Source organism: Schistocerca piceifrons, chromosome 10 (genome assembly GCF_021461385.2).
Source record: "Schistocerca piceifrons isolate TAMUIC-IGC-003096 chromosome 10, iqSchPice1.1, whole genome shotgun sequence".
Lineage (NCBI taxonomy): Eukaryota > Metazoa > Arthropoda > Insecta > Orthoptera > Acrididae > Schistocerca > Schistocerca piceifrons.
The window spans coordinates 180,436-252,524 of record NC_060147.1 but is presented as its reverse complement, the minus strand read 5'-3'; the positions used below and the strand labels follow the sequence as shown (position 1 = coordinate 252,524).

The 72,089-nt window shown below is 42.0% G+C and overlaps 1 protein-coding gene across 1 annotated transcript; it reads left to right on the top strand.

Annotated features, from left to right (window-relative positions):
• Positions 1-27,864: 27,864 nt before the first annotated feature.
• On the top strand, positions 27,865-40,958 carry LOC124719013 (calexcitin-2-like). Its single transcript, XM_047244679.1, has 6 exons — positions 27,865-27,916; positions 30,607-30,659; positions 33,125-33,244; positions 34,834-34,948; positions 39,651-39,748; positions 40,842-40,958. The coding sequence occupies exons 1-6, from the start codon at positions 27,865-27,867 to the stop codon at positions 40,956-40,958; spliced, it is 555 nt and encodes a 184-aa protein (XP_047100635.1).
• The last annotated feature ends 31,131 nt before the right edge of the window (positions 40,959-72,089 follow it).

Below are 72,089 nucleotides of genomic sequence, written 5' to 3'. Positions count from 1 at the left end.
AGCAAGATACAAAATTGAAATGTACGAAGCCAATTGTTAGAAATACTGACTAAGGTAATTAAATAGGTTATTGTGCTCTCAAATGCTGTAGTGCCAACTTATTACTTAAAGTATTTCTATGGTATCCATCTCCTATTAATAGCAACAGAAATAACGGTGTTTTTATAGATTTCATACAGCTACCAGGGACCGACTGCATGTCGGCAAACGTCGTAGTTAAGGCAGAAGGCGCATTGCTGTTTTACCTTGATTGTGATTTAAATCCAACTTCTTTTAATGTGTGGTGTAGTATAGCAAAGATAATTTCCAGCTCTTTCTGGTCCCTTAGGTTTCTCTGTTCGTAGTTGCTATGTCTCATATCCGGTCTCGATCGTTCATGATCGTTGATGATCACGACACAAAGAAATTAAGTGGCAATGCGAACTCTGTTCTTAGTCTTGATTTCAGGTGAAATATACACTATCACTTACAATACTGAAGTTTTTTGAAAAGTCTTTGCTCTTTCCTCCAAGAAGTGGTGCAAAATGCACAACTGATTTCTGAATCTTCACAAGAGAATAATAATTTGATCAAAATATAAATATCTTTTTTAAAAAAAGATAGACACCACACCGTGAACATATATAATGTGTTTGTATAGTACTATCTATAATAATAGTAAAACGTTAGAATCGTCGCTTCTGTTTATCTGCTTGAACACACTAGCCTCCAAACCTGCTATCCGAAATTTCCTGGGGTTTGGAGGTAACTTGAGCGTAGTTTGCGGCAACATATGGGCTTTGTTCCATCAAGATCGGACCTAGAATAACTACTGTAATTTCGAAAGTTTGTCTGCCTGAAAATGTACTGTTGTCCCAAGCATATTGCAACAAACGGTGTATTTCTATCGCTGCTCGTTTAGTTTTTATTGCCGTTTCAAATATACCGGTCTTTTTGAAACACCCTGTAGGAGTTCATTAATTGTAGCCTGTGTTGCCAAGGATTCGGTGGTGATTTCTTCCACGATCACCCAAAGCAACGGTGAAAATACGTAAGATTTACAAGATGATCTGGCAATTGACAAGTACTGACGACTGGAACATCACTGTGATATGGTAATAGTGACTGAATTTCTGCTGCCTTCATTGGAAAGTGTGGGCATTTCACACCGTTTTGTCGTATTCACAGTAGGACGTTCCGTGTTCTTCACGGACACTGGGCGTTGTTTAGCGGGCGTGTCGTCTGGTATGAGAAACGTCGAATTCTATATAATCTTAGGCCTACATATGCAACTGTCAACAATATGTAACGAATCGTTTTCATTATATGTTTTCTAATAGTTTGTAAGTTCTTTGCTAATAAGTTAAATGTGTGTTTTTTTACCTTCTAAAGCTACTTTCGACCTCCTTCGTTTCGAATAAAGGTTATTCGGTTTCAGATGCCAACAAAAACTCTTAAAGAGGAAAAAAAAAACGGTTTTGACACTTATTTGTACGTGTTCAGTATTTAACAGCTATCATACTACAGCTCAGTCCCGGAAACTGCCACGCCGAATGAAGTAAACAAATCCCCTCGATTGGGCCGATGATATGTATTTTTATTTTTCGAATGTTTCATTAACAGTGGCTATTTGCTACGATATCTGAGAATTTTATTACACGTTTTCCTTAGCTGTCCCATAGATGTATAGTAACTCTAGATATGCTCCTATGTGCGGGCGCGGCATCTGATCAGCGACGTGCGGGTACGATTACGCAACCACACTGCCTCCCACTCTGTGTTCGATTGTTTTCTAGTCCTACGTTCCACTTGTTCCTGCCGAATCTTGCGGTGGTTTCTCCTGTGTGTCCATTTGCATTTCGCCTGCACACTTTGGTCCAGTGTTGTTTACAGAGAAGATGGTCGCGGACGGTGTAAAGACTGCCTGCGATGCTGGATTTGCGGTCCAGTGATCGGATTCGGAGGTCTTTTGCAAGTAGTTGCACTGCGAGAGGGCTCTGATCAGTGCAGTGAGTGCCGAGACTTTTGAGACAGTTACACCTCAGTACAATGAGAAATTAGCTAGGACCCGTCTCCCTCTCGCACTAACTAAGGTTCAGAATCGAAAAGAACTTTCTTTGAGCATTTATTTTTAAAATGTCTGAAGATGCACGATATTTACTTTTTTTTCGTCCCATTATTGTGAGTAGTTCTCAGTGCACGGCGAGTGCTACCTACTGATCTTCGTCAGGAATGAAAAGTAACTCTGCGCATTGAAGGTAGACCCTTGTTACAAAACTCGCTTTCTCTCCACCATTGCTGTTCCTCGAGGCATTTGCGTCACCCACGCCGTGTACACTCACTTAGAATCAACCAACTTAAATTGTGTACACACTATACTTAGTGTCTTAAGGGGGGTAGGGCGTCAAACGGGCCGACTTGGAGCAGGAAAGCCTCCACAGGACATTTCAATTTCAAGTGTCTATACTTTTACAAATAAATTCATAAAACTTTGTCAGCATGACCAGGAAGGATTCAGAATTAACACTCGTAGCAGCGGAAGTTCCAAACCATAACGAAGTAACTTTTTCCGTGTGAAATTTCATCTTTTTTCACTTACTAATGGCTATAGGTGCACTTACATAAGTAAGAGATATTCTTCGATGAATTTTGCACAGCATACAAACCACACTTAAAGGTGTATGAAACTCTAGAATTTTCCAAATCTACTAAAAACTGTGGTGAAAATTGAGGTAATCAACTATAAAATTTGTGTTTTTTCTAAACATGAAGTTTAAAATATAACAGTTTATTTGTTTTTTCATAAATTAAATAAATTCTAGGGTTTCATACACCTGTTAGTATGGAATGTATGATGTGCAAAATTAATCGAAGAATTTCTCTAGCTTATGAAGAAAAGTGTGCCTTTAGCAACAAATGCAGCCATTTGAGCATTATGGACAGGGCCTTGCAACCAGTTTGGGATTTTGACGATTTGTTTGTTGATACAGTCGCGGTAGTGTGTTTGACTTTGTTGACGGAGCCACGTCACCTCTGCTTGCACCGCCTCGTCACTATCAAAGTGAACTCTTCGGAGTTGTTATTTAAGTTTCTTAAACAGATGAAAATAGGATGAGGCCAAGTCGGGACCGTAAGTAGGATGACCGATCGCCGTGAACCGAAGGCGTCGGATTGTTACAGATGTCGCAGCTCTCGTGTGTGGTTTGGCAATGTCATTTTGTATGAGAGGGGGCTACGCGTGTGGAACAACTCTTGCAATTCGTGCTTCCAGTTTTCTGGACTGTTTCTCACGCACTGGAATGCACTGAGGTGTCAATTGTAGCGGGGTACCTGCTAATGTCACGCCGGTCCTCCTCTTGCCCAGCTTAGTTCGGCACAAGAATGGAAAAGAATACTGACGGTGTGCTAGATGACAATCGGTTTGGCTTCAGGAAAGGTAAAGGCGCGATAGACGCAGTCCTGACATTACGGTTAATAGTGGAAGCAAGACTAAAGAAAATTCGAGACACGTTCATAGCATTTAGGACCTGGAAAAAGCGTTCAAAAGTGTAAAATGGTGCAAGAGAAGGGTCATATGCAATATGTACAAGAGCCTAGAGGGAATAATAACAGTGGACGACCAAGAAGGAATTGCTCGTATTAAAAAAGGGTTTGAAAGAAGGATGTAGTCTTTCACCCCTACTGCTCAGTCTGCGCATCTAAGAAGCAATGATGGAAATAAAAGAAAGGGTCAGGAGCGAAATTAAAATTCAAGGTGAAAGGCTATCAATGATACGATTCGCTGATGACATTGCTATCCTGAGTGAAAGGGAAGAAAAATTACACGATCTGCCGAATGAAGAGTCTAGTGAATACAGAGTATGGATTGAGAGTAAATCGAAGAAAGATGAAGCTAATGAGAAGCAGTATAAATGAGAACAGCGAGTAACGTACCATCAGAATTGATGATCACGAAGTAGACGCAGTTAAGGAATTCTGCTACCTAGGCAGCAAAATAACCAATGACGGAAGTTGGAAGGAGGACATCAAAAGCATACTAGCAACGGCAAAAAGGGCATTCCTGGCCAAGAGAGCTCTGTTGTTGTTGTGGTCTTCAGTCCTGAGACTGGCTTGATGCAGCTCTCCATGCTACTCTATCCTGTGCAAGCTTCTTCATCTCCCAGTACTTACTGCAACCTACATCCTTCTGAATCTGCTTAGTGTATTCATTTATTGGTCTCCCTCTACGATTTTCACCCTCCATGCTGCCCTCCAAAGCTAAATTTGTGATCCCTTGATGCCTCAGAACGTGTCCGACTAACCGGTCCCTTCTTTCTGTCAAGCTATGCCACAAACTCCTCATCTCCCCAATTCTATTCAATACTTCATCATTAGTTATGTGATCTACCCATCTAATCTTCAGAATTCTTCTGTAGCATCACATTTCGAAAGCTTCTATTCTCTTCTTGTCCAAACTATTTATCGTCCATGTTTCACTTCCATACATGGCTACACTCCATACAAATACTTTCAGAAACGATTTCCTTACACTAAACTATACTCATGTTAACAAATTTCTCTTCTTCAGAAACGCTTTCCTTGCCATTGCCAGTCTACATTTTATATCTTCCCTACTTCCACCATCATCAGTTATTTTTCTCTCCAAATAGCAAAACCCCTTTACTACTTTAAGTCTCTCATTTCCTAATCTAATTCCCTCAGCATCACCCGACTTAATTCGACTACATTCTATTATCCTCGTTTTGCTTTTGTTGATGTTCATCTTATATCCTCCTTTCAAGACACTGTCCATTCCGTTCAATTGCTCTTCCAAGTCCTTTGCTGTCTCTGATAGAATTACAATGTCATCAGCGAACCTCAAAGATTTTATTTATTCTCCATGGATTTTAATACCTACTCCGAATTTTTATTTTGTTTCCTTTACTGCTCGCTCAACATACAGATTGAATAATATCGGGGAGAGGCTACAACCCTGTCTCACTCCCTTCCCAAACACTGTTTCCCTTTCATGCCCCTCAACTCTTATAACTGCCATCTGGTTTCTGTACAAATTGTAAATAGCCTTTCGCTCCCTGTATTTTACCCCTGCCACCTTTAGAATTTGAAAGACAATATTACAGTCAATATAGTCAAAAGCTTTCTCTAAGTCTACAAATGCTAGAAACGTAGGTTTGCCTTTCCTTAATCTTTCTTCTAAGACAAGTCGTAGGGTCAGTATTGCCTCAATATTTCTACGGAATGCAAACTGATCTTCCCCGAGGTCGGCTTCTACCAGTTTTTCCATTCATCTGTAAAGAATTTGTGTTAGTATTTTGCAGCTGTGAGTCATTAAACTGATAGTTCGGTAATTTTCACATCTGTCAACATCTGCTTTCTTTGGGATTGGAATTATTATATTCTTCTTGAAGTCAGAGGGTATTTCGCCTGTCTCATACATCTTGCTCACCAGATGGTAGAGTTTTGTCAGGACTGGCTCTCCCAAGCCATCAGTAGTTCTAATGGAATGTTGTCTACTCCGGGGGTCTTGTTTCGACTCAGCTCTTTCAGTGCTCTGTCAAATTCTTCACGCAGTATCGTATCTCCCATTTCATCATCATCTACATCCTCTTCCATTTCTATAATATTGTCCTCAAGTACATCGCCATTGTATAGACCCTCTATATATTCCTTCCACCTTTCTGCTTTCCCTTCTTTGGTTACAACTGGGTTTCCATCTGAGCTCTTGATATTCATACAAGTGGTTCTCTTTTCTCCAAAGGTCTCTTTAATTTTCCTGTAGGCAGTATCTATCTTACCCCTAGTGAGATAAGCCTCTACATCCTTACATTTGTCCTCTAGCCATACCTGCTTTGCCATTTTGCACTTCCTTCCGATCTCATTTTAGAGACGTTTGTATTCCTTTTTGCCTGCTTCATTTACTGCATTTTTATATTTTCTCCTTTCCTCAATTAAATTCAATATTTCTTCTGTTACCCAAGGATTTCTACTAGCCCTCGTCTTTTTACCTACTTGATCCTCTGCTGGCTTCACTACTTCATCCCTCAGAGCTACCAATTCTTCTTCTACTGTACTTCTTCCCCCATTCCTGTCAATTGTTTCCTTATGCTCTTCCTGAAACTCTGTACCACCTCTGGTTTAGTCAGTTTATCGAGGTCCCATCTCCTTAAATTTTCACCTTTTTGCAGTTTCTTCAGTTTTAACCTACAGTTCATAACCAATAGATTCCGGTCAGGGTGCACATCTGCCGCTGGAAATGTCTTACAATTTAAAACCTGGTTCCCAAATCTCTGTCTTACCATTATATAATCTATCTGATACCTTCTAGTATCTCCAGGATTTTTCCATGTATACAACCTTCTCTCATGATTCTTGAACCCAGTGTTAGCTATGATTAAGTTACGCTCTGTGCAAAACGCTACCAGGCGGCTTCCTCTTTCATTTCTTAGCCCCAATCCATATTCACCTACTATGTTTCCTTCTCTCCCTGTTCCTACTCTCTAATTCCAGTCACCCATGACTATTAAATTTTCGTCCCCCTTCACTACCTAAATAATTTCTTTTATCTCATCATACATTTCATCAATTTCTTCATCATCTACAGAGCTAGTTGGCATATAAACTTGTACTACTGTAGTAGGTGTGGGTTTCGTGTCTATCTTGGCCACAATAATGCGTTCACTATGGTGTTTGTAGTAGCTTACCCGCACTCCTATTATTTTATTCATTATTAAACCTACTCCTGCATTACCCCTATTTGATTTTGTTTTTATAACTCTGTATTCACCTGACCAGAAGTCTTGTTCCTCCTGTCACCGAACTTCACTAATTCCCACTATATCTAACTTTAACCTATCCATTTCCCTTTTTAAATTTTCTAACCTACCTGCCCGATTAAGGGACCTGACATTCCACGCTCCGATCCGTAGACCGCCAGTTTTCTTTTTCCTGATAATGACGTCCTCTAGAGTAGTCCCCGCCTGGAGATCCGAATGGGGGACTGTTTTACCTCCGGAATATTTTACCCAAGAGGACGCCATCATCATTTAACCATACAGTAAAGCTGCATGCCCTCGGGAAAAATTTCGGCCGTAGTTTCCCCTTGCTTCTAGCCGTTTGCAGTACCAGCACAGCAAGGCCGTTTTGGTTACTGTTACAAGGCCAGATCAGTCAATCATCCAGACTGTTGTCCTTGCAACTACTGAAAAGGCTGCTGCCCCTGTTCAGGAACCACACGTTTGTCTGGTCTCTCAACAGATACCCCTTCGTTGTGGTTGCACCTATGGTATGGCCATCTGTATCGCTGAGGCACGCAAGCCTCCCCACCAACGGCAAGGTCCATGGTTCATGGGGGGAGGAGAGAACTCTACTGATATCAAATATCGGCATTAATTTCAGGAAGAAATTTCTGAGAATGTACGTCTCGAGTACAGCATTGCATGGTACTGAAACGTGGACTGTGGGAAGCAGAAGAGAATCTAAGCATTTCAGATGTGGTGCTACAGACGAATGTTGAAAAGTAGATGCAAGGTAAGGAATGAGGAAGTTCTGCGCAGAATCGGAAAGGAAACGAATATGTGGAAAACACTACAAAAGACAAGGGACTGGATGATACAACAACTGTTAAGACATGAGGGAATGACTTCCATGGTACTAGAGGCAGCTGTAGAGGGCAAAAACTGTAGATGAACTCAGACACCGGGATATATCCATCAAATAATTGACGACGTTGGTTGCGAGTGCTACTCTCAGATGAAGAGGGTGACACAGGAGAGGAATTCTCGGCGGGCCGCATCAAACCAGTCGGAAGACTGATGACCAAAAAAAAAGTGCAGCAGCTCCACGTGGCTCGGAATGAAAGGTTCTTTCGAGCCCCCTACAGAAATGTTGAGCCACGCTGCCACTGCAGCTATCCATAACTGCGGAAGTGTCGGCGGTGCACGAACTTACTTCTCGATTAAATGTTCGATGGCATTCATTTCGCGCAATCTAGGTGGCCACATCGTACGCTCGAATTTTCCAGAATGTTCCACAAACGAATCGCGAACAACTGTGGCACAGTGGTATGATGCATTGTCATTCATAAAAATTGAAGTACACGAAAGTTGTAGAGCAAGGTACGTGTCACTTCACTCTGCACTGATGGCAAATTTATTCGAGATGGCATTGCTGACGTTATCCAAGATGGTGGCATGTAGGTTCGGCAACAACGCATGAGGTCATCCAAAATGGCGGCTTTTGGTGGGAAAATAGGCCAATTGTGATATCTCCACTAACCTAACCCCAGAAAAAGTGGCGGGAATTTTTAATTTTGGAGGGAATATACGCCAATTGAACTACCTCCAGTAACTTAAACCTCCAGAAGAAATTGGCGACAAATTAAAATTCCAACACCATAATGCCTGCAATACCGTACTTTTCTTTATTATTATTTATTATCATTTATTATTATTTTTATTATTATTATTTATTGGACTACCCCCACTAGAAAATTCGCGCCAAATTCAAATTCCAGCACGTTATTGGCTGCAAAACCGTACTTCTCTTTATTATTATTGATTATTATTCATTATCATTCATCATTTATTATTATAATTGGTCTACCTCTACTAGAAAATTGTGCGAAATACAAATTCCTACACGATTATGTCTCGAAAACTGTACTTCTATTCTTTTTATTTATTATCGTTTATTATTATTATTTATTCAAGATGACCGATTTTCGCGGTGAAAAAGCCGTTTGCTTTACATCCAAAACAAAAATCTATCACAAGTTCAAATCCCAACACCATAATCGATCACATGTACGAAATAGTCCACATCCTACGAACTTTCGAGCTCACTTATCTTTATTTACTGTTAACCTATCAAACGTGACAAATAATAAAATGCACTTATAGTAACATTCGTCATGTCCTTTCACTTTGCAGGGAGAAAGAGACTGAAGTCTTTATTTCAAACAGTACAATCATCACTTGTCCTCCAACACAATCAGTACACGTCTTCAAGATCACAGCATCGCCCAGTGCAGTCGCCACGACGTCCACGCTGCAACTGAATTAGTTCAAATCGTCACCACTCCCTGGCTGGGACCGGCCTGTGCTAGCTGCTGGACCACAGATCGCTCCCACGTCGTAAACATGTTTCGCTGGACACGCTGGAACTTGCAGAGGTTGACGTCACAACAGTCCCTTGTCCGTTCACAACATGTATTCGTTGCCTCTGCACGTTTCCCGCCAAAATTGTTCTCTGGGAGCGGAACCACACAACGGTCGACCGATCGGTTCAGCACTTGGTTCGACAAATAACGCCCTGCCACACTACTGGCGCGAAAGTTGTTTTCCTGGGCACATTCAAACCTGTCGATGCCGACCGTTCGCCATCCACAACGTGTTTTTGTGCAACTGAGAACAACATGCTACACTTTTGGCGTCAATGTTTGCTCGATAGTGGAATCCTGCGTGACTGTACAACAGTACGTTTGGTCGCCACGACACCCCTCGCTAAGTTAACTGACTCTCTCTCGTGGGCGCACTATAACCAGACACGCGCCGCGCCAACGCCCCGCTCACGTCCGATCGCTTACGTCACACACCCTCGATCGCCCCCTCCGTACACGCGACAGACACAGGCTTCTGTAAATATGCTAACACCCACATTGCGCATCTAACCTATCAATACCCTAAGTACTTAATTGTACTTCAATTTTTAACCATATTAAATAATTCAATTTACAATTTCAGATACGTATGCAAATGTGTCCAACTACTTTTAGAGAACCAGACCGGCACCTCCTCCTAGGAACCCTCATCGAGTTTGAATTCTGTCAGCAAAGAAAATTGCGCTTAAAGAAAGGGCACTTCTACTAACCTCATCCACCTGACCATCACTTCGTCCTAGAATCAGGCGCTCACTTGCGTCTTTGCTACCAACGTATCAAAATTGCTTAAAACGAAGCGTACCACAACCACCACAACCAGTTCCTAGGAGGCGGGTGGTAAAAGGACTCAGCCCGCAGTAGGCTGATGGAAGGAGGGAAGAGTGTACTTTATTTATTTGGGAGAAATTTATTTAGGAATGGAGTATATCTAACACAGAACACACGCTCTGACATGCCCCACACAGCATACAGACCTGCAAACTACTCCTACATAACTCATGTATAAGGCTCTACACACACGCTTGCTAATTGTAAACCGTCAAAAAAGTCACTGCACAGCCTACAGACATGTGAAACACTCCTAAATAATTCAAAACATGCACGCCCATAGAACTGAAAAGCTCTTAATTTCTGTGAATAATAATGCATCTAAAATACCCTGCTCCCTAACCCTCAACTTTTCAAAGTCATACACGTGTCTTTATGTAAACAATTAGAGATAGACAACACCAGTACCCCCTGTATTCGTCACTCAGTCCACTGTCCAGCTGACTTAGTACACAAGACAGCCCCCCCCCCTCCCGACGACATCAGAATATGTGAATAGTTTCACATATATTTTTGAAAGGTTTGTATGTCATAGGTTTCGGTATGTAAGGCTGACCTAAGGCAGGTTCTGAACTCCAGTAGTGCACAACACTTGGCAACACAACCACCGATCACGATATTCATTCCAATCGAGGCCTGTAAATTTGTCCAGTTGTTTGTTGACTCACTTACAGTCCGACCAGATTTCCGATTTAGCGCAAAAAACACTCAGACTGCGCTTTGCTGCTCGGGGAACCAGGGAAGGACTGCACTCTATTTATTTCGAGCCCTTTTATTTAGGCACAGAGTATATTTGTCACAAAACACCCGCACTGATCCGACTGTGGTGATGTGACACAGTCCACAAACATGTAAACAACTCCTAATTTCACCGAACAATAGCAAACTGCTCTTAAATAATGCAGTACACAAGATCCGCAGACGAGCTCTGTGCTCTTTAAACTCTCCAAATAACGCACAGCACAGTGCACAACCACCCTCGCAAATTACTGCAACAGATCCTCCCAAACACCCTCACCTAGTACCCCGCCCCCAGCTGCCAAATCGACCAAAAGTCTCTGCTCGGCCTCCCCCAAACATGACCTCCTCACAGTCAAATTCGCGCCTAACACCGGAGAAATTGATATCGCCTATGCACTTTAGATTACATTCCAAGGCAGGCCGCGCGCACGTGCGGTCGGCGGCAGGTGGCGTTCCAGAGCCTCCAGCCAAGTTCAGCTTCCGCACGCTTGTGACAGCGGTCCAGAAAGGGCACTCTACTCTGACACATGTGAAAGCTGCATTGTTCTTCTCATGTATACCGCCGGCGTCTCAGGTCTGGACCTGTCTTCACGTCTATTGGCAGAATAGCCCATAGCTCGTTGACACACACGATTAACGCCGCCACGAAAACACTTACTACTCACTCACAACCGAGATGGTGACGGAAAACAAACCCCTCTGATCTGCGCTGCAGGAGCGTGTAATGATTGACAGCACTCTATTTACTTTTGCAAACAACTTATTTAACCAAACAGTATATCTATCACGCTATCACAAAACACCCAGCCGGATGTGCCGTGGGCCATGTTGCACAGCCCACAGACACGCACCGAACTCATAATTTCAGTATACACAATGTTAAAAACTGCTACTAAATAATTCCTCACACAGATGTGTAGATACGCTCAGTACTCGTAAACTATCCAAATAACGCATAGCAGAGCCTGCAGAGCCGCTCGCAAAATAACTCAGCCGACGTGCGCAGGTACCCCCACTCCGCACCCTGCCCACAGGATCGTGAAGTCACGCATCCGCCTGTTTTCAGACCTCGCACAGCCCCTGCTTGGTTTCCGCAAGCGTGAGTTATCGCGGTCGACGCGCTCGTCAGCTGTCGAAGCACACACCGTCGTCCGCCCAGGACCGCGGTCCGTCGCAACCCCGAGCCGCGACCAACGAACGTAGGTGAAAGTCAACTTTATGTCAACGTAGCATAATTCGAAAGCGCAGCCTCCATACGCTAGACACATCACAGCAGCAGCACATGTCTTTACATCCTATGACACTGTAGCGCACTGCTCATTGCTGCTGACATGACACTACACGGCCCTTTAACTAAACATAACTACACATCCCTGCTCTCGTCTCGTCGCGTGACCAGCCATCTAAAACCTTCTCAATATTGTTCTTATTTTACAACATTTTTTTAAAAATAGTATCTAATTTACTCCTCCCAATGCACCTAAACTCAGCCGGCGGCATGTCAAAGCCACATATCTGTCCATCTAAACAGCCGTCTACTCAGCCCCAGGACCAGCATGCTGAAGTGGGCTCTCTCTATACCTGTTCTCCAGCTATTTTCTAACGACATATAGTGCACAAATGGATTCCTGAATAGCGCAGATCTCTATCCTCCAATGCATCTCCAACTGAACATGTAAACAGTGTCTCCCCCAACCAGCAAACCCGACGTCATTCACACTGCGCTAACAATTTCTACTCACAAATCTTAAAGACTCACATGTATAAAAGCCTATTCACTCCTGCCAAAACTCAATAATAAAAAAGGATTCTCCCTTTCTAAGCATAGATGAGTACGCATTTCTTGATTGGGTTAATTTTTAAATTTCTTATTTTTTGTTCCTAAAAGGTATATTCTTGCTTGTTTATTCACTTTTCCTTTGTATTATATGTAAGTTTTGTTAAACTAAATGTTCTTTTTGCAGTAATTTGATTTAATTATCAAGTGATTTTGGATTTAGGAATTGGTTTAGTAACGGCATAATTCGTGCCAGCAGCCACGGTTATGTGATTGATACAAGTGAATATTATTGGTTCAAACAGTTGTTTATATTAATAGGGATAAAATATAAATTTGTAAGGTGAAATATTAAAATTTATTTGAAGCTCTTTTTATAAATCTGTGAAATTTAGATAGTAAACTAGGATTAGATACCCAATTATTTTAAATGTTAATTATATTTAACAGGGTACTATTAATTCAGGTTTTTTTAAACCCAAAGAATTTGGTGGGATCTCATTCCATTCAGAGGAACCTACACCGCTTTATTCTACTTAACTTATTTGTTTGTATATCACCGTTATCAGAGAATCTTTTTAGAGTTATAATTCTCAAGATTTATAATTATAAAATATTTCAGGTCAAGGTGCAGCTTATAGTTAAGAGGAGGTGGATTACAATAGATATTTGTTTATAATGGATTTGATGGTGAAATACTGTTAATGAAGGTGGATTTGATAGTAATTCAACTTATTTAATTTAACTGATATTGGCTCTGAGGTGTGTACACATCGCCCGCTACTCTCATTATTGATTATTTTATTTTGATTATTTTAAAGTAGCTTCAATTTAGATGAGATAAGTCATAACATAGTAGATGTACTGGAAAGTGTATCTAGGAAGAGGTTCAAGATTTAACTTATTAGTAAAGTGTTTCACTTACACTGAAAATTTTTCTGTGCATATCAGGATATCTTGATTATTTATTTTATTATATTTATTTTTTGTTTATTTAATTATTTAATATAAATAATTTTGTTGGATTAGGTCTTGGTATATTTGATAGAATTGATTTTTTTAAATTATAGTGTACTGGTGATGTAAATGGTTTATGAAATATTATTTTAAATTTTTTAAAGTAGATATTATTTATTGTACCTTTTGTATCAGGTTTTATCAAAATTTTAGTATTTATTTTACATGTGTCGATTTGGGTTGAATTATAAATAATTTATAGGTAATATATCATAATTATTATTAAATTATTTATAGAAATGAGATGTTAATCGTTTCCTAAGATATCTAGTTTCTAAAGAAAAAATTTAATTTTTTAAAATTAGTTGTTTTTATTTAATTTTTAAGTATAAATATTAATTTTTTATTCTTTAAGAGATAAGCTTTGAAGTTAATAACCTATAATTTGTTTTTAAAAACATAATAGTAAGCTTTAAACGAGCTATCTTTGAGATTACGTTTTACTTCATTATTTTATATTTTGATTTTATAAATATTTTAGGTTTTTTTAATTAAGATTATTGATTTAATTTTAAAATTCTTGTAATAACGATAGAATTAGTATAGTTATTTGTATAAAATTTTTACCTTGTAAACTTATTATAAGGAACCAGGCAAAATTGATTTCCACGTGTTTATCAAAAACATATCCTCTTAAAAATATTTTGAGGTCTGGCCTACTCACTGAGCGGATTTTTAAAGAGCCGCGGTATTTTGGCCGTGCAAAGGTAGCATAATCATTAGTCTCTCAATTAGTGGCTGGAATGAATGGCTTGACGAGAAATCAACTGTCTCTTAATAAATTTTTGAATTTACCTTTTGAGTCAAAAGGTTTAAATTCTTCTTTAGGACGAGAAGACCCTATAGAGCTTGACATTTTACTTTTATATTGTTTTTAGTTTGTCTTTCTACATTTAATGATGATGTTTTGTTGGGGTGATAAAAGAATAAATAAACCATTATTATATCATTGATTTATGTTTGTTGTTTTGATCCATAATTTATGATCATAAGATTAAGTTACCTTAGGGATAACAGCATAATTGTTTTTGAGAGCTCATATCAACAAAGCAGATTGCGACCTCGATGTTGGATTAAGAAAAATTTTGGGTACAGGAGCCCAGTGATTAGGTCTGTTTAACCTTTAAATTCTTACATGATCTGAGTTCAGACCGGCGTGAGCCAGGTCGGTTTCTATCCTAAGACTATTGATCCATATTAGTACGAAAGGACCATATGGTTAAAATATTTTTTATTATATTGATTAATATTAATTAATTTACTATTTTGACAGACTAATATGTTGAATTTAGAATTCATTTGTGTTTTAATTAGTGTTGCTTTTCTAACTTTATTGGAGCATAAGGTTTTAGGTTATGTTCAGATTCGTAAGGGTCCAAATAAAGTAGGATTTGTAGGAATCCCACTACCCTTTAGTGATGCTATTAAGTTGATTTGTAAGGCGCAGCCAATTCCTATTATATCTAATTATTTACATTATTATTTTTCTCCTGTTTTTAATTTTATGATTTCTTTGATTGTTTGAGTAATTTTCCCTTACTTAACTTATATATGTTCTTTTTCTTATGTATCTTTTTATGTTGCACTAGATTAGGTGTTTATACCATTATAATCGCTGGTTGGTCTTCTAATTGAAATTATTCTTTATTAGGTTCCCTTCGTTCTGTTGCTCAAACAATTTCATGTGAAGTTAGTTTGTCTTTGATTTTATTATTATTAATTATTTTAATTGGTAGTTTTAACATGTTTGAATTTATAAATTATCAGATTTATTGTTGATTTATTATTATTTCTTTCCCTTTAGCCTTAGCTTGTTTTGCTTCTTGTTTGGCCAAAACTAACTGTACTCCTTTTGATTTTGCTGAAGGTGAATTTGAGTTAGTTTCAGGCTTTAATATTGAATATGGTGCAGGTGGATTTAATTTTTTTAGCTGAATATACTAGAATTGTTTTTATAAGAATATTATTAGCTTTAATTTTTTTAGGTGGTGATTTTTATTCTTTTATATTTTTTATTAAGCTTGCTACTATATCCTTTGTCTTTATTTGAGTTCAGGGTACTTTATCACGGTTCCGTTATCATAAATTGATATACTTGGCATGAAAAAGTTTTTTACCTTTGTCTTTGAATTTTTTTATTTTCTTTGTTGGTTTAAAGATTTTATTTATCTCATTTATTTAGTGAAACTTTTTAAGAAAAGTTAATAGAAGAGTTAAACTAGTTTTCTACTATTGCGGTTTTCCACTTTTACTGCAGTGAAACACAATGTTGACAAAATTGCAGGAAACTGACTCACCTTTTAAAATTTACTACAGGTAGCACTATGATCATTAACTAAGCAAAACTTTATAAGCCTCAATTTTAAGAACCTTAATTTTTAAAAGAAACTGCAAATTGTCTTTATTACCAGAATCTTCTACTTTCAAGTAAATGATGAAATAGGAGACTTTGAAACTCCACTAAACTTTAAATTAGACTGTTTCCATCCCTGGCAGGCTTTCACAAGACTACATTTACTACCTCCCACAATTTCACTAAATCCACGGTACATCTGAATATTCCCTTCTTATCAATTATCAAACAACATTAGGTAATTAACTGTCTAACTTTGAGGCTTTCATTTTTTCCAGAAAATAGGACACTTGGTAATAATAACTCAAGTGGAGAGGAACCTGATAGGTGTTGTGATAGGGAAAAATCAAGGTAGATACATAAACTCAGTTACAAGTTACCTTATATTTGTGCACACTAAATCACCCAATAAGCTGATCCTTCACTGTACATCATTATAGTACTCCTTTACAGTGATTGCGCAATGTGGTGGCAACTGCAAGTTGGTAGGCGGATTTGCAGGCAGCATTTCTGGACTCTGTTCTTGGTGGCGATGATGAATACCAATTCCAGAGTCGTTCCAGCTATTTATCCATCCATCCGAAGCATTGGACAGTGGCAGAAAAAGCCTCTCTCGGAACCAGCACAATATGCAACTATTACATGATAGTTCACAGTTTGGTAGCTCGTCCCCGACTGACTCTTGTTCCACCTTTTCTACCTAGGCCCACCACAATTTGCGCGCGCTACTCAGTTTCGTTACTGAGGAGAACCACACTATCTCTCACACACAAGATAACTAACAACCCTAAGTGAGGATCAGCAGTTTACTTAACAGCAAACACATTAAATAAAACAGAACATTCGCACATATTAACATTTCTACAAAAAATTATTCACACAGAAATTACAATTATATATAGTAAGTTTGGTACCCTCCAAATGGGACAAAGAATTTAAATGACAGATATACTACATTACATATAATCAAACCATGACATCCAAAGTTTTTACAAAGAATGGAGTATACAATTTTATGTTATCGATTCAAACATATTTCAGATACTCAGTGTTGTAACCTTAAACCAAAGCAAAAGGCAAAATAAATCCGTACAGCATTAGAGCCATGGTGCTACAAAGTGTAATGCCCGATAGAAGGAGTGAGACATTAGAACATCGAGGACGAGCAAATTCGCGTCTTTCCTTGTCGTTCAATAAAATGTGATGATGATTACAGTACACAAACCCGCGTCGGCGATGTCTTCACAGACTTTATGCATGTTGGTCGGGTATTCATTATTCGGGATAGCAACTGAAGTGTGTCGCTGATAAAAATTGTATAATGACTAGAGAAGATGTGTGTGTATGCTACCGTGAGAGCGTGCAGTTTGAGGACATAGATAATTGGACTAGATTTTTTTATATGGATATTTATGCAATCTATAGATAGTGATATTCGAACGCTAGTGATAACAGTTAAGAGCGAAAAAATAGGTCCAAATGGAACGCCGGCGGAATTTTGTGGCAATGTTAATAATATTTAATTCAAGTTGGAGGTGGTAAATATGGACCAGGCTTTGAATATTGGTTTGACTGAGGTATGTACTTGATGGTCTGCATAAAAGTTTTGACTCTTTAATTGGGGGTGGTATTTCGGGGTGTTTGTAAAATTAGTTTTACTGTTGAAAGTCCGAGAAAGATGAGTTGATTGGTGTTTAGATAGAGGCTACGTTTGTAATTCTAAAAGATGGGATGAGAACGGTAAATTCATTGATGGACATGGTTTGTGGGGTGATATATGAGCGGCAAGACAGGGTTGAGGACGTTTGCGTATGTTGATGGTGGGAGTGGTGGGAGGTTAGGTGCATTGGAAGGAATAATTTAGATTTTTTTTTTAAATTTTGTAAAGTAAGAATAATATTCAGAAGGATTTAGAAGGCTGGTCATGCGACGAGGCGAGAGCAGTGATATGTTGTTATGTTAAGTTAAAAGGCCACGTAATTTTGAGTCAGAAGTAATGCGCAGTGTCCTACTGTGTCATAGGAGGTAACGACATATGCTGCTATGATGTGTCTAGCGTATGGAGTCTGCGCTTTCGAATTATGGCTCTGAGCACTATGGGTCTTAACATCTGAGGTAATCAGTCCCCTAGAACGTAGAACTACTTAAACCTAACATAAGGACAACATACACATCCATGACCAAGCCAGGATTCGAAACCTGCGACAGTAGCGGTCACGTGGTTCCAGACTGGAGCGCCTAGAACTGCTCGGCAGAAACTGGCCTGCGGTGTAGTGCACTACTGGAGTTCAGAATCTGCCTTAGGTCAGCCTTGCATACCGAAACCCATGACATGCAAACCTTTGAAAAATATATGTGAAACTATTCACATATTCTGATGTCGTCGGGGGGGGGGGGGGGGGGGCTGTCTTGTGTACTAAGTCAGCTGGACAGTGTGAGTGGCGAATACAGAGGGTACTGGTGCTGTCTATCTCTAATTGTTTAAATAAAGACAGGTGTATGACTTTGAAAAGTTGAGGATTAGGGAGCAGGGTATTTTAGATGCATTCACAGAAATTAAGAGTTGTTTGGTTCTATGGGCGTGCATGTTTTGAATTATTTAGGAGTGCTTCACATGTCTTTAGGCTGTGCAGTGACTTTTTTGAAGGTTTACAATTAGCAAGCGTGTGTGTAGAGCCTTATACATGAGTTACGTAGGAGTAGTTTTGCAGGTCTGTATGCTGTGTGGGGCATGTCAGAGCCTGTGTTCTGTGATACATATACTCCATCCCTAAATAAATTGATGCCAAATAAATAAATTACACTCCTCCGTCCTTCAATCAGCCTAGTGCGGGCTGAGTCCTTTTACCACTCGCATCCTAGGAAGTGGTGGTGGGGGTGGTGGTACGCTTCGTTTTCAGCAATTTTCTTACGTTGGTAGCGAAGACGCAAGTGAGGTTTGTTTACTGGGAGATGTCACACTTGAGGGCTGATCCTAGGAGGAAGTGATGGTCAGGTAGATGAGGTTAGTAGAAGTGCCCTTTCTTTAAGCGCAATTTTCTTTACTGACAGAATTCAAACTTGGTGAGGGTTCCTAGGAAGACGTTGCGGTCTGGTCCTCAAAAGTAGTTGAAAGTAGGTAGTTGAACACCTTTGTATACGTATATGAAATTGTAAATTGAATTATTTAATATGATTAAAATTGAAGTATAATTAAGTACTTAGGTAATTGATAGGTTAGATGCGCAATGTGGGGGTTAGCATATTAACAGAAGACTGTGTCTGTCGCGTGTACGGAGGGGGCGATCGAGGGTGTGTGACGTAAGCAGTCGGACGTGAGCGGGGCGTTGGTGCGGCGCGTGTCTGGTTATAATGCGCCCACGAGAGAGAGTCAGTTAACTTAGCGAGGGGTGTCGTGGCGACCAAACGTACTTTTGTACAGTCATGCAGTATTCCACAATCGATCAAACTTTGGTGCCAAAATGTAGCACGTTGTTCTCAGTTGCACACGTGGTGGATGGCGTACGGTTGGCATCGACGTGTCCAGGAAAACAAATTTCGTGACAAAAGTGTGGCAGGGCGTTCTTTGTCGAACCACGTGCTGAGCCGAACGGCCGACCATTGTGTTCATCCGCTCCGAGGCAAACAATTTTGGCGGGAAATGTGCAGAGGCGACAAATACACGTGGTGAACGGACAAGGGACCATTGTGACTTCAACCTTCCAGGTTCCAGCGTGTCCAGCGAAAACATATTTATGACGTGGGGGCGATCGCTGTCCAGCAGTTTGCAGCCATTATCGTGCTGGAATTTGAATTTGGCGCGAATATTCTAGTGGAGGGAGACCAATAATAATAAATAATGATAATAATAATAATTAATAATAAATCATAATAAATGATAATAAATAATAATAAAGAAAAGTATGGTTTTGCAGGCATTGTGGTGTTGAAATTTTAATTTGCGCCGATTTCTTCTGGAGGGATAAGTTAGTGGAGGTAGCCCAATTGGCCTATTTTCTCGCCAAAGTTCAAAATTCCCGCTATTTTCTTTGGGGGTTAGTTTAGTGGACATAACACAATTAGCCTATTTTCCCGCCAAAAGTCGCCATCTTGGATGATGTCAAGTCTTCACGCCGCCATCTTGGATAACGTCAGCAACGCCATCTTGAATAACTTTGGCAAGAATGCAGAACGAAGTGACACGAACCTTGCTCTACTACTCACGAATGGCTGCAAATGGTCTTCCAGTAGCAAAAAAAAAAAAAACAAAAAAAAGAAACGTTTTGATTGAAGGAACTGTTCAGTTACACCGGAGGGCCCAGTCCATTCCATGTAAACAGAGCCCACACCATTACGCAGCCTCCACCGGTTTGCACAGTACCCTGTTAAGATCTTGGGTCCGTGGGTTCGTGGGGTGTGCGCCAGTCTCGAACAAAAAAATGGTTCAAATGGCTCTGAGCAGTTAACTTCTGAGGTCATCAGTCGCCTAGAACATAGAACTACTTTAACCTAACTAACCTAAGGACATCACACACATCCATGCCCGAGACAGGATTCGAACCTGCGACCGTAGCAGTCGCTCGGCTCCAGCCTACGACCGCACGGCCACTCCGGCCGCCCCGTCTCGAACACAACAGTCGGCTCTTGCCGACGGAAATCGTGAGTCTCCTGAGCAGGCCACGGTTTTCCAATCGTCTAGGGTCAACCGGTGTGGTCACCAGCCCAAGAGAAGAGGTACTGGCGACGTCGTGCTGTTAGCGAAGGTACTCGCGTCGGTCGTCTGTTACGATAGCCCATTAATGCCAAACGTCGCCGCACACGTTGGTCGTTCGTCACATGTTGTGTTTTGCTCTTATTTCAGGCAGTGATGCTTATCTGCTAGACCTGACAACTCTACAAAAGTGCCGCTCCTCTCGGTCGTTAATTGAAGGTCGCCGGGCACTGCGTTGTCTGTGGTGAGAGGTAGTGCCCGAAATCTGGCATTTGCTACACTCTGTGTACCTCGCAATATTGAATTCCCTAACGATTTCCGAAACTGAATGTCACACGCGTGTTGCCCCAACTACCATTCGGCGTTCGAAGTCTGTTAATTCCCGCCGTGCAGGCGTAACGGCGTCAGAAACCTTTTGACGCGCTTCACGTGAGTCCAAGCGACAGCTCCGCCAGTGCGCTGCCCTGTTGTAGCTCGTGTGCGCGACGCTACGTGCCTGTACTTACCCCACGACTGGCCACCTCGGTGTTGCGCGAAAGCGCGAATCCCCCCCCCCCCCCCCCCAGACACAGCGCTGTACAAAACAGCGAGGAACCTGGTCAGTTTTTGCCCAGTGCTCAGTGCTGCGGCAGCTTTGAAATGACACAGGCCACGATGAGGTCCTCAGTTCATTCCCTCGAGGTTAGATTAGATTTGATTAGATTAGATTAGTACTTGCATATTGATCATGAATACGGGACTTCGTAATGATGTGCAACGTGTCAGGTTAATTAAAGGTGTCCATACAAGATATTAAATTACACAAAATATTACATGACACTTAATATTTTTAATTTTCTTGTGATGGTTGGGGAAATTATCTACTCATTCTATCCAAAAATTCGTCTAATGAGTAGGAGGAGTTGCCATCAAGAAATTCTTTTAATTTCCTTTTAAATGCTATATGGCTATCTGTCAGACTTTTGATGCTATTTGGTAAGTGACCAAAGACTTCTGCAGCAGCATAATTTGCCCCCTTCTGAGCCAAAGTTAGAGTTAACCTTGAGTAGTGGAGATCATCCTTTCTCCTAGTGTTGTAGGCATGTACACTGCTGTTACTTTTGAATTCGTTCGGATTGTTAATAACAAATTTCATAAGTGAATATATATATATATATATATATATATATATATATATATATATATATATATATATATATCGTGAAGCTATGGTGAAGATTCCTATTTCTTTAAATAAGTGTCTGCAGGATGATCTTGGATGAGCTCCAGCAATTATTCTGGTTACACGTTTTTCTGCAATGAACACTCTTTTACTCAATGATGAGTTACCCCAGAATATGATGCCATAGGAAAGCAGAGAATGAAAATAGGCATGGTAAGCTAATTTACTCAGATGTATACCGCCAAAATTTGCAATGACCTTAATAGCATAAGTAGCTCAAACGTTTCACCAGATTTTCAGTGTGTTTTTACCAGTTCAACCCCTCATCAATGCATACACCTAGAAATTTTGAATATTCTACCTTAGCTACCGATTTCTGATCGAAGTCTATATTTGTCAACGGTGTCATTCCATCTACTGTGTGGAACTGTGTATACTGTGTTTTGTCAAAGTTTAATGAGAGCCCTTTGCAGAGAACCACTTAATGATATTCTGAAAAACATCGTTTACAATTTAACCAGTCAATTCTTGCCTGTTGGGTGTGATAGCTATACTTGTGTCATCGGCAAAAAGTACTAGCTTTGCATCTTCGTGAATATAGAATGGCAAGTCATTAATGTATAGTAAGAACACCAGAGGACCCAAGACCATCTGCGCTCAGAATATTCCCCAGGACCTTCCTGTATTTGTAAAGTGGGGGTGGTCTCCTCACTTTTCGAACGAGAATGTCAGGAAAATGGGATAAAAATATGAGCGAGTGGTTGACACGAATGTCGGGCAACAGCTACTCTCGATGGTGGCGAACTCTCGAAACACTCCTCGGTAATCAGAAAAGCTGAGATACCTGCATCACATCGTAAATTACGTCATCTATAGGGTGGCACAAAAGTCAGTGGTCAACGGGCCCCAACTTAAACGAGAGATTGAACATACAGATTATTCTAATTGTAATGAAACATAATTTCAAAGTGTTTCCATCTTCATTAATACATCTTCAAATCATTTTGGAACACTTTTATATACTCAATGGCAATGTGTTGTATCACTGTCCTCTTGTTCAGCAATGGTCTACGGCTTTTGAGAATAAACAGAATCCTTGACGGCATCCCACAGGAAAAAATCCACGGGCGTAATAGCTGGTGAACGTGGAGGCACGTCAGTATCTGCCCTCCGGCTAATCACTTTTCTTTGGAAAGTTCCGTTTAAACCATCGCGGCCGGCACTGGCCTAACGTTGTGGAGCACCATCGTGTTGAAAATGAATTTCTTGAAAGTTTTCAGCACACGTCATAAATGTTGATACTACGTAATTCTGAAGCATATCCAAATAGTTTCTCCTGCCGCTGTTCCTTCAAAGAAATATGGTGCAACTACGCTAATGATGATATTGGTCCCCAAACAGGCTGACTTAGTGGTTGTTCTGACAAAAGATTCTCATTGTCGGCATACCACTAACTGTTGTTACGTCTGTTAACTTGTCCGCCTAACATCAAATTGGGCTCTTCAGACCACAAAATTGGTCAAGCCTAAATCCACGAAACCGGAGACGTCGATCTGATCATTTTAAAGTGACCCATATCGTAAGTGTCGAGTGTAAACTTTAAACATCTGTTTGTGGAACATTCTTTGCATTGAGCTTCGTGATGAATGCAGCTCAGATGCTAATCGACTGGTTGATTTTCGCGGAGTTTGGATCATCGAAAAAAGTACCCGCAATTCATTTTCATCAGTTGTGAGTGCTGCTGGGCGACCAGATCTTGGTGCATCCATATAAAGTCCACGTTCTTCAAATCTGTCTCGTATATAGTACAGCGTTTGTCTAGATGGTGGTTTTTATTTAAAGCGTCTTCCCCACTCATTTCCCCACTCATTAACAGCTGCAGTAGTACCCCTTTTGTAAAATGTTTTTAATGCGAAAATCCTTTCTTCTTTCGTTTACATCGTGGCAATTTGGAAACCTAAAGCTGCAAACACGCTTTCAACAATTTACTGGCTTCATTACTGCGTTTGTTTTGTTTGTCGTTACATTGTCCCAAGGGGTAATTATCACTATTTCGTAATAACAACTCAATTGGTTAAAACTTGCTATTGTACAACGTCTTGCCGCTACTTTTGTTGTACCAACTGACAAGTGACGTCTGCGCCACACCGTGAAACTGCAACACGGTTCCACGTTCACGATTATCTCTCCGATATGGAGACAGCACTCGAGATAATCTGCTCTCGAGACGACGGAGCCTCATCGAGCAATGCGCTTCTGCGTGTCTCCCGATAGCGCTGTCTTAATTACGCCCATTATCCCCTCACAAACACTCAGAGCGGCTCTTGTACGTCACTCGCCCGCCTATATATTCACCGCAGTGGACGGCAGCTGTCAGCTGGACACCTGGCCCGCGCATCCGGAAGCCGAGTCGTCTTCCAACTGGAGCCTCCTGTTTGCAGCTTCTCTTCGGCAACAGGTATGCGGGGAATATCCAGTATCAGCATTTGACTGTACAGTATTTCAGGATTAATGTGTAAATATTTTGGGAGGCGGTTGTATAGACTAATCCCTTTAAAAACACTTCATCGGCCAGAGTTCGACAGTCTTCCACAAAGCCGCTAGCGAAAACACAAATTTTCACGATCTGGTATCTCGGGTTCTTTTCATCACCTCGCTCTTGGCCTAGCGACCATTCGGTATACCTTTTAGAAAAAGAGCTTCCCTCTAGCAATCCTAGAGTACAGGGTCGAAATTTAAACATTACATACTTCCTCCAGCCCCTGTAAATTGAGCAAATTGTTTGGTTCTTTTTCGTGAGGTATGGTCTAGGGTGTACCATAGTTGCTTTATAAAAGCACCATTTGTTGATGAGCGGTTCGTTAGAAAGCCTCGAAAGACCGTATGTTATGGCTGCGTACCAAGTACCATCCAACTATACGTCCTTAAGGTACTGTTTTAGGGGAACTTGGAAACTTTTCCTATATCATTTGCGTTACCAAGACCCAGAAGTTAAAAACCTACTGTTATAGAAAATGCAAAAGCCGGTTATCAGCCGTTTTTGCACCATGGTCTGCAATTATTTAAATAAATAACAATAGCAAATCTGTCAGATTTTGACTATACACTCTTTAGAAATTTATGTAGACACGACATTTACCCATTTTCTACAACCTGTATCCGTTAGCGAGATACACCCGAAAAAAGAAACACGAATTTTGTGGACCAAATGGCTATTTCTGTAATTTATGTTCATGGCAAAACATTGAAATTTTTACAATGTGTCCTTAAGACAGTTTCCACGAGAAATTTTGAAAGTTTTTTCGATGTCAGTATCCGTTACCAAGATCCAGAGGTTCAAAGTTACCGTACTTGTGCAAGCAAAATTTCCACGTAATATTCAGTCTGTAGCGTAAATATGGTTTTAATGGCTGGGATCACCAAAAGACCTCTGCGATAACCAAACTACGTTTTTAGTGATAATTCTTCACCAATAAAACTTTAAAAGCCCCTGTCTTTGTATAATGGCTAGTTCATGGGTATACAGCCTGACTCGATACACAAATTATTCGTTCGTGCCACATGGCAGCGTAAGCATCTGACAAGAAATTATTTTGTCGTGCAAAATGCTTCGTGCTTGCATGGCGAGCACAACATATCCGGCTGGCGTCCCAGGTTGCAGAAAACACAACAAGGAAGGAAACAGTATTACTTAGATTTGCAGTCACTGTCATAAGATTTAATTGCATGTTTAGTTTCATGAAGTGGTAATAGTTTAAATGGATTGGGTATGCTTATCTGAATAATGGTTTATTGATTTGGTTACGGAGTAGTTTTCGAGAGGCTGTTGCGATGCCACTATCCGAAATTACTGTAAAAATTTTAGACCATGCGGCATCAGACGTCTGCAAAGCGGCTATCGCGTGTAATAGGCCTGAATAGCTTTGCTATGTAGTTCAGACTACTACACGGAATTACTGAATAAATTTTGGCGATGGCGTACAAGAAATCGAATGTTAAATGAATTCTGATTTTCATTAACAAAAATAACCTATTTGAAGTGACTGAACAGAATGCAATAACTGGTGTACGCTAATCACGCCTAGCAGGCGAACAACATTTACGTAACACAATATACATACACATATGATAAACACTTGAACTTGCTGTAAGTTAGATAGATTTACACCAACTGTCAGTAATGATTTTAATGTTACTGAATTTGCATTTTACTGAAGGTACAATGAGTACTGTGGTGGCAATAAATTCTTTGATTGAATAATCAGTGAACACTATACAACTGATGGTTACTAGAGATGTTCAAAACATTACTTTAGAATCATTTTGTTCTAATGATACTGAATGAGTTTTTACGTTGATAATGTACTGAAAAGCTAGCACATCGAGTTGAACTGTAATTAATGTGGCACAGTACCTGGCGTCTTCTGTCAGTTGTATAATCCTGCGTTTGTTGGAAATTTTCGGGGTTATTTCCGATTATGTCCTCTTGTTGCATTAATACGCCGATACGTAATATAGCCTTTTTACTGGTATTGCTGCACACACAGTGATGGATTTGGGTTAATAATGAACTATTTTCTGTAAATAATTGATGACACTCGTGGAATGCACTTTGAATCACAAACTTATTATTTCACTCAGACATTACACTGTAGAGAACTTGACTTGATAAATACATAAACTGGTTCGCTACGGATAAATGTACTTGTTATGGCGGTGGTATAAAATGCACTGTTCATAAAAACACTGTCGTACGATAACTACTAGTTCGTTGCTTGCGCTGGCGTGAGTTCATCAATGGATCTCATATGGTAGTAAGCTCACATGGCAACATTAGCTGCAGACACTGGTCACTTCATACCTTGCTGCTGGTCGCTGCAGTCCGTCGTAAATTACGCAGACTTCCACAAGGCGTGCCATGTGCTTTTTGAGCGGGAACCGCAACTATATAGCTCACAAACCGTCTCCGTCGAAATGTTGCATCCTGCAAGCCTTATTGTACATTTGACTTGCTGACACACCATAAATCCCGTTCGTGTTTGTTGTAAGCTCACTTTTAACTGCCTATAAGCAGCGTTACCGTACCGTACTTAAACCATCACTTTCGCGCCGCGAAATCTCTGTTCTGCATCTGAACAGTTCCAGAATACATCTCTCTCTACTGCCAAATTCACATCCCAACCTGCATTGTCCGCGTTCTCGGGGATTTCCCTCACATTTAAACATTAATTTACTCTATGCCAAGTTCTCTATTTACAAATGGACATACCATAACATTGCCATATTCAATTACAGTCATTTTATATATATATATATATATATATATATATATATATATATAAAACTAATATTAAATTAATATTTTTACTATACGTAATAATATTATCCTAGTTTAACGCTACTTTATTTCGTTGTCCGAGCGCAGCACTATTCAGATACTGTCTTACTCGTAGCGCTATTTCATTTGACTGCCGCCAGGCGGAAGCACCTTTGCTTTTGTTTGCGCAACTATCCAACAGATGGTATGACCGTTCACTTATTCAGCTGCTGCACCTTGGCTATGCTTCGTTGTGGCATTACACTGTCCCTAACAATGTCTATTGTCGGTAACACATATTCCCCCACCTAAAGTTACGCATTGGCGAGGAAATGCTCTCTCACAATTTAGTGGCGTTCTTGATGGAATTTCGCTTTGGTACAACTCTGCACGGCGCTTTGTGCAGCTTCAGACTTCTCTACACGCTAACAAGTAAACAAATATCCTCATTCCAGTCACATATTTCGTTTGGCACCAGATGTGGCTGTACTGTCGCTGGTTAGTGTACCTGTGGTAGCGAGTGTAATGCTGGTCGGGGCTGAGGGATTCCTCCAGCCCCGAGGCTGCCCTGTCCGGCGGGGACGGGGTTACTTGTTTGAACTCAGGATACGTTCTGATGTAACACAACAGACCGGCGTAGGGATTCCTTTAAGCCGTGGAGCCTCGTTCGGTTTTAGCAATTTCAGCTATTGTTTTATTTTACACTCACTTTCAATTAATATTAACTGTTAATTTGAAAACAGAACTCTTGTTTTTCATATGAGAATTAGTACATGGGTCAACACACTTCAGCTACTCTATTTGCTTCTTGCAGGAAGTTAATACAACACCAAAAACAGAGCGATGGCAGACTTCAGGAAGAAGAAACTGATGTACGTCTTCCACGTATTCTTCGGTGAGTCATCTGGCATAATTATTGATTGTATACAACAAAATTGCTACAATTACCCGCATAATTACTTCATTATTGGTACAACTGAAGCTTACGAAATGACAAATTTTCTGGTCACAACAGATAATTTCTTTTTCATGCGGCACCTACTTTCACACACGGGGACGTACTGAAAAGTAAAGCCCTCGAATTTGTCGTGTGAAAATGCTTGATCCTTTTTTTAAACTAAATAAACGTTACGAAAATTTTTAAAACCAAAAAAAACGTAATTAATGTTCCTTATCTTTATTTTCTGTATCTACATACTTTAAGCCCTCTACCACGAAAGGGCATGGAATTATACCGCGTAACATCGTGGTGCGAAACGTAACTCTGTCGGTGCGTGAGAAACAACGTGTTGTAATCGGGTTTTGACTTTAAAGCCTTTGTCCACACATGGATCAGCCTCACCTAATGCACGATAACGCCAGACCACACACGATCGCAGCCTTATCTGCAGCTTTTCGATGCCTCGGGTTCACCGTCGTCGATCACCCTCCACACAGCTCCAACTCGGCCCCATCAGGTTTTCATCTCTTTCCAAAACTTACGAACACCTTCGAGGAGCTCACTTTGACAGTGACGAAGCGGTGCACGCAGAGGTGAGGTCGTGGTTCCGTCAACAAGGTCAGGCACTCTACAGTGACGGTATCAACAAAGTGGTCTCTCGTTGGGAGAAATGCGTTCGTCGCCAGGGTGACTATGTTGAGAAATAAATATGTACACGTGAAGAAGAAACATGTAGAATGTTAGCAACGTTTGGTTTACTAAAAAGCCTACATAATGTTTACATAAAAAATTGTAAGGCATTACTATTCACCTCTTTCTCGTGTTACTGTAGTGAATGCCCTCCGTCTCGATGTTATAAATACTCATGTTCATAGTTTCAGTGTAATAAAAATTCTCTACTTCCTACCACCTTCCTTAGCGACAACCTATTCCGCTCTTATTTACTGAAAGTCTCAGTTTACCTCTCTGTTATTACTTAAATCTGCCTCCACGCATATCGCAACATTTACTGTTTCTGATTTTAGCTTTCTCATTGCATTAATAATTTTAGCTTTTCGTTGAACTGTAATGCCCTTTCGAAATTTCGCCTCGGTCTTCTTCACAGGTTGTTGAATGTACAGGTGACATAATATCGCAGATCAGCTACAACCCTGTACAAGTCCCTTCTCAAACAATGCTTCCCTGTCTTGCCTCTCAACTCTTACAACTGCCATCTAGTTTTTGTACGAGTTGTAAAAACCCATCCGCTCCCTGCATTTTATCCTTGTTGCATTCAGATTTTCAAATAGTGTATTCCATCAGCATTGTGAAAACTTTCACTAAATCTGCAAATACCTCGCTAGTTACAGTATCTCTCTGGAACCCAAACTGATCATCCACGAGGTCGGCTTCTACCTGTTTTTCCATTCCTCTGTAAATAATCTTTTTGATTATTTTCCAAGCGTGAGTAATCATATTGATAATTCAATACTGTTCACAACTATCAGCAACTGCCTCTTTTAGAATCGGTATTAATTAATTGTTGAAGCGTGTTGGTATTTCTCCTCACTCATACATCTGTCACACTATCTGGAATAATTCAGCCGTGTCTCCCAGGCATCTCAGCATCTCTGAGGGAGCTTCGTCTGGTTCAGGGACCTTGGTCGACTTAGGTCTTTCGGAGCTCCGTAAAATACCTGCCACAGCATCATACCTATCATTTCATCTGCGTGTACTTGCTCTTCCCTTTCTATGTGGTTGGGTCCCAGTTCATTGGCCTTGGACAGCAGGTCTCTATACAGGAGGAAACCACAAAAACGCCACACGTCACCACGCCTAATACAGTGCAGGGAAACCGTTGGCATTCGAAACATCTTTCCATGACCTCAGGGTGCATAAATACAGGTCCTGCATGGTTTTCAAGTCGATTTTATGCCATTCCTCCCGGAAAATATAGGCAAGTTGAGACTGAGAGGAATATCGTTCACGCACTCTTCTCTCAAAAGCAGACCACAAAGGGTCAATAATATTGAGATGGGGTTAATGTGGTGGCGAGGTGAGGTGTTACGATTCATCCTCGGGCTCACATGTCAGTCCTGGAGGGTGGGAGAGGTGTGGACATGGGCCGTGTCGTCTTGGGACGCAGCACCGCCATTGGGGAACAAAATGGTCAAACGATCCTTGGCAGTAGTAGGACCGTGGAGAGAGTGACCACGTGGCCCACGGAATACCGCGATGTGGGTGTCCACGTCATCAGCCAACCCTACAGTGCTGCACACGTGGGACGTAATCTCGACCAGAAGTTGGAAGCAGTGTGGACCGAGTGTCGGACGAGCACACATTCTCCCGTTGCTCCACACTCCAGTATGAGTTCAGTCCTCGTTGTTTCGGTACTGACAGCGTTTGCGAGTGCGATATTCAGCTTTTGCAGCAGTCGGACCGTTGTTTTACATCGCAATTTGTCACAACATTGGCACTAGACGCAATAAAAGAATCTTCTAAAATGCGGGATTTCGTAGAGTTGTCATCAAGGGGGAAGGGGCGAGGAAATAAAGGAAGAGTAATCTTGAGTAAGTGGAAAGAAGTTTGGTTTCGTGCTTAGCAAATATAGCCACAGCTACTGAGAAATACAGCTTGAAGCATCTCATTTTGCCTCTTTTTTCCAGATGTCAACAGGAGCGGCACGATTGACAAGAAGGATTTTGAGATGGCCATTGAGGTAATTATATTTTATTTATATGTGCTGAAGAATTTTCTGCTCCAGTCAAGGGGATATTGTCAAAAGTTTTGAAATTAATCACCAATCTGACATGAACCAAGTAATTATAAATATCAATATAACAGTAGTAGAAGTTATAAGCGATCTACATCCGAGGGTCACTATTAAAGTTAACCTGTAGCAAACAGTAACGAGACTAAACTCTTGGGCGTGTGGTTCCAGAATAACATCAAGTGGAGCATGCACGTTGTAGATGCTAACGCAAATTTGAGTAAAGGTCATTATATTCTAAGGATCTTGAAAATCTGCACAAATAAGCAGATGTTTGTGGTTCACTAACTGATATAAAAAAAGGCTACGTATCGTATGGGGCTAAAATTGCACAACAAGCGTGCAAAGCCATTTTGGTTTTTGTTTCGGTAGATGTTAGCAGATCCCTTTTCGCAACGTGTAACTCAAGTCATGCCAAACAAACAAACGCTGCTCGTAACGTCTCTCACGTGACGCAGAGTAACGACAGGAGACGTTTTAGCGCGCCCATTGGATAGACCGGAGGAAGCCGAGCACAGTGACTTGTGGACTATCCCGAATAACATTTTGTCCAGAAAGAAATTTTGATTAGCTGCAGGGAAAGATCAGCCAGCATTACTTGTAACTTTGTTCGTTACGAACCCATGAAGGGCTGTGCGTCTTTTGTAAATAGCAACCTATTTCCTTTGGTATTCCCTCTGCTCAATAGCTGTTCAAAACTGTACCACAGTCTACCGTTCACGTAAACATGACGTTGTGATCAACGCAACCTAACGCCGACTTTGCTCTGCCAACACACTGTGCAAGTATGTGATGTAAAGCAACTCGTACATTTTCCGGAGTTGACAAGTAAACGAATCGAAACAGAAGGGAAATACACTCCAGTCATTTAGTCAGCCCTCTCCAGTTGAAGGTTTGTCTGACAAGAATCTCCAACAACGAAGAGATGGTAGTAATGCTACTCACCTACAGAGAAAGTAAGTTAGCTGGACAGTAACAACAATGTTTTCTTGTCTGTAATACGGATTCACAACTGCAGTTCACACTTGTACAGACAACTAACTGATAAGCAACTCCACAAGAGCAGAACTGGACCGAAACAAAACCTGGCCATTCGGACTCACCAACTCACTGACTTGAACTTTTGAATTCTGGCTGTCAGCTGACTCTAGTTTTGTGCAAAATCTCTGTTTAAGGATGGGTGGGTGGGAGATACTACAAAGCTGTAATATGTGAGGCTTTTACATTTTAGATTCTAACGTAACTGTATTTGTGCAACTACGTGCTGTATCTTCTTAAATTTGTAAAATTGATTGGTACTATCTTGAGGGGTCAAAAGTTTTGGAGCACACCTGGAACCACAAAAAGCACCCATGAATGATTTGGAAACTCTTAAATTTGTAACTGCAGTATTTCCGAAACCAACATGTTATTCTAGCAAAGTTATATATTTTTGGATAGAGCAAGTTAGGTGACTCAAAACTATAAACTTAAATTTCCAAAAGATTACATCTTAAAATTGAAAAATTCTAGAGTACAGTAAATTTGAGTCGCAATAACTTTCGAAACAGCAAGTTTTGGGTAAACATAAAACGTTTGTTTCAATGAGGAGAATGAAGTATTTATTGTAATGCACTACTAGGAGAATCGATTATAGTCAGGGTTGAATTGATAAGAGTTTGAGGTGAATCATAAAGTTAGAAAATTGCATTACAGAAATAGTATAGAAAATGTATCTGCATGAACTATTAACACTATTGTCATCAGGTGTCTGTCCTGAATGGCAGTTGAAAACACAAACTTTATGTAAGAATCCGGAGATTTCGTATATTCAAGTTACAGCATTTTTTTAGTTTCTCTGGCAATTCAGGAGACATCAGCTTGAAAACTACAACAGGTAGAGGAAAATTTTGTGTCTACATATCAACAAACAGAGTGTCACTGCGAGTTTCGATAGGTGATACGCATTGTGGCATAGGTGCACTGTGGGCTATGCACGCCAGAACGAGTAAACCAATCATTTGCTCCATATGGTCACATTGAATAAAAAAAGAAAGGTCACGCCGCAGACAGGCAACCCAACAAAAACTCATCAAAAGTGGGCTGTCATCATGCCTTCCCACGCAATCTGTGACAGCAAGACGGAGGAGATTGACATCTGTCGCATCACAAATGGTGGCCATATACACAGCGTGTAAGGCGAGTTAGAAACTTGGAGACACACTATATTCACTTACAAGTGTCTATTTTCTGTACATCTTGTTCTTTTTACGGCAGTTGACATCTGAAACCCCGGAAGTACTTATCAGTGACACTATTCAGAGTAGAAAACAGAAAAGGATAGTAGTCGTTATTTGAGGGGTAGGTTTTGGTGAGCGGAGGTGTTGCACCAGAGGTGGGCAGGTGGGTGTGACCACAGCTGTGCCGTGTTCCAGAAAATCTGCCACAGCCGCGGCTGGCCCGAGGGCAGCGCGGAGCAGCAGAAGACGCGGGGCGCCCTGCTGGAGGTGTGGCAGGCTCTGCAGCAGAGGGCGGACGCCGACAGCGACGGGGAGGTGAGTAGGCTGGAGGCTGGGGGCTGGAGGCTGGGGGCTGGAGGCTCCAAAGCAAAGCGCACAGGCCAGGTGGGGGGCGGGTCTTGCCCTTGTGTATCAACACCGTCTAGTAGGCCATGCCACTCACCAACAACCACATTATTGTCCGAGTGAGGCCATACCTGTTATTCTGTCACGCCTTTGATCCCAATTTTTTCTAATTAAAAACCTCTGATCACCTTTCCCATTTTCTACAATACCTGAGTATCTCAGAATAATAAAAATGTTGAAATAAACAGTACCTGTTTTTCTAAAAAAACTATTTATTAAAAATAAAAATGTTAGCACTGCTGCTGTGGTAAACTGACATGTCGGTTTTTAACATGAGTTATTAGTAAAAAGTAAAAAAATAGCCAAGACTGTACAAATCCCGAAAAACAGCGATTATTTATAACTTAAATACCGTCATCGCTCTCGACGGGTCAGTTTTCGCATCTCGTGCTGCAACTAATTTCTGTCCGCTTCTGGAATTTCCGGGGCTGCGCAGTGTATAGCCATCTTGTAAGTGAGATATTCTGTAACACTCTTCGTTCTTTCTCTCTTTGTGTCTATTGGTCTTCCGACAAACATGTCACATAATTTACTATCTGATGTTTCGGGCATGGTCGCAACTGTTCCATGTAGTTGACTACACCTGTCTGTGTTAACTGTTTGTTTTGTGTCCACACGTTGATAGCTGACATGCTGGCCAGGAGAATACAAATACTGATGACTTGTTAATGCTACTAGTACGAGTACCTGCAGGTACTAACCGGTCTAGAAAAAACATATTACTCCTAACAGCTGTAGCTACTAGGTTGCCAGTGATGTAAACACTGATGTAATGTTTTGCAGAATGCTGCGACATGGGTAGTTATCCCCCAAACATCCTGTGTATGGTCAGTTGGAGCGTTGATTTGAGGAAAGGGGCCAAACAGCAGGCCATCGGCCCAATCATGCTAGGGGAAGATGGGGAAGGAATTCGGCAGTGCTCTCTCACACTAACCATCGCGGCTTTTACCTGTAGCGATTTAGGGAAATCACAGAAAACGTAAATGGGGATGATCGGACACGTGTAGAATCGTTGTTCTCCTGGATATGAGTCCTGTGTGTTAACCTTCTCGCCCCCCCTCTCGGTCCCTGTATATGGTTTCTTCCATTTAACTTTTTGCCAATATGAACACTGACGTATTTGAAATTTTCTACCGTATTTATTATTTCTTTCTTGATGCACTAGATTAAAAGGAAGTGTTGTCTTTCTGACAGTACAAAACCTAATGAACTACATTTTTCAAAGCTTAAATCTAGGCCTATTTTGCGAAATCAGTCAGTAGCTTTCACAAAAAATTCGTTTACTGTTTTCACAATGTATGCTTCTTTGCTCATCTTCACAACAGTGCTTGCATTGCCTACAAATACCAACACGCATTAACTTGGAAACGTGTGCAGTAGCCGATATTTCTAACAAGCGGTGGCAGCAAAACTAATTTTCGTCACACGGAGAAGTCACAGTCGTTTTCCCCATTTGTTTACCACTGGCCACTGATTGCCTGGCGTGTGCCCACTGGCAGGTGAGCGAGGCGGAGTGGATCCAGATGTGGGACGACTTCGCCAAGGGCGGCGACTCGGCGCTCCACTGGCAGAGCCGCTACCGGGACTTCATGTTCCAGCACGTCGACGCCTCAGGTACAGTAGCGGGCTGGACGAGTCCACGGAGAAGGTTCCTCCAGTAGAACCCTTCTTTCTTGCATTATAATTGTGATGCTAATAATATGGATAGAAGCTGGAGTAATGAATTAAAATTTGTGCCTAAGTCAGGTCTTGAACCCAGGTCGTCCGCTTACTAGACACAGTGCTAACCACTACATGGCTGTGACACTATGGCTCACACCAAAGGACACACTGCACTAGTCCAAGGCTCTCCCTAACACAAACGCGAAGTCACACCTTCTGCACTGGTGTGGCGGTTGGCACATCTGCGTGTAAGTGGGAGACCCGGTTTCAAGTCCTGGTGTTGGCAAAAAATTTTAACTCTTTACTTCAGCCCCTATCGCTATCGAAGATAAAGTTGAGACTCATATGTCTGCAGGAAACTGTAATTTAATCAGTTATCAATACGTCATACCTTATAACTTTCACAAAACATGCATCATCCTAGACATAAAAATCTTGATTACTTTTGAATACACTATGGGAGTGACAGTGATCAATGTGTTACAAATATTTACTATTAAAAAGAGTCTTGATCACGATTTATTTATTAAGGTGACCGGTTTCGACCACTACTGTGGTCATCTTCAGACCATTGAGTAGGAACCTCAATCTGCTGGAGAATCACTCAGTGCAAAATTGTTAAGGCTTTCGTGGCCACTTGTTGACAAACTGCCTATTCTGTCTCGGGTTCTTCGGCTGACGTTCATCTAATGATTTTTCTGACGTTTCGCCAGCACGAGTGGCTGGTATTGTCAAAGCTTCACCCTCCATTGCCGGTGGTGAACTGTAGGCGAGCTCGCGGCCGCAGACTATATGTACCTGGCGCGCCAACGTCCGAGGGCTTCTCCGCGGTCATTTCCGGTGCGGTTCTCCTCTTGCTAGCTGTGACGGTCGTTCGCTGCAGTACGGGAAGCCAGGATCCGTTTACCTTAAGGCTTTCCTCTTTCTTGTTGAAACTGTTCGCGTGTTTTTGGATTTCTACAGCTTCTCTGAACAAGCGCGTGTGCTAGTGCTTCTCTACAGCCAGAACTTCCGTGTCGGCGAATTTTATTACGTGGTCGGTCTCATTCAGTGCGTGCTCTGCCACGGCCGATTTCTCCATCTGCCCCAACCTGCAATGTCGCTTATGCTCTTTGATCCTGGTGTTAATGGGTCGTCTAGTCATTCCGACATAAACTTTTCCGCATGTGCAAGGTATACGGTATATTCCCGACATTGCAAGTGGGTCTCTTTTCTCCTTCGCCGATCTAAGACACTCTTTGATCTTCCTTGTCGGTTTGAAAATCGTCTTTACGCTGTGTTTGCGCAATATACGGCCGATTCTGTCCGTCACTCTGGGAATGTATGGCAGAGAGGCCGTACCCGACATATTGGCACTGCCTGCCGATAAGGGGAACGCGACCGTCGTAATGAAGACCGAAGATTATGAGCAAAAGATCCGAGACCTATTAGATCCGACGACGTACCGAAAACTAAGCGCAGATCCGACGCAACGTATCACTCGGAATACGAATCGATTAATCAAGGCGTCTTCTCTGCCGGCGGACATACAGAGAAACCTGCGCAACACAGAAGCCCTACCACCTCGGCTGTATGGAATACCCAAGATCCATAAGAACAACGTTCCACTGAGACCGATCTTTAGCGCTCCTGGCGCACCAACGTATAAACTGGCGAAACACTTGGCCTCTCTGCTCCAGCCACACGTGGGAAAGACCGACACATACATTAAGGACTCAGGACATTTCATTGAGAAGCTGAAGAAACTGAAACTTGCGCCAAACGACATCCTGGTCAGTTTTGATGTTGTTTCGTTATTTACGAAAGTACCACACAGCGACGCTCTGGAGCACATCGGTTCCATGTTCCCGCAAGACATCAAAAAGCTCTTCCATGCATGTCTCACCACGAGCTATTTCACGTGGAATGGCGATTTCTACGAACAGCTGGAAGGCGTCGCCATGGGTAGTCCTCTCAGTCCAGTGGTGGCCAACTTCTTCATGGAACAATTCGAAGCACAGGCACTGGACTCGGCGACTTGCAAACCTAAGGTGTGGTACAGGTACGTCGATGATACTTTCGTGGTGTGGAGCCATGGTGAAGAACAGCTCGGTGAATTCCTGAGGCACTTGAACAGCCTCCATGCCAACATAACATTTACCATGGAAGTAGAAAAGGACAAGAAACTGCCATTTCTAGATGTGCTGGTCACAAGGGACGGCGAAAACCTGGGACACAGCGTGTATCGATAACCGACACACACGGACCGATATCTGCACAAACTGTCAAACCACCACCCGAGCCAGAAAAGAGGCACGATTAGTACGCTCGTAACGAGAGCAGGACGAATATGTGAGCCTCAACACCTCGAACGAGAAATGCAACACCTGGAAACTGTTCTGAGGAGCAATGGGTAGTCCACAAATTACATTAGAAGTGTAACAGAGACAGACACTCGGCGAAGTAAGGAACCAGAAAAAGAAATGTCGGGTACGGCCTTTCTGCCATACATTCCCAGAGTGACGGACAGAATCGGCCGTATATTTCGCAAACACGGCGTAAAGACGATTTTCAAACCGACAAGGAAGATCAAAGAGTGTCTTAGATCGGCGAAGGAGAAAAGAGACCCACTTGCAATGTCGGGAATATACCGTATACCTTGCACATGCGGAAAAGTTTATGTCGGAATGACTAGACGATCCATTAACACCAGGATCAAAGAGCATAAGCGACATTGCAGGTTGGGGCAGATGGAGAAATCGGCCGTGGCAGAGCACGCACTGAATGAGACCGACCACGTAATAAAATTCGCCGACACGGAAGTTCTGGCTGTAGAGAAGCACTATCACACGCGCTTGTTCAGAGAAGCTGTAGAAATCCAAAAACACGCGAACAGTTTCAACAAGAAAGAGGAAAGCCTTAAGGTAAACGGATCTTGGCTTCCAGTACTGCAGCGAACGACCGTCGCAGGTAGCAAGAGGAGAACCGCACCGGAAATGACCGCGGAGAAGCCCTCGGACGTTGGCGCGCCAGGTACATATAGTCTGCGGCCGCGAGCTCGCCTCCAGTTCACCACCGGCAATGGAGGGTGAAGCTTTGACAATGCCAGCCACTCGTGCTGGCGAAACGTCAGAATAATCATTAGATGAACGTCGGCCGAAGAACCCGAGACAGAAACCAATAGGCAGTTTGTCAATCACTCAGTGGTCTCAATGGTCTGAAGATGACCATAGTAATGGTCGAAACCGGTCAAATTAATAAATGAATTGATGAATTGTGATCAAGTCTGTTTTTAATAGTAAATATAAAAATCTTGGATGAGTAAAACAATCATAAAATCCAACTTTCCCCACAAGCTACGTACCTGTGTATCATAATGTTTACCTTTCTGCAAATTATACAAAAGATTTCATGTACCTCAGCAATGCTTCAGTATCTGTGTCTTGGGATGACTTTTTACCATTAATTACAGCTACAATTCGCAGAATTGTAGGAGAAAGATGTAGGACCAAATTTGAATCTTATGTGTCTTAGTGCGGAAAAATGACGGGCTCTTATGAAAGGCAGCCTTTAATTCTTTTGCCTTGTGGAAAGTGAAAATTGTAAATAACAATTAATTTTAGTACTTATATTATTTTTGGTGAACTTGAAGATGCTTTGCAGTTACTAATTACATCTTCTTGACCAGGGGTCCCAGGTGGGTTGGTATATGTGCAAATTAAAGAACGAATTTCTATTTAATCCACTATAATTGCTCTTCCACTCACATATTCTAAAACAAAATCTCTCCACAGAAAATACATTTACAAGAACTGACACAAGACTAGTTCTTCACTAACAAATGATACATTATGAACAGTTTAGACATCTTGAAGCAATGTAACAAAAAACACCTAACTAGCATGCCGTCAGTCTTTCTATACACTATTTTCTCGTGCAAATCTTCGACAAGGACAAACATATCAAATTACTAACAACTTTCTAAACAAAACTGAATTAAGATAAATGTAGATATATTGTGACATTAAAATTGAAATGTAAGAAAACTATAGTTTCAGTTTTTTAATTAACTTCTCATTTAAAATCTAAACTTCGCAGAATGCATGGTGTAATTACAAAGGTTAAAAGTTATACATGTTCCTTTCTTAAATAAATTGTTTGGTTCAATTAAATGGCATTTTTGTATTCCGCAAAGTGATAACTAAAAATTTGTAAGAAATTTGTATGTATAAAAATTTAGATTAAATTTTTTGCAGATTTGTAGTTCATCTTATCGCAAATACATCCAATTGGTAATATCATATAAATTAAAATTCTGCCCTTTTATGTGTTAGCTTCTTCCAAATGAAATAATAGGATATCCATCTTGGCTTGAGAAATACTATATTTATGTATTGTGCAAAATTATAGCTGAAAGGATCGCTCAAATGAGCTGTGGATGGGTGTGGTTATGGTATCTTGAGTGCAATTTGTCGTTGTATTTGGCCCTTGTATTACGATTTTCGCCATTTTATCGGTGTGTTACGTAGGAAAAAGTTGCCTACCGTACAATGAAAGTAATTTCATTTCCGTAGCTGCACAAACAATAAATAATCTCAGATTGTCAATGTACCTGATTTTCTGTGTAACATGTACTTCTTTGGAGCTGACAGTTGCCACCTTTTCCTTTTCACAGGTGACGGGAGTATCGACCTGGACGAGTTCGTCAAAGTCTACACCAGCTACGGCATCTCAGCAGACGAGTGCAAGAACGCCTTCAGCAAGTTCACCAACGTAAGTTTGGTTCCGACGACAACAAGTGAGGCAGTAGAATAGCCTACTGCACCCACAGCGGCTTAGCTCTGGAACCAGAGGGGAGGACACAGTAGCTCACTCTCACTGCTCTTCATCACTTGTAAGGCGCTCTGTGAAGGCGTCTCATAAAGCAGTCTGAACGTTATGTCCGATAATGTGCTTGTTACAACATAAAGGAATTGATGTAGGTTTCACCACAGGCTGTAGGGGTTAACACATTACAGGCGACACTCGTTGTTGACACTGTTAGTAGTGTAGAGTGTAGACTGTCTTCAGAAATGAACAGCTGTAGCTGAATGGTCGCATGTCACCGTTTTATACATTCAACCTCCAGACCCAGTTTGCTAGCAGGCTACCCCCAGCAGCTATGAAGTCGACCGTTCAGTCCCAAAACGCGGTTGCCAGAACAGGCTGTCTTTGTTGGAATTTTCACGACTCGAGTGAAGATGGTCAGATACAGTGTGAGGCATATACTTATTCTGTTATTCTTTTTTTTTTTAAATAAAAAACTGTTTATTGTACTCCTGCACAAGTATGACGCTTCCCTCCGCTGGACCCTTTAAAACAGTTTACTAACTAGGTGCCAAACCTTGACAACAAAAACCATTTCATCTGCTTAAACGAACTCATAGAACAAGTTAAATCTGTTAAAAGTAGTAGTCCTCTTCTCTTATATGCAAGATGCTCAATCCCGTTAGTGATCAATTATGAAACTTGATGGATTTCTAGTTTTCTTATAACCTATCTTTCAAGTGCCTCTACTCTGTTGAGATTATGGGCCATCATTAAGGACTCAAATACACAGAAAGAAACCATTGTCAACATCGTGATATAGCGTTCTGTATTTGTACTTCTATAGATGCCTTTCTTGTTGTAGATATTTTGATTTGACCACTTGCACCTTTCATTTCACTACATCTTACATCTGTTGTAAACTGTTATCTGTTCTTTTTTATTCTTATCTTTATTTTTTATACCTGTATTAACCATTTTATCATTAATGTGAATTTGAACACACAGAAACAAACACACAAATGTTATGCCGAGACTGAATTTCGTGTGTCTCTTACAGAATCAGACTGTGAAGGTTACACCACAAGTCTTCGAGAAGCTGTGGAGTGAGTTCTTCTCTTCAACGGACCCTCAAGCTCCAGGAAACTTCATCTTTGGCAAAACTTCATTCGATTAGGCTTCTGTAGGAAGTGAGACAGAGGAAGAGGGAAAATGATGATGGAGGAGGGATGAGAAGACAAAGCATACGGAAATGGCCCTCTCTTATGTATGTGCACAGCTGAAGATCCACTAATCCCAGTGTCGGCAGTTACTGCTCTGCTGTTATATGTTATGAGGGACAGCAATGGTATCCATATGTGTGCATTGATCACTAGGCAAGGTCACCTGTTTAGCTGCCTCCTCCACACGTCCATGGCCCAAACTCCATTATCTCCATGCAACAAAGACCAAAGGCCTGTAATCCTATACAAAGTATCACTGTTGTTTTCGTTCTGTTATCAAAGTTATGTTCACCATGTAAGTTCCTCACACACACTCTGTTAACTTTATATGGACCTGTCACATAATTCTTCCTCAAGTTCCTCTGTTAAAATGAAATTGTATTTTTACAAATATGCCAGATAACTGTTTTATTTCATGTAAGAGAGTGGTACAGATTATGAAGCACTTTATACTGAGCAATATTTTGTATTCATATGAGATGTTGAAAGTAAAGGAAAGACATTGGCAAACAAATATGATTTCCGTTCCTGTTACCATACCCATAAAATTAAACATTAGATAAGTCTCATGTGTTTTACCCAAAGATACCACACAGACAGATTTACAAGGTAATATGGACGCCTTGAAAGGAATAATTCGATTCTAGAACTGGTCTTTCGGGTTAGCTATCACACACTGACATACTTCTCATTTCTTTAACGTTTCTGTGATGTTTCTGTGAATATCTTGAGATGGCGTGATGTTTGTGTGACGAGAGGTGGCTACACTGATCTACCGTCACATCAGATGTCTGACTTAACCGACCCCCAGACTGGTGCCCGCTCAGATGGTGCGTCCACAGCAGCACTCGCAGACAGTGTGTCTCCCAGAGGAGGGTAAGCCTCAGGCATGATTTGGTCCAGATTCAGAAACCATCACTCACTTAAAACAAAGTTCACCCTCTGTACACACGATGTCCTGAGACCTATGCAAGACACTCCAAGGTTCCTGGAAAAAATTCGACACTTTAGTCCATGAAAAGTGGTCTAAACACAGAGAATAGTTTCACAAGAAACGTGGCTGGTTCAAAGACTTCTTGCATGTTAGAATCCAGTACATTGTCTTGGACAATAAGAGTTGGTCAGCGACAAAGATAATTATGGAATTTACAGGTTTTCAGAGCCAGTGGCTCTTTTTTCTGGCAGAAGAGTCGAAGGAAAGGAAAAGAGGTGACGGAAAAAGACTAGATAGGTATAGGAAAAGTGGTACAGTCTTTCCTTCTCATCCCGTCCGGTGCCTCTGACTTGGATCAGGGTTCTGGGTGACTTTTCTGAATTGTACCCTTTTCCTAAACATCTCCAGTCATCTTACTTCTCCCTTCTTCCCTACCCTACAAGGAGACACTGGTTCCGAAATCTTGTAAAAATTAAAACTTTTTGTGTGTGTGTTCTGCTGTCACGACGTGACATTATCAACAATTGATAATTTTTGTTGTTATAATGAAGCATTAGTATGACAGAAGCAAGCAGTGAACAACACATACACGTATAATATCATCTGTCAAATAGAATTAGAAAATTTAGTTCAAAAACAGTCTAGGCTAATTCTAGACTTATACTGTCTACTTGTCAAAAGACGACGAAATACACTCCTGGAAATGGAAAAAAGAACACATTGACCCCGGTGTGTCAGACCCACCATACTTGCTCCGGACACTGCGAGAGGGCTGTACAAGCAATGATCACACGCACGGCACAGCGGACACACCAGGAACCGCGGTGTTGGCCGTCGAATGGCGCTAGCTGCGCAGCATTTGTGCACCGCCGCCGTCAGTGTCAACCAGTTTGCCGTGGCATACGGAGCTCCATCGCAGTCTTTAACACTGGTAGCATGCCGCGACAGCGTGGACGTGAACCGTATGTGCAGTTGACGGACTTTGAGCGAGGGCGTATAGTGGGCATGCGGGAGGCCGGGTGGACGTACCGCCGAATTGCTCAACACGTGGGGCGTGAGGTCTCCACAGTACATCGATGTTGTCGCCAGTGGTCGGCGGAAGGTGCACGTGCCCGTCGACCTGGGACCGGACCGCAGCGACGCACGGATGCACGCCAAGACCGTAGGATCCTACGCAGTGCCGCAGGGGACCGCACCGCCACTTCCCAGCAAATTAGGGACACTGTTGCTCCTGGGGGATCGGCGAGGACCATTCGCAACAGTCTCCATGAAGCTAGGCTACGGTCCCGCACACCGTTAGGCCGTCTTCCGCTCACGCCCCAACGTCGTGCAGCCCGCCTCCAGTGGTGTCGCGACAGGTGTGAATGGAGGGACGAATGGAGACGTGTCGTCTTCAGCGATGAGAGTCGCTTCTGCCTTGGTGCCAATTATGGTCGTATGCGTGTTTGGCGCCGTGCAGGTGAGCGCCACAATCAGGACTGCATACGACCGAGGCACACAGGGCCAACACCCGGCATCATGGTGTGGGGAGCGATCTCCTATACTGGCCGTACACCACTGGTGATCGTCGAGGGGACACTGAATAGCGCACGGTACATCCAAACCGTCATCGAACCCATCGTTCTACCATTCCTAGACCGGCAAGGGAACTTGCTGTTCCAACAGGACAATGCACGTCCGCATGTATCCCGTGCCACCCAACGTGCTCTAGAAGGTGTAAGTCAACTACCCTGGCCAGCAAGATCTCCGGATCTGTCCCCCATTGAGCATGTTTGAGACTGGATGAAGCGTCGTCTCACGCGGTCTGCACGTCCAGCACGAACGCTGGTCCAACTGAGGCGCCAGGTGGAAATGGCATGGCAAGCCGTTCCACAGGACTACATCCAGCATCTCTACGATTGTCTCCATGGGAGAATAGCAGCCTGCATTGCTGCGAAAGGTGGATATACACTGTACTAGTGCCGACATTGTGCATGCTCTGTTGCCTGTGTCTATGTGCCTGTGGTTCTGTCAGTGTGATCATGTGATGTATCTGACCCCAGGAATGTGTCAATAAAGTTTCCCCTTCCTGGGACAATGAATTCACGGTGTTCTTATTTCAATTTCCAGGAGTGTATTTTATCAAGTCATCACATGCAAGTGATGACGATCCAGGTTTAAGAGTTACTCAGTCTGTTGACTGACATTATGGGAAATAAAGTAGTGTCCTCGTCATCGCCAACCTCAACGCAACATATTGAGAATGGAGGTTTCAACGGAGTAAACCCAAGTAGAGGAGGCTTTGTCCAATTTGTTACAAACTGCAACACAACAACTTCGTTCTCAGAGGACAACTACGATACCAATAAGTTCAGTCTAACCGTAGATTATACCTTACGAATCAATGCTATTGAAAATATACACTCCTGGAAATTGAAATAAGAACACCGTGAATTCATTGTCCCAGGAAGGGGAAACTTTATTGACACATTCCTGGGGACAGATACATCACATGATCACACTGACAACCACAGGCACATAGACACAGGCAACAGAGCATGCACAATGTTGGCACTAGTACAGTGTATATCCACCTTTCGCAGCAATGCAGGCTGCTATTCTCCCATGGAGACGATCGTAGAGATGCTGGATGTAGTCCTGTGGAACGGCTTGCCATGCCATTTCCACCTGGCGCCTCAGTTGGATCAGCGTTCGTGCTGGACGTGCAGACCGCGTGAGACGACGCTTCATCCAGTCCCAAACATGCTCAATGGGGGACAGATCCGGAGATCTTGCTGGCCAGGGTAGTTGACTTACACCTTCTAGACCACGTTGGGTGGCACGGGATACATGCGGACGTGCATTGTCCTGTTGGAACAGCAAGTTCCCTTGCCGGTCTAGAAATGGTAGAACGATGGGTTCGATGACGGTTTGGATGTACCGTGCACTATTCAGTGTCCCCTCGACGATCACCAGTGGTGTACGGCCAGTGTAGGAGATCGCTCCCCACACCATGATGCCGGGTGTTGGCCCTGTGTGCCTCGGTCGTATGCAGTCCTGATTGTGGCGCTCACCTGCACGGCGCCAAACACGCATACGACCATCATTGGCACCAAGGCAGAAGCGACTCTCATCGCTGAAGACGACACGTCTCCATTCGTCCCTCCATTCACGCCTGTCGCGACACCACTGGAGGCGGGCTACACGATGTTGGGGCGTGAGCGGAAGACGGCCTAACGGTGTGCGGGACCGTAGCCCAGCTTCATGGAGACGGTTGCGAATGGTCCTCGCCGATACCCCAGGAGCAACAGTGTCCCTAATTTGCTGGGAAGTGGCGGTGCGGTCCCCTACGACACTGCGTAGGATCCTATGGTCTTGGCGTGCATCCGTGCGTCGCTGCGGTCCGGTCCCAGGTCGACGGGCACGTGCACCTTCCGCCGACCACTGGCGACAACATCGATGTACTGTGGAGACCTCACGCCCCACGTGTTGAGCAATTCGGCGGTACGTCCACCCGGCCTCCCGCATGCCCACTATACGCCCTCGCTCAAAGTCCGTCAACTGCACATACGGTTCACGTCCACGCTGTCGCGGCATGCTACCAGTGTTAAAGACTGCGATGGAGCTCCGTACGCCACGGCAAACTGGCTGACACTGACGGCGGCGGTGCACAAATGCTGCGCAGCTAGCGCCATTCGACGGCCAACACCGCGGTTCCTGGTGTGTCCGCTGTGCCGTGCGTGTGATCATTGCTTGTACAGCCCTCTCGCAGTGTCCGGAGCAAGTATGGTGGGTCTGACACACCGATGTCAATGTGTTCTTTTTTCCATTTCCAGGAGTGTACAAAAAATCAAGGGAATGTTTTGTGAACCAGAGTTCGTAATGGCCAAAGTTTGAATCACATGTGAATTGAGAAAAATGAAGGAAAGGAAGCAAAGTTCAAATACACAGTATTTATTTGGAAAAGTATACAAATTTGTACAATATTTTAAATTAGTCACATTGCAATTATTTTAGCTGTTTACGTATGTCAGTTAACGAAATATTTCAAATATGGAATTTAAATATTTAGAAAATTCCTAATAGGCTTTGGTAGAGCACACAGAGAAATCTATTTTCCCAAAAATCGGCTCATAAAAATAAGTTATAACACAAAAGCCATTGAGTGTATTTTCATTGGTTAGTGAAAAAAACCCTGTGACCTAACGCTTAAAAGAAACGTTTACAGTTCCTGTATTTCATGTTTCACTGAACAGCTCCGTATTTTATGAACCTGCCTTATCTTATAACAGAAGAGTGGGACAGATGATGCACTTCCCAAACTAGTGGAAGTTCAGTAAGAGTAAGAGAGACAACACTGAAAAGTAAGCATAAAGAAACTGAAGTTTTACTTTTGTTGGATGAATATTTAAGAGGAAAAAAATTGCCCATTACTCTGCCAATATTATAGGAAAAAGTATTCCTCGCAAGTCCTTCGATCGAGAAAGTCCACCAAATAAAAGACGGTAGCAAAACTACTGGAGCGTGGTCATCACAGAATCAGCACAAAGCTGTTCAGGGAGGCCAGACCACTGTTGCTTGACACTCTTGAGTCATAGTCCAAAGCTATCACTTCTGATGATCCAGGACTACCAGCAGGCGAGACGCATAGATGTTGCGGCCGGCATGGCAGGTCCCAAGTCTGGGTGACATGTCAAATTGCCTTGTGGCCAGTGGTGTGCCAGCTTATAAGGCCAGTTGGCTCTTGGAAACAGTCCCAGCTGTTTTCGTTCAAGTGAGTGGTGTAGGAAAATAGTTCGCTTGTTGGTCGCGACCTCTGGCACTGCTGTCGAGCAGTGGTGCTCAGATAGTGGGCCCTGCCGGCCGTTGGCTGGGACACGAGGCTGTGTTTCCATCTCTGGCAGTGGCCTCTGTCTTACTGCAAACATCTGCTTTGGTTTCACTCACTGTGATTGGGGCATCCCGCATCTCTGTTCTGTCATGTGGGATGCCAATGTCCCAGGCCGATGGGACAGATGCTGTGTGGTGTCACCGCCAGACACCACACTTGCTAGGTGGTAGCTTTTAAATCGGCCGCGGTCTGCTAGTATACCAGGGACCCGCGTGTCGCCACTGTCAGTGATGGCAGACCGAGCGCCGCCACACGGCAGGTCTAGAGAGACGTACTAGCACTCGACCCAGTTGTACAGCCGACTTAGCCAGAGATGGATCAGTGACAACTACGCTCTCATTTGCCGCGACGATAGTTAGCATAGCCTTCAGCTACGTCATTTGCTACGACCTAGCAAGGCGCCATAGCATTTGATATTGAGATTATAACATGTACCGTCAAGAGCGATGTACACCAATTGTGGATAAAAGTTTAGTATTATATCAACTACGTACTTTATTTGCTACTATTAATTCCCTTAACTGTTCCAGACCTCACACCAGTCAGCGTGTAATTAAACGCGTGCATTTCGGTCTCCTCTAGCAACACAGTGTTGGCTCTTCTGCCAACACTTCATGCTGCACTTCCCAAACTAGTGGAAGTTGAATAAAAGTAAGGAAAACAACACTGAAAGGTAAGCATAAAGAAACTCAAGTTTTACTTTTGTTGGATAATATTTAAGAGGAAAACATTTGTCCATTACTCTGCCAATATTGCAGGAAAAATGACTAATGGTTCAAATGGCTCTGAGCATTATGAGACTTAACATCTATGGTCATCAGTCCCCTAGAACTTAGAACTACTTAAACCTAAGTAACCTAAGGACATCACACAACACCCAGTCATCACGAGGCAGAGAAAATCCCTGACCCTATTGCAGGAAAAAGCATTGTAATTTCACCAGCAAATATAAACAGAAAATGCAGTGTTTACTGGCAGTGATGGTAGGTTAGATCACTGGTAAAAACAATTCAGTATTCACTAAATTCCCATTAGTAGAGAGGCTTCATTTGCAGACATAGAAACTGTGCCATTGTTCAACGACTATCTTTCAAATCTAATTGATGAGGATGGGATTTCTGGTGAACAGTTGTACGGTTGTGTGAAGAGTGTTTTACATTACACGCTCCCTACACACACACTTGTTTTGAAAAAAGAAGCTGCAACACATAGGTACAAGAAAAGTAAGGAATGAGTTATCATATTAGCTTGCAGTAATGTAACTGCCAATGACGAGCTTAGGTGTACATTAATGGGGAAATCACGAAAACGTAGAGATTGCAGAATCATTGCCCCTACACTACAATCAACAAAAGAAAACCTGGATGAATGCATAGATGCTTAGAACATGGTTCTACTGTAGACAAAAATACTTGAAAGACAACTGTTTACCAGGGGAAGCTCTCCTGCTTCCTGGTAAATTGTGCCTTCACATCCTGCGAGTTACGAATACACAGATGGAGATAACAAAGCATTATTTTTACCACCAAATGTGACCGATGGTTCAGGACACCACTGCAGCGCCTTCTTTGACGTTAGCAATTGATAGTAATGAAGACTGCGTAATCATTTTGAAGAGGACTCACTTGATACATATCACAAGGGGGTTGGTAGAAGCATGGGAAGAGATCCTGAACATATCGCTTCAAAGGTCTTGGAAAATCTTTTTAGACCATAAAAATGTATAGTTTAACTTCGAATAAATGTGTGAGACTGAAGTCACAGATGGAAACAATGATATACATTACTCAAAAGTGTGTCGGGCTGTGAAGACGGTGATACAGCGAATGTCACAGAATGGCTGCAAGTGATGAAGCTGATGAACTAACGGACAATATTGTGGAAATGGTGACGCAGGGAGAGTAAAACAAGAAGAGGTGGAGACATCTCACATCCTTTATAAGATGATTAAGGCAGCACTGCAGTACATTAGGGAACAGAAGGAAGCAATACTAATCGATATCATCTGTTTGTGAAAAACGAAGCATGGAAGAGAGCTAACGGAGGGAAACAGTCATAAATTAAGGCCTCAAACCTAGAAGATTCATCTTTTTGTTGGGTCTGGCTTTTTAAAGTATGTAATCATACAGTCATACTTCACAATGCAGATGATTGTATGTTTCCTGCAACAACTTTTGAAGGGTGCAGTATGTACATAATAAACACTTATAACTAGAATTTATTACATAAAATGTTATGAAATTGGGTTTTGGTATAAAAAGGGTTATATGAGTGATATGGCTGAGTGAGAAGAGAGAATCTATAGAACTCTGGCCTGTCCAGCTTGTTTGTTATCTGGCTTGACCTTACGCCACATTAGACCGGATAGCCGAGAGTCTGCTATACATTGCACTGTTCTACTTGAGTACCGTTGTCGTTAATGACTGACTACCGAGCAGTCGTACCGCATCAGTATATAATCTACTGTGTTTATATGTGACTGTAGGCTTTCCCGGCATAAACTGTTGCTGAAGATTTCTCGGGTCTCCAGCCGGGTGGTAGCGTTGATATCTCGCGACGTTTCGGGAAGTGTTATACTACCCATCTTCTGGCGAAGTCATACTACCCATCTTCGCGAGATATCAACGCTACCACCCGGCTGGAGACCCGAGAAATCTTCACCACTGTGTTTATGTTATTTAAAACGACAGTGTTACTGTAAAATCAAATAATGAAAAGTCTACAATGCAATAACAAGAACATGCCAGTGGCTCACTATCTTCAAGCTTACGACCTCCTTCCTTGTTGTTGACGTTCACTCTTACTACTATTCTTTGTTCCATATTCAGTGGATAGACATATGGTCAACAGGAAGTTCAAGAACAGTCCAGACATAACATCATAACATTAAATGTGTATGTAGTCTGTCCTAAGCAAACTGAAAAAAAGTCCCTGTGTTGGCCGGATTTACGGTTTTCATTTTGAAATAAAAGTATAGAGTTATACTAAATGATGTTCCCATTCACATAAAATCTTTTGTATTCAAGTACAAATCCAAAATCAACAAGCTTTATACCAAAGTTTGTGGCGGGCGGCGAGCGGGCAGTGATGGTTTCAGAAGCGGATGGTGGAGTTCGAGCAGCAACAGGGCCGTGACTCCGTTTGACTGTCAGTTGTGAGTGAGATGGCGACCGTGGAGCACAAGGTTTTCTGGGTTCTCGAATTCGCGAAAAATGAGTCGCAAATTGCAGTGCAGCTGGCATTTCGTACCAAAGTCGGTATTCGACCACCATTAGCCGTCGGTTTAAGCAATTTAAACAGACTGGGAGTGTGTGCAAAGGAAAAAGGCCGACCGCTTGTCTTAGAGAATGATGTCCGACTGATTCTCGAAACTTTTGTGTGCAGTTACTCTATCAGTCAAGAACTTGGAATATCACAACCAACTCTACGGGAAGTTTTCAGGCGGCGTTTGCTGTACAAGTCCTACCGGTTACAACTTGTGCAGCCTCTCAACCTCAGTGACAAAGAGATGTGTCTCGCATTTTGTGGTTATGTGCTAGTAAAGATGGACGACGACGCATTTCTACAACGTGTAATTTTTAGCGATGGTGCGACGTTCCACCTTAGTGGAACAGTCAACGGACACAATGTTAGCATTTGGGTTTCGAAAATCTGCATTCAACTTTGCAACACGAAAGAGATTACCGAAGATCGACGTGTTATGTGCCGTGTCCTGTGAAAAGGTTTACAGACCACGCTTGTTTGCGGAAAGAACTGTAACGAGAATCACATACCTGGACATGTTGGAACAATGGCTGTTCCCTTAAGCTGTAGAAGATTCCCAGGACTTCATTTTCCAACAGGATGGAGCTCCGCCACATTGTTTTGAATGACTCTCTTCCTCAGGGCAGGATCGGTCGCAGGGGACTTGAGGACCTGGATCTGCACTTCTGGCCACCGAGGTCCTGACCTCACACCCTGCGACCATTTCTTATGGGGTTACGTGAAGGAAGGCGTTTGCCGTTTACCGACCAGTCTGAACGATCTGTGGAACCGGACCACTGCTGCCGTGCACTCAGTAACGGCAGATACACTTGCGCGTGTGTGGGACGAGTTTGGCTACCACACTGATGTTTGCCATACAGCCAATGGCGGCCACATTAAACATTTATAACATTTAGCACATTTCTAATTATTAAACAATTATTAAAAACTAATTAATTACAAATTATTAAATTGATGTCAAACATTATGTACAAAAACTTGGAAACCTCCCTTTTCATTGGTATAAAGCTTGTTCATTTTGGATTTGTACTTGAATAAATATGAAGTTTTGAAAATGGGTTCATCATTTAGAATAACCCTTTATTATACAGTTACTTCCGATTTCTCAATAGTCCTGGGTGTCTCCTGAAATGACAACCGTTTTAAGGGATCTAAATAATCTCTAAAGGATAGAATCAATGTACAAACTGCAGTATTTGAAACTTTCGTGGGGCTCAGTTGCATTGAAGAATACTAGCAAGTTCACCGCTGAGACCACACAGTTCACTTATTTTTATGCTCATGTTCAAATCAGTAGATTCAAATTATGAATCATTTGGCTCTATTTTTCTCATAGGTTCTCATACCAACGACAGTCACTAGGGAATTTATGTTATTTTCCATTGTTTTGTGATTTGATGTATGTGATGATTAGCCAAACAGCACCTCAGTGGCTAAGTGTTTATTTTACACAGTATTTAGACAGGTCAGCGTAGCTGGTAGTCCTGATGGTGAAATACATTTAGAGCTACAGAGAGTGGCATCATCAACTGTTTGAAGATACCGTATATCATGAGTGGCTCCCAGCAACGAGAAGAATATAAAAACCTATAATAAACGGAGTCTAGGCAACCCTTATCTTGTTACTGTGGCTGTTTCTTTATGGGGACCATGAAGTTGATTTCATAGGCTTAAGGCACATATTACCGTACAGGGTAGAACACTTCTGTTACTAATGAACTGGAATGAAGTACCTGGTGTTTGCTAGTTGAAACACTGGATTTTTTTATTCACTTGGCTCCAAATTGGGGTTGAATACCTATGTATGTCTACTTAAATTGACTTATTTATTTACCCTCCGCCACGCACCGTGCGGTGGCTTGCGTAGTATATATATAGATGTAGAGATAGATGTGACCTTATAAATGGTACATGCAGTTGTCCAAACATACTCACGAGTACCTCAGTATCAGCGCAATGCTAATTTGTTACAAGTGGTTGTGTAACAGTGGGATGGTGACTTTTGAGGTGATAGTTTTTTCTGTTAAAGTGGAGACCTAATTCGTCATCTTTCACTTGTAGTCATGATGATGAATATCAATTTTGAGCAGCCAATTTTAAACACGTTGACAGAACTCTGTTTCTGAGTTTTGCTGTATGATATCCTTTGATTGCAAATATCCTTAAAATGATTACTCTGTGTGTGGTATTGCTATCTGAAGACTCTGATGAATGCTTTAGTGGAACCAAGTCCTCTTCCGTCAGTTTCTGGATGTGAAATATATTTTCCTCTGGTTACATTTTTGTCCTTCCTATTCAAAATAATTTCCTTTGTAACTAAATTTGTCAGACAAACAAAAAACTGTGTGTATGGAATGACAAAATCCTAATAATATTTTTCGAAAGAGTCCTATACCATTACACAAAATTACTCCAGTTTCAATGTCTGTGGCTAAAACTACTGAATAGAGTACAGAGAGCTATGATGGAGGCCCTTCCATCACTTCTAACAGTCACACATTGCCAGAATTTGGAGTGATATATTGTAACGAGCATTCTATCACATCTCTTCCTCTGAAGTGGAACAATGGACTACAGCCCAACCACACGCAAAATTTTTTGACTGACTATCATGCTTTTATGTCTCCACCAACTTATCACAGGTATCAATATCTACTCTATGTGGAAATACATTTTGCCAGAGATCAGAACTTGAACTCCAAAATTGACATTCTATTCAGTGAGACTTGCTTACCATTCAAAAATGTTAGGTGAGGTGTCCAGTGGATTTAAAACAATGACGATTGGAAAGGGTACTGCAATTATTGTTCCATATTACTGGAAGATGCCCTCACATTTGGGACTCATGCTTCATTGATAAAGTGCCTCAGCCACTTACAAGATAAGATAGTGCCCCACTAGACGCTCACTTCTTGCCCAGGAATGACTCTAATCATTAAAGACGTTGGGGTATTATACTTCTTTTGCTCCACTCCCTGGACTGCAGCCACAGTGTCAGCCAGCTGAAGGAGTGTGTAATGGGGCAACCTCCTCTGGCATTACCTTTATTTATAGAAATAGCCGATACCAGGGATATATTCGAATCTCATATTGGTGAACAGTATCTCAGCTGTTTCACTAAAAGAATTTCATATGATGTTGTATACGATGTGTTGTGTTTCAGGCTGAAATTGTTGTGGGTTGGCAGGAGAGCCAACAGCTTAATAATAGAGGAAGCCGAAAGGCACGCGTTTTAGCTCACGCAGGCTGGCGTGAAGTCTGGAACAGGACAAGGAAATTAGACTTTAGAAAAAACGGACGTAGCTGGTGGAATACTTAACTTTAATCCATTACTGATGAATGTCGGTCTGACGTTTCATGAATCACAAGATCAATAGCAACTGATAATGGCGCCTTGCTCGTAGCAAACGACGTAGCTGAAGGCTATGTTAAACTATCGTCTCGGCAAATGAGGAACTATTTTGTCAGTGAACCATCGCTAGCAAAGTCGGTTGTACAACTGGGGCGAGTGCTAGGAAGTGTCTCTAGACCTGCCGTGTGGCGGCGCTCGGTCTGCAATCACTGATAGTGGCGACACGCGGGTCCGACGTAAACTAACGGACCGCGGCCAATTTAAAGGCTACCACCTAGGAAGTGTGGTGTCTGGCGGCGACACCACAGAAATGTATAAAAAGAAATTAATTTGTGACAATCGATATTTACTAGCTCTATTTGTTTAGCTAAAATTATTGTTTTTCTAGAAATATTTGAAATTACGAAATATCTGGCATACTTAAAATTCATATTATAAATTGCACAATCTAATGCTAATTATGAAATTTATTTCTCGATCCATTTACAAAATTGTAATATAACTTCGTGATGATTCTTCTTTTGAAACTTCCTGGAAGATTAAAACTGTGTGCCGGGCCAAGACTTGAACTCCGGACCTTTTCCTTCCACAGGCAAGTGCTCTACCATCTGCGAGGTTCGCAGAAGAGCTTCTGTGAAGTTCGGAAAGTAGGACACTGTATACAGGCAGAAGTAAAGCTGTGAGGAGGGTACGTCAGTCGTGCTTGGGCAGCTCAGAAGGTAGAGCACTTGCCCGTGAAAGGCAAAGGTCCCGAGTTCGAGTCTCGGTCCGGCACATAGTTTTAATCTGCTAAGAAGTTTCGTATCAGCACACACTCCGCTGCAGAGTGAAAATCTCATTCTCGATTCTTCTTTTGTGAAAAAAAGTTATAAACTCGTTTGTTTTGTAAACTATTTGGAATGTGTTAGTACCACCGAATGAGTTAGTAGTAGTGGGTATGCCTCTGATTGAAACTGGATCTTTTGAAACTAATGAATAGACTGAAAATTTCCTGGTAACGTGTGGCAGGGTAAGATTACAAGTGCTTTGGGCACTCCTAAAGAGAATCCAGTGTGGGGTACAGTTTTGCTTCAGGGAAGGTGCAAGCAATAGAGAAACGCACAGCCTTCAAATGAAGAAATTACCATTCATAATTTTTACCACAGTCACTGTTATAGTTTGAGGTCCATGGTGATATATTACATGGAAATCCTTCCTTCTAGAGAGCTGCTCTGACCGTTGATAGATTGAGGAATGGAAGCCATTTCACAGACTGCTTACTTACTAGCCTGTGTTTTACAAAACCTTAATTTGTGTGTTAGGTGCCAATCTTATTATAATAATTTACATTATATGACCTCCACTGGATCACTTTAGTCACTTTTATGCAAAGTGTTTTTCAGTTACCTGTTGGCTCTGTAGCTCTTTGTTCCTTCACATCACAATTTATTTTTTCTTCTTCACTGCCCATTTCCAGCTTCCAAAGTTAGGCTGCGAATCAAGAACCTCCATTGTTGATCGTTGCCTGACCCTCCACAACTTCTCTCCTTCTTTAAGTATGACATCTGGTTTTCTTCACCTCTTCTGGATGGAGTCCCCCACTGTGTCCACCTATTTCTTTTCTGTGTCTTCCTTGTGGTCCCTTTCCAATTAACCTTTGACAAAAAACTTCTTTTTCTTTGATCTCCTATTCTCATCATATGTCTACATCAATTCAACTTTGTTGTTTCTATCTTGTCCCAAATGAGACTCCTGCCCTTTATCTGTTCTCCTATTTTCTGATTTTATCCTGTCTTGTCTTGCGTTTAATACATCTTAAAAATTTCATCTTTGCTGCCTTCATTCTGCTCTCTTCCCTTTTTCTTGTATTACATTTACCATATACTAGAATGGATTCATAATAAGTAATGTGGACCTTTTTTGCACCCATTTGGGGCATCTTTGTTCCACAGAATAATCGTTACACTCTGGTAAAAGCTGTCTGCTTGTTGTAATCATTTCTCAGTTTCTGTGGGTATCTTGTAACTATTTGTAATCACAGTTGCTAGAAGTACTTGCCACTTCTGACCTCTTTTAAAAGTTTTTCATTCAATTTTATCTTTCTCCTGCCTTTTTGCCCCTTGTAATCATTATTATTTTGCTCTCATTTGTACTAACTATCTTCTCGATTCTTCTGTCTCTTGGTTTCACACATCTGCTTGAATTTGGACTCTCATTTTCTCCTCACACCATACCATTATGTATCTGAAAACAAGGTAGCTATTGTTGCATCTCTTCCAATTCTTTTTAATATCTGTTCATGACATCAAAATTAGAGAAAGGAACACCAAACCAGCTTACAAAAATTTCCCTAAGTGAGTTATATTATCTCCAACTATAATTAGATGAACAGCTGTCAGGCATGTAAGGCATTCTGTTTGTCCAACTGTTTTGCTCATCTGCATAAGTAGTTTGGTGTGCTGTTATATTAATGAATGACTGTTAGAGAGATTTGTTAATGATGTAAAATAAATTACTCATGTTCACAATACCATTACATAAGTTTGTAACTGTAGTGGAACAGGACATGTAAATAAAATACTTGTGTATATTTTTAAATTTTACAATGTTTTTTTTTAAAATACATTGACTGTACTCTTCAAATATTTGAAAACACAGACAATTTTACATGAATGATCTATCAGTGCTTTAAAGTATTGCACAATCATGCATACATAACCCTAAACAGTATTACTTTCAATTCAAAAGTGCTATGATTAATTTTTCCATAGAAAACTGATTATTATTGTTTATATCTTGAGTATACTGTCTATTTCTGCAATGTTAGTGTTACTGAAAATGATTTCACTTATATATATATGATTTTTGGTGTGGTGATACACACCCTTCCCCATGAACCATGGACCTTGCCGTTGGTGGGGAGGCTTGCGTGCCTCAGCGATACAGATGGCCGTACCGTAGGTGCAACCACAACGGAGGGGTATCTGTTGAGAGGCCAGACAAACATGTGGTTCCTGAAGAGGGGCAGCAGCCTTTTCAGTAGTTGCAGGGGCAACAGTCTGGATGATTGACTGATCTGGCCTTGTAACATTAACCAAAACGGCCTTGCTGTGCTGGTACTGCGAACGGCTGAAAGCAAGGGAAAACTACAGCCGTAATTTTTCCCGAGGACATGCAGCTCTACTGTATGATTAAATGATGATGGCGTCCTCTTGGGTAAAATATTCCGGAGGTAAAATAGTCCCCCATTTGGATCTCCGGGCGGGGACTACTCAAGAGGACGTCGTTATCAGGAGAAAGAAAACTGGCGTTCTACGGTTCAGAGCGTGGAATGTCAGATCATTTAATCGGGCAGGTAGGTTAGAAAATTTAAAAAGGGAGATGGATAGGTTAAAGTTAGAGATAGTGGGAATTAGTGAAGTTCGGTGGCAGGAGGAACAAGACTTTTGGTCAGGTGATTACAGGGTTATAAATACAAAATCAAATAGGGGTAATGCAGGAGTAGGTTTAATAATGAATAAAAAAATAGGAGTGCGGGTTAGCTACTACAAACAGCATAGTGAACGCATTATTGTGGCCAAGATAGACACAAAGCCCATGCCTACTACAGTAGTACAAGTTTATATGCCAACTAGCTCTGCAGATGATGAAGAAATAGATGAAATGTATGACGAGATAAAAGAAATTATTCAGGTAGTGAAGGGAGACGAAAATTTAATAGTCATGGGTGACTGGAATTCGTCAGTAGGAAAAGGGAGAGAAGGAAACATAGTAGGTGAATATGGATTGGGGCTAAGAAATGAAAGAGGAAGCGGTCTGGTAGAATTTTGCGCAGAGCATAACTTAATCATAGCTAACACTTGGTTCAAGAATCATGAAAGGAGGCTGTATACATGGAAGAAGCCTGGAGATACTGACAGGTTTCAGATAGATTATATAATGGTAAGACAGAGATTTAGGAACCAGGTTTTAAATTGTAAGACATTTCCAGGGGCAGATGTAGATTCTGACCACAATCTATTGGTTATGAACTGCAGATTGAAGCTGAAGAAACTGCAAAAAGGTGGGAATTTAAGGAGATGGGACCTGGATAAACTGAAAGAACCAGAGGTTGTAGAGAGTTTCAGGGAGAGCATTAGGGAACAATTGACAGGAATGGGGGAAAGAAATACAGTAGAAGAAGAATGGGTAGCTCTGAGGGATGAAGTAGTGAAGGCAGCAGAGGATCAAGTAGGTAAAAAGACGAGGGCTAGTAGAAATCCTTGGGTAACAGAAGAAATATTGAATTTAATTGATGAAAGGAGAAAATATAAAAATGCAGTAAATGAAGCAGGCAAAAAGGAATACAAACGTCTCAAAAATGAAATCGGCAGGAAGTGCAAAATGGCTAAGCAGGGATGGCTAGAGGACAAATGTAAGGATGTAGAGGCTTGTCTCACTAGGGGTAAGATAGATACTGCCTACAGGAAAATTAAAGAGACCTTTGGAGAGAAGAGAACCACTTGTATGAATATCAAGAGCTCAGATGGCAACCCAGTTCTAAGCAAAGAAGGGAAAGCAGATAGGTGGAAGGAGTATATAGAGGGTTTATACAAGGGCGATGTGCTTGAGGACAATATTATGGAAATGGAAGAGGATGTAGATGAAGATGAAATGGGAGGTAAGATTCTGCGTGAAGAATTTGACAGAGCACTGAAAGACCTGAGTCAAAACAAGGCCCCAGGAGTAGACAACATTCCATTAGAACTACTGATGGCCTCGGGAGAGCCAGTCATGACAAAACTCTACCATCTGGTGAGCACGATGTATGAGACAGACGAAATACCCTCAGACTTTAAGAAGAATATAATAATTCCAATCCCAAAGAAAGCAGGTGTTGACAGATGTGAAAGTTACCGAACTATCAGTTTAATAAGTCACAGCTGCAAAATACTATCGCGAATTCTTTACAGACGAATGGAAAAACTGGTAGAAGCCGACCTCGGGGAAGATCAGTTTGGATTCCGTAGAAATGTTGGAACACGTGAGGCAATACTGACCTTACGACTTATCTTGGAAGAAAGATTAAGAAAAGGCAAACCTACATTTCTAGCATTTGTAGACTCAGAGAAAGCTTTTGACAATGTTGACTGGAATACTCTCTTTCAAATTCTGAAGGTGGCAGGGGTAAAATACAGGGAGCGAAAGGCTATTTACAATTTGTACAGAAACCAGATGGCAGTTATAAGAGTCGAGGGGCATGAAAGGGAAGCAGTGGTTGGGAAAGGAGTGAGACAGGGTTGTAGCCTCTCCCCGATGTTATTCAATCTGTATATTGAGCAAGCAGTAAAGGAAACAAAAGAAAAATTCGGAGTAGGTATTAAAATTCATGGAGAAGAAGTAAAAACTTTGAGGTTCGCCGATGACATTGTAATTCTGTCAGAGACAGCAAAGGACTTGGAAGAGCAGTTGAACGGAATGGACAGTGTCTTGAAAGGAGGATATAAGATGAACATCAACAAAAACAAAACGAGGATAATGGAATGTAGTCAAATGAAGTCGGGTGATGCTGAGGGAATTAGATTAGGAAATGAGACACTTAAAGTAGTAAAGGAGTTTTGCTATTTAGGGAGTAAAATATCCGATGATGGTCGAAGTAGAGAGGATATAAAATGTAGACTGGCAATGGCAAGGAAAGCGTTTCTCAAGAAGAGAAATTTGTTAACATCGAATATAGATTTAGGTGTCAGGAAGTCGTTTCTGAAAGTATTTGTATGGAGTGTAGCCATGTATGGAAGTGAGACATGGACGATAACTAGTTTGGACAAGAAGAGAATAGAAGCTTTCGAAATGTGGTGCTACAGAAGAATGCTGAAGATAAGGTGGGTAGATAACGTAATTAATGAGGAGGTATTGAATAGGATTGGGGAGAAGAGAAGTTTGTGGCACAACTTGACTAGAAGAAGGGATCGGTTGGTAGGACATATTCTGAGGCATCGAGGGATCACAAATTTAGCATTGGAGGGCAGAGTGGAGGGTAAAAATCGTAGAGGGAGACCAAGAGATGAATACACTAAGCAGATTCAGAAGGATGTAGGTTGCAGTAGGTACTGGGAGATGAAGAAGCTTGCACAGGATAGAGTAGCATGGAGAGCTGCATCAAACCAGTCTCAGGACTGAAGACCACAACAACAACAACACGATACACACCACCCCAGGGAATTGAAGCATACCCTTCACCTTATTAGTGACAAATGATACCTACAAGATATTAAGAAGATGGCAACTTAAAATAATATTGCTAATATACAGATATCCACATATTGGTTGTTTTACTTAATTATTCCTATGGAGAGCTGTGCTGATGGATGGCATGTGATTTCAGGACAGGATGGCTGTCACAGTTATTCAGTTATTTGCTGCAATAAGTATTCCACAGAATATCATCCTGCTTTGGATATGTACAGACTTCGAAGAAAATACATCATAATACAGGGCTATTACAAATGATTGAAGCGATTTCACAGCTCTACAATAACTTTATTATCTGAGATATTTTCACAATGCTTTGCACACACATAAAAAAACTCAAAAAGTTTTTTTAGGCATTCACGAATGTTCGATATGTGCCCTTTTAGTGATTCGGCAGACATCAAGCCGATAATCGAGTTCCTCCCACACTCGGCGCAGCATGTCCCCATCAATGAGTTCGAAAGCATCGTTGATGTGAGCTCGCATTTCTGGCACGTTTCTTGGTAGAGGAGGTTTAAACACTGAATCTTTCACATAATCCCACAGAAAGAAATCGCATGGGGTTAAGTCGGGAGAGCTTGGAGGCCATGACATGAATTGCTGATCATGATCTCCACCACGACCAATCCATCGGTTTTCCAATCTCCTGTTTAAGAAATGCCGAACATCATGAAAGATGAAGTCGGCGCTGTCGGTCTCCAGTTGTGGCATGAGCCAATTTTCCACCATGTCCAGATGCATGTGTCCTGTAACGTTTTTTTCCCAAAAAAAAGGGGCCGTAAACTTTAAACCGTGAGATTGCACAAAACACGTTAACTTTTGGTGAATTGCGAATTTGCTGCACGAGTGCGTGAGGATTCTCAACCGCCCAGATTCGCACATTGTGTCTGTTCACTTCACCATTAAGAAAAAATCTTGCTTCATCAATGAAAACAAGTTTCGCACTGAACGCATCCTCTTCCATGAGCTGTTGCAACCGCGCCGAAAATTCAAAGCGTTTGACTTTGTCATCGGGTGTCAGTGCTTGTAGCAATTGTAAACGGTACGGCTTCTGCTTTAGCCTTTTCCGTAAGATTTTCCAAACCGTCGGCTGTGGTACGTTTAGCTCCCTGCTTGCTTTATTCGTCGACTTCCGCGGGCTACGCTTGAAACTTGCCCGCACGCGTTCAACCGTTTCTTCGCTCACTGCAGGCCGACCCGTTGATTTACCCTTACAGAGCATCCAGAAGCTTTAAACTGCGCATACCATCGCCGAAAGGAGTTAGCAGTTGGTGGATCTTTGTTGAACTTCGTCCTGAAGTGTCGTTGCACTGTCATGACTGACTGATGTGAGTGCATTTCAAGCACGACATACGCTTTCTCGGCTCCTGTCACCATTTTGTCTCACTGCGCTCTCGATCGCTCTGGCGGCAGAAACCTGAAGTGCGGCTTCAGCCGAACAAAACTTTATGAGTTTCTCTACGTATCTGTAGTGTGTCGTGACCATATGTCAATGAATGGAGCTACAGTGAATTTATGAAATCACTTCAATCATTTGTAATAGCCCTGTAGTACAGATGGGCTGAAACAGTATTCAGAGTAATTTTTGCATGAAAGAAATCTACTAGAATTTGAAGGAATAGTATTTAAGATTTGTACAAGTTGGTAATATACTTTGTGACATTCCCCTTCTTTATTTCTCAGTTGATAGTCCTCTGTCTTGGCGTACTGCTTTGTTATACTGGCTGAAAAATGGGAGGTGGAAGTTCAACACTGAGTACTGTAAATGATGTAGCCGGCAGTTGCACAATTGCATTTCACAAAAAAATGGTTCAAATGGCTCTGAGCACTATGGTACTTAACATCTGTGGTCATCAGTCCCATAGAACATAGAACTACTTAAACCTAACTAACCTAAGGACATCACACACATTCATGCCCGAGGCAGGATTCGAACCTGCGACCGTGCATTTCACAGTTCTTTGCTTTCACTGTTCACAGCCCCCCAGCATTGCACGATTATATGGCCAGTTCACTATTGGTAAATATTGATAAGCCTCATGATTAGGTTGCAGGCAAACATCAGCATAGTAGTACAATAGTTTGCTGTTGAACATATATGAGCAGTAAAAACCTAACCACACAATTCTTGGAGAATAATATGGTATGTGTGACAAAGTTTCTCAGTTAAATTGAATAGACATTGTCATTAATTGTTCTAACACACAGCCGATTTGTGTTTCACTTATTCCACTGTTAAGTTGGTGCACTGCTGTTAATTTAACCAATACATAATTCCCATCTCAAAATTGGCCGTGGACTGACTGTCCCGAGACCAAAAATCGGTCCTTTATACACCCTCACAATAATAGGCACTGAAACTATACATTGTCCGATGTTTAACTTACTGAAATCACAATTAAAACATAACTCACTCAACTAACTGAATACATCGAAAAATTCCTTCTTTTTAGCAATTCCTTCTACCACAAAGGTTAGTTCAAAATGCTTCAAATGGCTCTGAGCACTATGGGACTTAACAGCTGAGGTCATCAATCCCCTAGAACTTAGAACTACTTAAACCTAACTAACCTAAGGACATAACACACATCCATGCCCGAGGCAGGATTCGAACCTGCGACCGTAGCGGTCGCGCGTCTCCAGACTGAAGCGCCTAGAACCACTCGGCCACTTCGGACGGCAAAGGTTAGTCCTACTTATTTGTTTAAGTAATGATAATTAACAGATGTAGTTATTCAACAATACTTTTGACAGACCTGGTAACTATTTTGGAATGAATTAAGAGCTGGCTTTGCTAATATGTTTTCGAATAGAGCCAAACAAATACTTTAAGAATCCTAGTAGTAGCTCTTCTTCAAGATGTCTATAATAGAGAATTCATATTTGTTTATAAGTCAACAATAGAATCTCAGTCACGAAACAATTACTGATCCACCCTATAACGATCTGTAGCAAAAGATATTAACTAGGAATCGTCAAAATAAATTAGAAAATTAATTACATACATAAAAGTAAGCACATAATTGGAGATGATGCTATATTCCTTAAGGTTGAGGACCAACGTTTCTCTTTTGTGGAAATGCAGGTTATACTAGTGCATGTTAATGGTAACTAGACATAAATGAAAATGAAATGAATTTAAGCAGGCAGATGGCAAAATAAGAGAGGAAGTAAAGAGATCCCAGCTTTCTTCGTCACAACTTGCAGTACAGACAAACATATCCAATGTGAAACTGTACATGGCACAAATTGATCAATTTTGAGTTTTTTTAAATTTAAATGAGTAAATACAACAATGGTAACAGAGTTCAGAACCACACAGTTAAACTACTTTTATATAAAAGGTGTGTCATGTTTATGTTTTATTTCGTGACTGGTTCCAGGTATCAAAACAAAGTTTTTAGCACATTATAGTACACTGCTTGTTAATATTGAGACCAAAACTCTTCGCAATGGAATCTGACAAATGAACTGAAACTTGATAGCAATGCGGACAGGATAACCATGGTGGTGGAAACACTGCCAAGTGGAGGTCTCATGCTAAGCTCCGTCGTTACAGGCACCAAGACAGGCCTACACTACTCAGAAAAAACACTACATCGATAAAAAGTTAGCTATGATTCTTGTGTATGGAACTACGACATACGCTAGCTTCTCACCAAGCTGCGGCAGGAGAATACACACGTATAGGTATTTAATTTGCAAGCTTTCAGAGCCAGTGGCTCCTTCTTGCAGAAGGGCTGAAGGGGAAGGAAGAGGAGTGAAGGAAAAAGACTGGTGAAATTTAGAAAATAGGGAGAGTTCAGAAAAATCGCGCAGATCCCCGAGTTAGAGGAGACTTACCAGACAGGATGAGAAGCAAAGACTGATTTTTGGAAATTGTACCAGACGGATGTGAAAACCTGAGAGTTTAATGGTGGAGGGTAACACAAAAGACAGATATTGTTCGTCAAGTCCTGTTCCAACATATGAAGAATTGTTGCATCAATCTAAAGGTGTTCGTTATGATTATGTAAGATCGAATGCCAACAGACTTACTGTGCGTACTGTATCTGTTCCTACAGAAAGGGCGTACGGGGAAAGGTGTAGCCGCAGTGCGCGGAAGCCAGGAAAACGCCGACTACTTGCCGAGTACGCGGTTTGCAGTCTATGGACCCAGAAGACATGCACAGAATAAATGATTATGCAACCTCTTAGGAGAAAAACAAATGATGTGTTTAATTGTAATGTAAGAAAGATTTTGAGTCACTATTAGATCGGCAGCACTCTTGTTTGAGTTCTCATACAGATAATATGTATTAGTGCCATGTTAATGGACTGAATTGTAAATGCAGTTACGCAATAAACATCCGGAAATGGATGTTCAAAGTGAAAATATGCGTTGTCGTCATTTGATAACATGAAATAAGTCCTCAGTTTGAAAGTCAGCAATTTTCTGCAGCGGAGAAGATGCTTCAGTGAAGTCCGCACACACGTGGCACACACCTGTTGGTGTTCATTTGCCATTTTAAACACTAAATTCGAGAGTTTGAGGAAAAATTTTGAAACATTGTCTGTGAACTCACCGAGTTCAGAGGAACATATTAAAACCTTAATAGACAAACAGGATGCTAAACATTCTACAATAGAAGACATTGTAGCTATTAAGTTTAATGCAAAAAAGGATATCATACAGGCAGCTATTACTAGTAAGGTAACTAAAGCAATAAAAGAAGGACTTCACAACTCAAATAAAAGAGCAGGCAACAAAGTTAACAGATAATGACACAAAGCTTAACAGTCTCACAAAAAACTTACCCAATAAAGTACATCAAGTAGTGGGTATGGCGTTTAAGCAGTATTTTTCTAATGTTAGAGATAAGTTCGACAAAGTACAACTTGAAATTTCCAGTACAGATATATGGGGTGGCATCAACAATAACAAGTAAGACGTGTGGAGGGGAAGTGAGAGGGCACAAATTTCAGACGATCTAGGAAATGGTTGGTGGGTTTAATATAGGAGGGAAGTTCTTGGACTGTAAGTCACAGGTGTTGATTGACTAAGGGACTGTAGGTCAGTCTAATTCAAAGGAATGGGATCTCGGTGGCACCTGCTGTATGTAAAGGTGTAATACAGCTGATGCAGACCCACACTTACTTGCGTATATTAAGTGCCACAGTGCTAGATCTCTTATCCACTGGGAGGATAATGACAATTAGTTTTTAGAGAACATAGATCCTGAAGTTCTACAGAGGACAGATGTACGTCAACTTTTGCAGGGTCACAAATTTTTTTAAACCTAGTGCTGGTCTGGGTCAGGTGACAAAGGATTTAGGTTCACTCTGTAAAGATTTTACCAAGGAAGACACCGTGGTTATTGTGGGTGGACCGCTCAATAGTACTGACAGAGATCTTGAGTACAATATAGAGTGTGACCTGGCAAAGACTACAACAGTAACGAGGCATACCAGTGTTGAGTTTGTGTCTGTTCTGAGATGCCATGACCGACCTCATTTAAACTCTTCTGTCGGGAGAGTTAATTTGGAGTTCGAACTGCGATTTGGGTCGGGTGTGGGGTCACATATTGGTTTGGTTCCTGTTGCTTCTCTCAGTAGGTGGGATTATACTAGACATGGCATAAAACTCAACACGAAAGGGAAGAGTAAACTGGCTGGGCTAATAGCAGGAAATGTAAGGGGGGGGGAGGCATCGCCATGAATGGTAATATACCAGTGGTCATAGGTGTTGGAGCAGCACCTTTTTAGGATAGGTAGGACGGAACCAAGTCAAGTTCTGAGGGAAGTAAAGATGAAACAAACCTTCAGTTTGAGAAAGAAATCAAACAGCATAATACTGGCACATTGGATCAGCGAACACAGCTGTTGGTTAACAATTTACAGCAATAAGCAATAATTTAAAAAAAATGGTTCAAATGGCTCTGAGCACTATGGGACTCAACTGCTGTGGTCATAAGTCCCCTAGAACTTAGATCTACTTAAACCTAACTAACCTAAGGACAGCACACACATCCATGCCCGAGGCAGGATTCGAACCTGCGACTGTAGCGGTCGTGCGGTTCCAGACTGTAGCGCCTTTAACCGCTTGGCCACTCCGGCCGGCTAAGCAGTAATTTTATTTCCACCCGATTTCATCTTGGTAAAAGTGAAATGCCACCTATCTTCAATGCATCAAAACATTCGAGGGCTTGGAAGTAAAATTAATGAACTACTTATGTGCATTGATGAATTAGAGTCATCGAACCCAGTTGATATAATCTGCGTCTCTGAACATCATGTGACCACTGGTATAGATATGTTAAACCTTACAGAATTTAAGTTAGCCTCTTAGGTCTCTAGAGAAAATATGGAGAAAGGAGGAGTTGCCACATTTGTTAAAAACAGTTTTAAATTTAAGAATATTGACATTAATAAATTTTGCTTAGAGTACCATTTGCATTTGCAGCAGAGATAGAATTTCATAATAGGTCCTTTATAATAGTAACCATATACAGAGCACCTTCAGGAACTTTCAACCTGTTTATAAACGGCCTTGAAGATTTATATCTCATCTAAAATTAAAAAACAAAGAACTAGCGGTTGCTGGCGATTTTAATATAGATGTCCTGAAAACACTGTCAGTGAACAGTTACTGAAATCAACTGATTGTCATTCAATTTAATTTCTACTGTAAATTTCCCAACTAGGGTATACAACTGTTCAAAGGCTGCCATTGCTAATATCTTGATAGACAATTCTAGGCAACTAAGCCACATTACAAAACCAGTAGCAAATGACATGCAACACGAAACATTAAATTTTGAAAATTGTCAGGGTAAAACATCTATCAGAACTGAGTGCAAAAGGCCAATAAAACAGTCAAAAACTGAGAAATTTAGGAGATTGCTGGAAGAAATTAATTGGATGGATGTTTGCAGTATACAAGATACGAATGGAAAATACAAAACACTCATTAACAAAGTTAGAACCTTATTTGAAAATTGTTTTCCCTTAACGTAACTCAAATTAAGTAGAAGTCTAATAAGAAACCGTGGATCACACAAGGGATAAAGATATCATGTGAGACAAAAAGGAAACTGTATCTGATATCTAGGGACACCTTTGATACTAGCATTATAGCCCATTACAAAAATTACTGCAAAATATTGAATAAGGTTATCCAGAAATCTAAACACCTGCATTACGAGAAGAAGATAAATACATCGTTGCTATTCACAATATACATAAATGAACTTGTGGATGACATCGGAAGTTCACTGAGGCTTTTTGCGGATGATGCTGTGGTATATTGAGAGGTTGTAACAATGGAAAACTGTACTGAAATGCAGGAGGATCTGCAGCGAAGTGACGCATGGTGCAGGGAATGGCAATTGAATCTCAACGTAGACAAGTTTAATATGCTGCGAATACATAGAAAGAAAGATCCCTTATCATTTAGCTACAATATAGCAGGTCAGCAACTGGAAGCAGTTAATTCCATAAATTATCTGCGAGTACGCATTAGGAGTGATTTAAAATGGAATGATCATATAAAGTTGATCGTCGGTAAAGCAGATGCCAGACTGAGATTCATTGGAAGAATCCTAACGAAATGCAATCCGAAAACAAAGGAAGTAGGTTACAGTACGCTTGTTCGCCCACTGCTTGAATACTGCTCAGCAGTGTGGGATCCATACCAGATAGGGTTGATGGAAGATATAGAGAAGATCCAACGGAGAACAGCGCGCTTCGTTACAGGATCATTTAGTAATCGCGAAAGCGTTACAGAGATGATAGGTAAACTCCAGTTGAAGACTCTGCAGGAGAAACGCTCAGTAGCTCGGTACGGGCTTTTGTTGAAGTTTTGAGAACAAACCTTCACCGAGGAGTCAATAAGTATATTGCTCCCTCCTACGTATATCTAGCGAAGAGACCATGAGGATAAAATCAGAGATATTAGCGCTCACACAGAGGCATACCGACAATCCTTCTTTCCACGAGCAATACGAGACTGGAATAGAAGGGAGAACCGATAGAGGTACTCAAGGTACCCTCTGCCACACACCGTCAGGTAGCTTGCGGAGTATGGATGTAGATGTAGATGTAGATGTAGATTCCGAGTCAACGATATAATTATCATAGAGTCTCTCAGATAACGTGTTTGCCACGTAGCTTTCTCAAGTAGATTCAGTACATTACATATTTATTACACTACACGTGCCTCCCTAGGAGTACATAAGAGTACTGAAGGTCGATTATGAACTCCTATGCGTGGCCTAAGAGCATAATACCATTAAATCATAATAATACAGATAACATTTGTAGTAATACAGGCTTTCAAAAGAATAGAAACAAACATGCACTTCAGTGTACAGGAATAATGACACAAGTAAATACATAAAAGATCAGAATACCTTTCGAAAATAATGTCTAACTCTCTTTACAACATAAATAACACATGATTAATGCAAAGTATATTTGGGGACAACAGTATTCCTCATCATAGTGAATGTACTTACTATTACACATATTCTCTAACATAAATCTTGTTAGCTAAACACACAAAGACAGGAAAAACACAAATACACAAGGGTACACAAACACTTAGCGGAATAACACAAAAGGCAAGGACAGGGTTTGTTTTCAATGTATTACTTGGTGCTGCAGTCCAAACCATAACTTCATTTCATTGTTCTTTCCTCTTATTTCAACATTTGTTCACACACAAAAAAATCCTATTGAAGCACGCTTTCTGTATTTATCTGTTCACATATTTCTTATCTCATAATTTATTTTCCATTATCTTACCTCACCATTTATTTCCAAGAAAATCCTACCTAAGCCTGGCAATAGACACTCACATCATCCTCCGCTCCACCTCTTCGCTACTGCTGCCACCCTGGCCCAAGCCCTGACAATTATGCAAACATCTCCCACCACGCCACCTCCTCACACCTGGTTTCACCCAGGCCTAGGGACTGGCAATTAACGCTCACATCAGACATCGCGCCACCTAGTCGTGCCTGTTGCCACCCAATCCCAGGACCTGGCGATATACGCTCACATCAGCCACCACTCCACCTAATCATGACTGCTGCCACCCTGGCTGAGGTAATGGCAAGAGACGTTCACATTGGCTACAGGGTCACCTCCTCACACATGCTTTCGCTCTAGCCCAGGTGTGGGCAGTAGACACTTAAATCAGGGAACACTCCACCTCCTCTCACCTGTTGCACTCTGGGCCATGTTCTGGCAGTAGACGTTAAAACTGGCCTCCACTCCAACTCTTCGTGCTTGCTTCGACTGTGGCCCAGGTCCTGACAACAGATGCTCACATCAGCCACCGCTCCACCTTTTCGAGACTGCTGCCCCCCTGGCCCAGGTTCTGGCAATAGACGATCACGTCAGCCAACGTGCAATCCCCACACAACTTGAAACATACCCTTTCAAAAATTAATGAATTACTGTGCTGATAAACCTATATGTTATTTGATTTTCAAACAGCTGATCAAACCGGAACATACTCAGTCATTACTCTTTCTACTTATTATGATCAACACTAAACTGACACATAATATCCTTAGCGCAACGCAATCTGACTTTCAAAAATCCCTACAAAAGAATGGCCCTGACTAACCATAACCTATACCTTTCATGAATCGCTTACCTTACAAAAATCTTCGTTAGTCGAACTACTGCAATATAGCGAGCGCCACTACTGCCAATTAAATAAGAGGCACTAACTTCTGATAGGCGTAGTCAGCAAATGAAAGATTTTGATAGAGAAGAATCAATGTATTTACCTTTAAAATGTTCAAAAGTCGTAATATATATATCACTTCATGATATCCAGTATTAAAAATTTATTCTTTCTGCCAGGCACAAGTCCAGATCGTCCGCTCTTAAAATTCTGCCATCTCTCTCCCAACAAAGTAAACTGCTGGTGGCTCACCTCCAACTGCACAATGCTACACACCGTTCACATTCTGCAGCCACGAAGAATTCCAGTGGGGGCCAATTTGACCGTCTATTGCCAGGACATGGGGCATGGCAGCAGCAGGTGAGAGGAGGTTAGTGGTGGCTGATATAAATGTCTACTGCCAAGACATGGGCTAGGGTGACAACATGTGTGAGGTGGAGGCACTGTGACCGGTGACCGTCTCTTGCCATTACCTGGACCAGGTTGGCAGCTGGTGTAGGGGAGTGGAGCAGTGGCCATTTTGAACGTCTATTGCCAGGACCTGGTCCAGGGTAGCAACAGGCGCGAGGTGGTGGAGTGGTGGCTGATGTGAGTGCCTATTGCCAGGACCTGGGCCAGGGCGATAGCAAGCTCGAAGAGTTGGTGCGGTGGCCGATGTGAACGTCAGTTCCTAGGAATTGGCTAGGGTGGCAGCGGTTGTGGGGAGATGTCACGGTGGCCGATGCGAGTGTAAATTGCAAGGGTATTGGCCAGGGTGGCAACAGGTGTGGGGCGGACGAGCAGTGGCCAAAGTCAATATCTATTGCCAGGACATGCGCCACGGTAGCAGAAGGCTTGAGGAGGTGGCATGGTGGACGATCTGAACCTCTATTGCCAGGACTTGGGGCCAGGATGGCAGCAAGCACAACGAGGTCGAGCTTTGGCTGATGTGAGCATCTACTGTGAGGATCTGGGACACTGTGGCAGCAGGCATGAATAGATGTAGCGGTGGCTTATGTGAATGTCTGTAGCCAGTACCAAGGCCAGGGTGGCAGCAGGTGCAAAAAGGTTGTGTGATTGCCGACGTGTGTGTCTTTCGCCAGGTCCTTGGCCAGGGTCGCAGCAGGCGGGAGTTGGGCTAGCGGTGGATGATGTTAGTGTTTATTGCGAGGACCTAGGCCTGGATGGAAGCAGGTGTGCGGATGTGGCGCAGTAGCAGATGTGAGGCCTAAGTGGCATCAGATGTGGTAAGTTGGAGCGCTGGCAGATGTCAACATTTATGGCCAGGATATGAGTCAGGGTAGCAGAAGGCGCAAGGAGGTGGAGTGGTGACTAACGTGACTGTCTATTGCCAGGACCTGGATCAGGTGGCAGAAGGCGAGAGGAGGTCGTATGGCTGACGATGTTAGCGTCTCTCGCCAGGTCCTGGGCCACGGTTGCAGCAGGAATGAGGAGGTAGTGCGGTGGCCGATGTGTGCATCTACTGCCAGGACATGAGTTAGGGTGGCATCCTTCACTAGCCAGTGGAGAAGTGGCCAATGTGAGCGTCTGTTGCGAGGACCTCAGCAGTGTGGCAGCAGTTGTATGGAGGTGGCATAGGTGCCGATGTGAACCTCTATTACCAGGAGAGGGGGCCATGTCGGCCGAAGGTATAACGAGGTTGTGCGGTGGCTGATGCGACCGTCTACTGCCAGGATCTGGGCCAGCATGGCAGCAGGAGCGAGGAGGTAGAGTGATGGCCGATGTGAGCATCTATTGCCAGGGTCTGGGCCTGTGTGGTAGCAGGGGCGATGCAGTGGATCGGTGGCTGATGTGAGCGTTTATTGCCAGGACCTGGGTCTGTTTGGAAGTAGGTGTGGGGAGGTGGAGAGGAGGCAGATGTGAGCATCAATTGCCAGGGCCTGGGCCAGGGTGGCAGAAAGTGCATGGGGTAGGAGCGGAGGGTGATGTGTGTGTCTATTGCCAGTTTTCCAGCTGCAGGAGCAAGGAGGTGGTACAGAGGCTGATATGAGTTTCTATTGGCATGATCTGGGCCAGGGCAGAAGCCGGTATGGAGAGGTGGCACGGTAACTGATGCTAGCGCCTATTCAAGGGACCTGGTCCAGGGGGACAGCAGGTGTGGGTAGATAGAACGGTGGCAAATGTGAGTGTCTATTGCCAGGACCTAGGCCAGGGGAGCAGGAGGTGCAAGGAGGTGGAGTCGTGACTGATGTGAGTGTCTATTTCCAAGACCTGGTCCAAGGTGGCAGCATTTTCGAGGAGGTTGCGTGGTTGCCGATGTGAGCGTCTATCACCAGGTCCTGGGCCATGGTACATCAGGCGTGTACGGGTAGTGTGGTGGCAGATGTGAGAATCTACTGCCAGGACCTGGGTAGGGTGGCAATCGGCACAAGCAGGTGGAGCAGTGGGCATTGTGAACGTCTATTTCGAGGTCCTGGCAGGGTCCAGGGTGGCAGCGGGTGTGAAGAGGTGGCGCGGTGGCCAAATTGAGCATTTATCGCTAGGAAAAGATCCTGGGTGGCAGCACGTGCGAGGATGCAGTATGGTTGTCGATGTATGTGTCTATCACCATGTCCTTGACCAGTGTGACAGCAGGACCATGGAGATGGCATGGGTGCTGATGTGAGTTTCTATTGCCTTGACTTGGGCCTAGGTGGCAGCCGGTGTAGGGAGGTGGAGCCTTAGCCAATGTGAGTGCCTATTCTGAGGATCTGGGCCGGGGCGGTAGTAAGCATGATGGAGTGGTGGCTGATGTGAGTGAATATTGCCATTACGTAGCTCAGGTTGTCAGCAGGATGGA

What these genes read in the sequence shown, in the direction of transcription:
- LOC124719013 (XM_047244679.1), top strand. Translation starts at nt 27,865, where the DNA reads ATGGCAGACTTCAGGAAGAAGAAACTGATGTACGTCTTCCACGTATTC. An exon ending in ATTTTGAGATGGCCATTGAG is followed by an intron (nt 30,660 to 33,124) that starts GTAATTATATTT and finishes GCCGTGTTCCAG; the next exon opens with AAAATCTGCCACAGCCGCGG. An exon ending in ACGCCGACAGCGACGGGGAG is followed by an intron (nt 33,245 to 34,833) that starts GTGAGTAGGCTG and finishes GCCCACTGGCAG; the next exon opens with GTGAGCGAGGCGGAGTGGAT.